This window comes from Budorcas taxicolor, chromosome X (genome assembly GCF_023091745.1).
Source record: "Budorcas taxicolor isolate Tak-1 chromosome X, Takin1.1, whole genome shotgun sequence".
NCBI lineage: Eukaryota > Metazoa > Chordata > Mammalia > Artiodactyla > Bovidae > Budorcas > Budorcas taxicolor.
The window spans coordinates 44,043,501-44,104,448 of NC_068935.1; the positions used below are offsets into that span (position 1 = coordinate 44,043,501).

General features: G+C 42.8%; 2 protein-coding genes and 2 non-coding genes across 4 annotated transcripts; 3 read left to right on the plus strand and 1 right to left on the minus strand.

Annotated features, from left to right (window-relative positions):
- The first annotated feature begins 3,997 nt into the window (after positions 1 to 3,997).
- FHL1 (four and a half LIM domains 1) lies at positions 3,998 to 15,910 on the plus strand. The gene is made up of 6 exons (XM_052663669.1): positions 3,998 to 4,148; positions 11,372 to 11,553; positions 11,707 to 11,881; positions 12,492 to 12,661; positions 13,069 to 13,255; positions 14,381 to 15,910. The coding sequence occupies exons 1-6, from the start codon at positions 4,127 to 4,129 to the stop codon at positions 14,533 to 14,535; spliced, it is 891 nt and encodes a 296-aa protein (XP_052519629.1). The 5' UTR covers positions 3,998 to 4,126; the 3' UTR covers positions 14,536 to 15,910.
- A 5,180-nt stretch (positions 15,911 to 21,090) lies between these two features.
- Positions 21,091 to 55,844, minus strand: MAP7D3 (MAP7 domain containing 3). Its single transcript, XM_052662623.1, has 19 exons — positions 55,770 to 55,844; positions 50,301 to 50,399; positions 50,120 to 50,203; positions 48,570 to 48,733; positions 45,590 to 45,701; positions 44,946 to 45,044; positions 40,970 to 41,069; positions 35,386 to 35,773; positions 33,649 to 35,145; positions 32,977 to 33,107; positions 32,509 to 32,717; positions 30,494 to 30,627; positions 28,779 to 28,919; positions 27,757 to 27,861; positions 26,699 to 26,752; positions 25,096 to 25,198; positions 23,577 to 23,766; positions 22,179 to 22,450; positions 21,091 to 21,234 (listed from the first exon to the last, which is right to left on the minus strand). The coding sequence occupies exons 1-19, from the start codon at positions 55,822 to 55,824 to the stop codon at positions 21,227 to 21,229; spliced, it is 3,945 nt and encodes a 1,314-aa protein (XP_052518583.1). The 5' UTR covers positions 55,825 to 55,844; the 3' UTR covers positions 21,091 to 21,226.
- Positions 24,785 to 24,856, plus strand: TRNAW-CCA (transfer RNA tryptophan (anticodon CCA)). Its single transcript has one exon. It is a non-coding gene; the product is annotated as a tRNA-Trp (tRNA).
- TRNAW-CCA (transfer RNA tryptophan (anticodon CCA)) lies at positions 40,400 to 40,472 on the plus strand. The gene has a single exon. It is a non-coding gene; the product is annotated as a tRNA-Trp (tRNA).
- Positions 55,845 to 60,948: the final 5,104 nt, after the last annotated feature.

Below are 60,948 nucleotides of genomic sequence, written 5' to 3' on the forward strand. Positions count from 1 at the left end.
CAAAATTTGGCTTGTCAGTAAGAAAAAGTACTCTTCTCACCCTAAAGATTGACAGGAACATGAGATGGCAGAAGTTGTCCTGGCCTTTTTCTGGCAAGAGCACATAGGACAAGAAATACTCTGGAGAGCGCAACATTGAATCACACCATGTCTGGGTGCATGACTGGGTGCCTTAATCTCGCGGTTGGAGTCGCTCGGGAAAATTGTTGGCGGAGGGACTGGGGAGCCTGACAAAGTTAAAACTTGCAGTGTATTAATGTATTAGTAGCAGGCATGGGGAGAAGAAGAATGGAAGAGAAAAGGTGAAAGTAGTGATAGGTTCACAAATACAACATTTCAGGTTGTTATCAGCCTGTTGTCTCTGGCTGGCCTCACGGCCAAGTAACTAAACCTGAGTAAGTTTTCCAATTTCTTCAGTAAAAGAAAACTACGGTAAAGGGAGAAGGGTCACCACAAGCCAAGCCGTGAGTGAGGAACTCCCAAGATGTGGGCCAACTGGGTCACTGAATTCGCCATGTTTGACTCTTAGGTTGCACCCCTTTGAATTTTGGAAGTTTGATCCTCCCAGAGTTGTTTGTGAGGTAGAGATTCTGAGGTTCGATTGCAGGGTGAGAATCTCCATGAACATGATTCCACCTGACCTTATTACCCTCATCCCTATTTCTCTCTCAGCTCGACACATGGGATCCCATTAAAGGGGCTTAGTTGTTGACATCTCAGAAGAACCTTGTTATAAAGCCCCAGATAAAGCTCCACTCTTCCCCACACTGGCTCTGCCTCCCAAGTGCCCCATCGATTCCCTGATCACCCAGAATCACGAATGACCTCAGAAGGGCAGTGGCCTCTCCCCATCCAGTGCACCTAAGCTGTCCTTTCAGTCCTGTGCCACAGTGGCCCTTTCAGCTCTCCTCTCCATGCCCACTGCCCAGGGTGCTTTCATGCAGGTTGCCCTCCTGACATCTCAGGGGAGAAGCACCGTTCCCTGTCAGAGCCCCTCCCTGCTTCTGGAGTGAGTGAGTAAGGAAATGAGGCGGTGTGTACGATGGCTCCCTTGGCTATACGCTCCCGCCCACTCTGCCTCCTGCCTCTGGAGCGAGCCCCACTCTTCTCATACCCTTGCTCACACTGTCCCCTTTCTTGGAATGCCCCCTCCCCTTCTCTGTGCGCTGCAGTCTCCCCCATTCTTCAGGGACCAGGGCTCATGTCATCACAGCCATCTAGCCTTGTCCAGTCCCCCAAACCCGATGTGATCTCTGACTGTGATAAATCTTGATACCACTTTTCCATCTGTCTTGTCGTACTCAGTGTGCCATGCCTGGCCTGCTAGTCATCTGTATGTTGATCTTGGTACACTGCTCAGGAAGGGCTGTCTCTCATTCTTTGTGACCAACAAAATATTTTGCACTGCACAGTGAGGCATGTGTTCAGGAAGTGTTATAAAGTCAACGAATGCATGGGGTGGTGTTATCTCCAGCTGGAGCCAAAGGTAGGTTAGATGTAAATGCAGAGTGGTTGGATGGCAGGAGTGTGTAGCTAACCTCTGAAATGGTTCTTGGGTTCTCCTGTGAGAGGAGACTTAGACGTTGTGATGCCCAACACTCACCAAAACATCATCCTGATGTTTGCTGGAGCAGGAGAGGCTGAAAGGCCTGAAACATGGCCTTCGGGCGCTAAAGAGATTTGTTCGTCAAACACCAACCAGCTCCACCAACAGTACATGAAGGTGCTTTGTAAACAGTGCAGCGATTGTTAAGGGTGTTGGCACACATCATGCTGTTAATATGTAACAAAGGTGGCTCAGATGCTGAGTAACTGTCAAGGTTTCTGAACCACTGGACCACCTGCTCTTCTTACTGAGAAATTGATTTTCACCCAGCAAAAGGCCTTCTCTGTTTTGGTTTTGTGAAAGTTGTAGCTTTGTGACTTCAGGACATGGGCAGTGGGGACAGATGTCAAAGCAGATGGTGGTCATACCTCATTAATTTTTTTAAGAAGGCAGAGTTCACCTTCTTGGTGTAAACTGCAACATAAATGCTGTTGTCATTGCTCGAGTTCCCAGCTCACTCTGGCTTGTTGGAGTTGACTAATAGTGAATAGTCAGAAAGCAGTTCTCTTGCTTCTGTGTTTTTCCTTGTGTTTCAGGCAAAAGAGATTTAGGTGTATTTGCTTATTTTATATGGCTCTTGGTCTGTCTGTATTGTGTTGCCACCTTTGACGAGGATCAAGCGGATAAAGGAATTACTCTTCTTGCCCAAGGTCCTGGGGCCCCAGTGCCTGGGCTTCTGAGCTTATTGTTCAGAGCAGGCCAGACAGACATTTAAAAATACATTAGCTCTACCTAAAAATACACCTCACTAAAATTGAAAATTTAGCGTTTGTAAAGGTTAATCATCCGATAAAATAAGAGCATTTCCTCTGAGTGATAAGTTTGAGTTTGTATTAGGGGTGCGGCATAGTTCAACCTGGCCAGTCTCCCTGCCAGAATGCAATCAGCTGAGATAAGGAGGAGGCTGTGGAGGCATGGCGGGAGGGCAATGTCACTTCCTCTCTTTCCCCGGGCTTTTTTTTTTTTTTTTTTTGACACTAATGTATAATAAATCTGCCTGTACTGTCTGGGACTTTATTGTTATGTCATTTGACAGCCAACTAGGAATTATTGATAGTTTTTGCTAACTTTTAGAAAAACTTCTTTTTAAACATTTGAAGAGCATAAGAACCATGAAACCCATTGGTTCATTCATCATGAAGCATGTATTGCTTACCTGTGGGATCTGGGAACAGGAAGCCAAGTAAAGCATGACCCTGGCCCTGGGCCTGCGGGGAGGAAGGGGGGGAATAGGGGGAAACCAGTGACAAGCACTAGATGAGACATGGCATGACCCAGAGTGAAGGTTGTCTCCTTTCTTAAACTTCAATGGCCAAGGCCACTTTTTAGGAATCCAAGTGGGACTATGTCTCCGTTTCATATGTGTCTTGATTAATGCTTCTCGTCTTTAAATTCAGTTTTTTAACACACAGCTTTCATGGGGAGCAGATTGGGGAAGAGAGTAGGGAGAGTGGGGTGGGGAGCATGGTTGCTCTTTTAAACAGGGTGGCCAAAGAAGATGACACTGCAAAAGTGCCTTGGAGCAAAGCCTTGAAGGGAGCAGAGGAGCAGCCATGAGAGGCTCTGTGCTGAAGGGGCGGCTGTGGGGACCTGAGGTGGGGTGTGTCTGGAGGGCGTGAGGCTGAGGGGGCCAGGCATGAAGCCAGAGAAGGGTCAGGACAGAGGTGGGGGACCAACTCACAGACCATCCTCAGGACCTCAGCTCCTCCTGGAGCTCCATCCCAGTGACCAGCCTCCAGCCAGCGGATGCCCCATGAAGCCATTAGAGCATGTTAGGATGCCATGTTTTTGTCCCTATTTCTACTTGGACTCTCCCTGGCAGTGAAAAGCAAGAGATTTTGTTTATAGGACAGTGTCTCTTCCTTGGCGTACATAGTAGGTATATGTGCGTGTATGCCGCTGCCTCCTGCCCCACGCTGACTCTAAGGAGATACGTGGCTAGAGTTGCCCTCTTCAGTGTTCTGCTGATCTCTGGTGCAGACCAAGGAGGACAGAGATAATGCCCTTGATCTGTGTATTCTTCATGTCTAATCCCTTTTAATTACACTGGTAACATAAGTTTATCTCTTATAGTTACTTTTATCATTAACAGCACAAAAACTCTCCAGAAGACCAAGTGCAAGCTCTTTAGGCATATAAAGTGGATTAATGAGGGTGGCTCAGCGTTAAGGTATGCCAAGGCTGAGTCTAAATTTTATTCCGGTACAGGGATCACTTTCTATGTGGCCTCTCTGGCTCTGGAGCTAATTTGGATGCTGAGTAGCTCCACAGGTATTTATATGTAGTGTTTGGTATTTTTACTGGGTCCTATTCTTCTCCCTTGGATCACCTAAAATGGTTAAGAATTTTCTAGTGGGATTAAGGTTGTGATCTCTGGGGAGGGGTGGGCCATCTGCTCTTGGTTATTTTTGTGTTAGCCACTTCCCCTTAAATGTATGTTCACAACTGAGCCGCAGCCTTATCAGCTGGGCTCGAGGGAAGACTGGCGTAGGTGCTGCTCCTGAACTCGGTGTCTGAGCCATGGCTTCCCATAGACACTCAGGTAAAAGCTTCATATTCTTTATCTTCTAGCAAGCACAGTTTTATTAGGCACTGAATCCATCATGGGTCTAAAAGATACTTTTCGATGAAATTATTTTAGTCTTGTCTAAATAGTAAATAAGTCTGACTCATCTCTTTTCTGTCCTTGCCTTCTTCAACTGCTGTTTTCAAGACAAAAGATTATTCTTACTCAAGTAAAATCATCAGTTTGAGTAGTTTATTTTTTAATATATAAATATACCACTATATCGTACAGTTTCCAGGACATCTTATGAAGCTGAAGGACACTGTGAGGAAAGAGGTTTTCCTTGTTATTAGGATTTTTTTGTTGTTATTTATAAGATACAAATCTTCATCTTGACAGTGCTATAAATCGAATTTAAAGTATTTGGAAAAGATCAATCAGATACAGAGCTGGATGGAGGAAGAGTTATAAGTAAGAAAGTCCATACTGATTTAACCATACCTTCTCCTTTTCTGAGCTGTGTTTTGAGTCTTCCCGAAGAAACAGCTATGATACTTTTGATATGACATGTAGATTATTAACTGTTCTCATCAGAAAAGGGGTCAAAGCTTCAGAACCTCTGGAGCATCATTATCATTACAGTGAGAGTTTTCCTGACTTTGAGAAAGCCCTTTGGCCATGGACAAGACTCCCGAGATAGAGCCAAAGGCCTGAAGGATGGCCAGTTTCCCCAGAAAGCCCAGTTTTCTGGAGTTAGCCTGCTGCCTCTCTCCTGCAAAGCCAGGAACGTCACTGTGGTTCTGTTGCCTTCTGCCTAAGTAACAGTTCCCTTTCTTAGGAACCAGGCACTTTGTGCCATCTCCCAGCTTTCAGATTAAGGAGCAAAGTAATTATCAGTGGCAGTCTTTTGGAAAAAACATTTTTGAAAACTTGTAATTGACTGTCAATATTTAAACAATGGAAATACTTTTAAACTTCTCTTTTGGTATTTTAAAACAAATACACTATAATGGAATGCTTCCCTGGTGGCTCAGACAGTAAAGCATCTGCCTGCAGTGTGGGAGACCCGGGTTCGATTCCTGGCTCGGGAAGATCCCCTGGAGAAGGAAATGGCAACCCACTCTAGCACTCTTGCCTGGAAAATCCCTTGGATGGAGTGGCCTGATAGGCTACAGTCCATGGGGTCGCAAAGAGTCGGATACGACTTCACTTTCACTTTGACTTTGGTATTTTAAAACAAATACCCTATAATGGAATGCACTGCTTTAGGGAATCAGTATGCAATGTCTTCCTTGTTCCCAAGTGTTCAAGGGCTGTCTGTTTTTCTCCCCACCCCCAGGAGCCACTTTACAAACATGGCACCACACGCCCGAGATTGTGGTAATCGGCCAGCATACACTGTCTTTGGGTGTAGACAAACTAGTCAGCTGTAGCAATTGTTCCAGTGGACCTTGAACGTGTGTTAACTGGTAGAGTAACTCCCTGTTTTATTTACTGATTAAATGACAGAATAGGGAGATATATTTCAAAGGTGACACGTTTATAACACAACCAACCTTGGGTTTTTAAATGGCACCAAATCCTGACATTACTTTTATGTAAATCTGAAGGCTCTAACTCTGACTAGACAAACTACTGGCACCGTCTAGATGATTTTTTAAATCAGGAACTATTTTAATAGTTTATTTTAATCAGAACTCATCTTCTGTTGCATTAGGTTCATAGGTCCGTGAAAGCAGTTGAGAAAGAAGTGCTCACAGAAAGAAGCCCCATAGTGCCCTGAAAAGGACTTTGTGTGGACAGAGTAGAGGCTCTGATGACTGGATGGATCATAATCCATTTTTAGGGACCATCCACATACTGAGAGGACCTTTCAAGGACAAGAACTGATGCTTTTGTATTGAATACTTACTGTTTGCCAAGTTCTGCAGATTTCATTCCTTACCCTTTGGCCTTTAAAGTTGCGGATGGGGCAGGTGGGAGGGCAGTGAAATCATGTAGCTCCCTTTCCAGGCCGGAATATAAAGGGAACAGTGGGCAAGGTGGGGAAGACCCAGTGAACTGGCTTCTGGAAATCACAGGAAAGTGGTAGTCAGAAGCCTTGTTCAAGGGTGAAACTGAACGTTTTGTAGTTTGAATGACTACCACACAACCGCCTGCTACTTTGCCACAACTAGAGAAACGGAAAACACACATTCTGTTGGCTGCCAGGTCAGCGAGCCTTTCTCTCCGGTGTGGAAGGCAGAATGTGCTGCACGTATTGTGTGTCAGAACAGAGCAGTTCTGGGAGAGGATCTGTCCAGGGAAAGTTCAGGGGCATGGAATGTTTCATTGGACCATCTCTACACAGCCCCCTCCTGATCCCCAGTGGCATCTAAACTGGGTTACCTGTGACCAATGAGCCAAAAGAGGAATTGCAGGCATTTTGGAAGCCTCCTGAACGTGGTCTGTTTGTAGGGCAAAAATGACTTTCTAATTTTCTGTGAAATTCTCTGAAAGCCCACTTTTCAGTGGTGGCTCAGGAGCCCGCCCTGCGTGGGGTGGGACCTCCAGGTGTGCAGCTGTGGCTCCTGCATAAGCCTCCCTTTCATCAGCTGAGGCTTCGCTCTGTTGAATGTTCTCAGGAAAGCAGTATACCCCTTCTTTAGAAGCCAGCATTTATACATGGAGTGACTAATGTCCTGTCCTGGAAATAGCAATTAACAGACCAGAAATAACCTATGTTTTTTTCCCATTTGAGTTGCTGTTCATTGTTTATACTGTATATTATGCCACTCGTGGAAAGTACATAGTTAGAAAAATGCTACCTAGTCATAATATTCACTTTTTCCTTAGATATTCTTATTGTGAGCCACTTGGGCAGGAGAGGGATAATGAAGATTAGCAAGAAATCCCTGAGAATATGTATAAAACAGAAACAAGATTATTAAATACAAATTGTATCTTCTCTAATGAGAGGTTTATAGTAAACAAATGTTGTGTAATGTTGTATTTCTTGTATGTGTACATGATTAAATTGAAAGCCCAAACTTTTTATTGAGATATTGAGGTTTATATAGGGCCCTCTTAGCATGTTGCATATAGTTCAGGAATTTTCTGAAAGAGGAAGCTTGTTTATTAAGTGAAAAATGATGTGTCTTTTGAAGCAGGCATAGCGAGAAAGTCAGGCTACCATCTTGGAATAAATACTAAAATTTGATCACCCAGTCACATTTCCAGCTGCATTCCAAGTGGCTAAGTCTATAAAGGACTGTCACCTAGACATCAGCACCTTAGAGTCCCATGAGCAGTCCCTTTATTTTCTAAAACAGAAATATTTGTTATTAAATGTTTTTAATAAAAGAGGTTTTAAAAGCTGAACAGTGATAACTCACCTCCACCTGTCAATCCATAGGCACAAACTGGGGGACCCATGTCGCCCGGGCCCTGGATCAGGTTTCCAGGGCTGCTAGTGTACTTGCAATTGTTCCTGTGATAGAGGAACCTCACTAGCACACAGGGGTGAAGGCCGCACTGTGAAGTGAGATTAGTCAGAGATCTCCCCTGGGGCACACGTGTTCTGGACAGGGACAGGCAACCTTGAAGGAAAGGATCGTTCTAATGTTATGTATCCAGTGTTTCAGCTTTTGATTGCTGACCTGCCTTTTCCTGATAACGGCAACAGGCCAAGGCAGAGAGATCTGAAAATTTTGGAAGGTTAAAAGGTTTTGTATTTCACAAACGTAGAAATTGCTAAGGAGGTAGAAAATTGTTCCCTAAGAGCTAAACGCCTAAGTGGATGTCATTCACTAAGATTAAAGAGGAGATAAAAATGCCATCTTCACCATTTTTTCCCTCTAGTCTCTTATTTCTAGCAAAGGGGAAAAAAGGAAAGTGTAGAGATTTTCTCTCATGAAGTCAGATCTTCACGGTGGATCATTTTGGTGGAGCCCACAGATCAGAGTGTTTGCTGTCTTTTAGGAACTTCTGTCTGTCTCAGCATTGTCATTTATAAGCCACTTTCTTAAGAGTTGTTAATCTATTTGATGACAAGTAGTAACAATATTTTGCTCTTGTGCACATTATCCATATTTTATGCAGAGTTCTGTTGTGGTAACTATTTCTGCAGCAGGAATGTATTACCCCAGCTTCTACCTAAGTATTCTGCATGAAGGTTTGAAATAGTTTTTGACCAAATAATCATAAAGTTAGAAAAACACGAGGTAATCTCATTCAGGTTGCCCAAGTTCCACTTATTTGGATTTATTGCAGAAAAGTACTAAAGTTCGTGAATTTGACATCGACATTGTTAACATGCTTTAAGTATTTCCAGCCTGTTTACTTATTAGGCAATAAAGCTTGCATTCCTAGAAGTGCCTATTTTATCTTGACAAATAAGTGTTTCCACATACATGAAAAAGGCTCAAGTCAGCTGTGGAAATTGTTCTAAAAGGGTATGCCCTTTGAAATCTGTCACTCCATCTGGATACAGACTCTCTGAGTTTAAGTATACTGTGACGGGACATATGAAATAACCCTGGACTTTTCATCCTACAAGAAGAAAAAGTAATGCATACAGCGGGGATTCAAAAACACCAAGTGGTCGGACTTTTGAAAATTAGTGGTACCATTAACCAGGGGTTGATTCACTGAATTTTCCTTCTGCTTGGTTTATAACCGTGTACTGTAGGTGTGAACAGTTTCACTGGCAGAGTCTGTTTTCAACATACTCTTGTTCTGCCGTGTTCATTGCTTAGCCATGGATTATGGATTAGTTCATTGGGTGCCTAGAAACTCTGAACAAGTCATGTTCCAGAACTATGAAAATTAACCAGTGAAGAACTTGGCATTGGTAAAGTAGTTATTTGAAAGTATGTGGTTTTAAGCTGGGAAGGGCTTGGCAGGTAAGATCTTAATGGTAGTGTGGACCACAGTGGTTTTCCTTCTCTCGAAAACCTCTACATAGAATTTACTGTGTTTTCTGGTAGTCTTTTTTGGTATGACATGAATATCTGTATTTTTACCATAAAGCTAGGACTCAGAAATACCACGAGATAGACCCAGCCTTTAGGTGGGTCTGTGTATGGTACTCTGGGATAGAAATATTAGAATCCATTTCTATTTTGGATGATATCAAAAGAGAGTGATATATACTAAAATGAGTTGGGTGCAAACTTCTATAGACTTTGATAAGAGAGAAGGAGGGATCTTCAAATATGATCCAAGAAGATAGTCTATGAAGGACTAAATCCGCCATGGTTACTAGCCACACAGGAAGCCAGTGCCGTGTAATCTTACAAATTCTGATTACCTGCCAAATGGCATTTAGGAGCCACTGATAATTTAATTTCCTGGCACTTACTGTTACTGGAGATTTATTTGGTTTCTCCATGAAGCTCTTAACAAGAAAGTAAATCTTTGTTGAGTGTACAATTTCAATATGGAAAAGCTAATAAGACAAGGATTTTATGTGGCATGTGAAAGGCCAACAAGAATAAATTAAGGAGAGTGATTGTCAACATTCTATCCTTGTGACAGGCACTCTGTCCCATGTACACAGGGGCTGAAGACAGTTTAAAAGCTCCCTTACGTACACAGTGTGTAGTTCAAGGAGATAGACCTGGTTTCATCAGGGCTCTGCTTTTCCTTTCTAACCCAGTTATGTAGGGGGGCACCCCAGTTTTCTTTCGGGGGGAAAGTACCAGTAAGAACTTTTCTCGGGTCTCAAATCTCTGAACTGTGACACAACTGTCCCAAGCCTGTGTCTTCATAGAAGAATGTCACTCCTCGTCTTCAGTCACCAGGTGTCTGGAGAGGAGGGTCTGTCTGTGGGAGCTGGAACTGCTGGGGTCGGGGTGGGCGGGGAGGCGAGCACCCGCCCTTGTCTGGAGGCTGCTGGTTCTGAGTGAGAGTTCACCGCCTTCCCTGGCGCTGCTCAGACACAGGGTGTGGTTTCCTTAGCTCACTCTGCTGTTTGGTTGCCTGTGGCAACAGGATCCAAACAACGTGGACATGTGTTTGCATTAAAAAAAAAAAACTGGGAATGGGACCCAAAGTGGGAGTCCGGGGCTGTTCAGTTAGCGGAAGAGCTACGGTGAGTACCAGGCAAGTGCTCCTTCCTCTTCCCTCCTTTCTCTCTAAATTAGTCCTGGGATGTTCGCTCACACAGTAACCATGTTTGTGGGTAGCTGGAGAAAATAGTGTCTGTTTTTGTGTTTCCTGGGCAAATTAAATAATCATTGTCTATTTACCAATGTAAATTTCTTTTTCAGGGAGAGAGGAAGAAATTAGCATATGCTTACAAAAGTTGGGAGCTGATAGAAACTCATATTTGTTACCTTTTAAGTAGCAGGATTCAGAGTGCTTTTTATGGGCTGTGACTTTGGGGTAGGGAGGGGGCAAGGGGAGTTGTTCATAGGAACAAAGTGGAAGGGGTTCTTGGAATAATCAACTTAAAATCTTTTAAGTCTTTTTTGCCCAGATTATACTTTACAGTTGCAATTTTTTTTTTTTAAAAAAAGCAAATGTCCTAAATCATACAGTTTATTAACCATATTGATCTTCAGATGCTCTAACGAAGGGGAATTTGATTTTGGCTCATCTCAAAACCAAATGTCACTGTGACAAATAGTTTTCAATTGCAAGACTGGCTGGTACCTATGGAGAGTGCCATTTTAATAAGTTCTCTTTTGCCTGAATGTTGGGCTTCAAAAGTTAGTAAAGTATCTTGTAATAATTCTTTAGGATTTTTGTAGGGATTAAAAAGTGCTCTGGCATGTTTAAAATAAATGCAGACATTTAAACTAAATGACTAAGTATTGCTTCCATGCCTAGCGTGGTCCAGAGTCAGCAGTAAGTTTTTCTTTAGATGAACTGAACTTTGCCGCTAAGAGGAGAGCAGGGCCTCCAGACGATACTCTCTGTGCTGAGAAAGTTGGGGAGGGTGACGGGGCTCCTGGTTGGGTCTCTAGTGAGGGTCTGGGCACCTCCTTCCTGTGAAGGGGGAGCCCACGAGCTGCCACCTGCAGACTCGACCCAGAGCAGTGTGTCCTTTGGTATAGACCAGCCTCCCCTCTCCAGCCTGCCCCATCCCAGCCCTGCCCTTGCTCGTCAACTGCGCCCCCCCTTCAGAGTGCCAGGGACTCATGGCAGGATGCTTTTGTCGCGGGTGTCTTGGTGAGGTGTCTGTTGCCTGGGTCCCAGGGTGGCCTCCCTGGAGCCCCTCAGGCACACTCCAGCCTAACCCTTGGCTCTTTGTCCCTCCTGTTCACCCCCCACAGGTCCTTCCAGCTATAAAGTAGGCACCATGGCTGAGAAGTTCAACTGCCACTACTGCAGAGACAACCTGCAGGGAAAGAAGTACGTGCAGAAGGACGGCCACCACTGCTGCCTCAAGTGCTTCGACAAGTTCTGCGCCAACACGTGTGTGGAGTGCCGCAAGCCCATCGGCGCCGACTCCAAGGTAGTGGCGGCTGTGGGGGGCAGGCGGGCGGGGCCGGGGGGATGTGGGTGGGGCCCTGGCCCTCCTGCTTGGGCTCTGGGCAGGGGGGCGGGGGCACTGGGTGGTCTTGAGGGAGGTCTTGCTCACCATGCCCGGCTACTGCTCGGTTCCCAGGAGGTGCACTATAAGAACCGCTACTGGCACGACACCTGCTTCCGCTGCTCCAAGTGCCTCCAGCCTTTGGCCAGTGAGACCTTCGTGGCCAAGGACAACAAGATCCTGTGCAACAAGTGCACCACTCGGGAGGACAACCCCAAGTGCAAGGGCTGCCTCAAGCCCATCGTAGCAGGTACCAGCCACACTCAGCCCCGGGGCAGCCAGGGAGGAGGCCCTGAGGGCAGACGTGGCAAGGGGTTGCTTGCGGGGATGGGGCTGGAGCTGCGGGGAGCCAATGCTGGAGTTCAGCGTATATATGCACGCATATATATACCGGAATATATGTGTACACATATATGCTTGCACACACGCACACACCTGGCAGCTAAAAGAACACTGGAGAGAACTGTCTGTGGCAAGAGAAGGAAGTGAAAAGTATGTAGCGCTTTCTCATTTGGGATAGTAAGTGATCGAAGCATGCTTCTTCCTTAGGGTGTAATTCCGGGTCACATTGCATCTCTGTATCCACAAAGGCCATGGGGGTGGGGGAGTGGGGATTCAGGCATCTGACCCTAAATCACTACGGCCGGGGTTCCCTTCCTGACAGAGTCTGGGTGGGCATGACCACATGGAGGATGTGGTGGAGAACTCCCCGCGGGTAGGTGAATGGAAGCATGGGGCCACGCACTGCAGGGCCTGGATTCCGTCCACTCTGGAGGGCCCAGGCAGCACCCCGAGTGGATGCAGCCCCCTGCAGGGCACTGCCAGTGGGGCTACCCCTTCGCTTCCCCCCCCCCCTGCAGGAGATCAGAACGTGGAATACAAGGGCACTGTCTGGCACAAAGACTGCTTCACCTGCAGCAACTGCAAGCAAGTCATTGGGACAGGAAGCTTCTTCCCTAAAGGGGAGGACTTCTACTGCGTGACTTGCCATGAGACCAAGTTTGCCAAGCACTGCGTGAAGTGCAACAAGGTGCGTGTCAAGGGAGTTCTAGCAGTGTTTGACAGTTTGCAGAGCACTTGCACACACACTCTCCCCTTCCATCCTCACGACAGCCCTGTGACGTAGGAATTATCATTCTGTGGTAGTAGAAAGCAGCGCCCAGGCCAAGGCAGGCTGTCCAAGGGCACACTGGCTCTGGAGGCCGGCCTCCTGCACCCAGTTGCTATGTAGTAACCTTGCACAGGGGCTCATCTTCTCTGAGCCTCAGTGTCTTCAACTGTAACTGGCGGATAATAATAGCACCTGCCTCCCATGGCCGTTGTGGTGATTTAATGAGATACTATAGACCAGAGCGCCCAGCACAGTGCCTGGCACGTAGTAGGCATTCAACAAAATGGTTGTTGAATCTGAATCCGGTGCTACACTCCCTGGTCTAGGCCATCACATCTGGAGGAATCACTTACCAGGATCAGCCCTGGCATGCCGATTGCTTTGTGTGTGTTACCTGCTCTAAGAAGCTGGCTGGGCAGCGTTTCACTGCTGTGGAGGACCAGTATTACTGCGTGGATTGCTACAAGAACTTTGTGGCCAAGAAGTGTGCTGGATGCAAGAACCCAATCACTGGTAGGCTAAAGAGTCCTTGCTAAGTCTGCCAGGCTAGGTTTTGCGCATGGTAACCATCTCTCATTTTCCTACGTCGTCGGTTTCATCCACAAAGGCCCCAAAGAATGCCCTTCTCCCCCTGCCATTGTGGTCCCAAAGGCCCCCAAATAGTTTGGATTCTCCCCCAGGCCAGGTTAGCCTTTGCAACACAGAACACTTACAACTACTGCCGACTAACTTACGCCGCTGCCGGAGATCACGAGCCTGAGACCCACGGCCACGGGCAGGCACTGCGCGGGATGGGGGGGTGCTGGGGAGAGGGGTGGGGGAGAGGAGCACGGTGGGCTTGGGGGGGGAGGGGAAGGGGGGAGGCCGGAGAGTGAGAAGCTGGGATGAGAACACCCCGTAGCCGAAGGCTAGCTCAGAGGTGCGAGTGGGCAGTTCTTTTGCGATCAGGAGCCGAGCTAATCACTTCATTCCTCATCTCGCGGCCGCGGTCCACGTGCCCTGGGCCCTCTCCCCCCCGCCTCCAATTTTCCCATCTCCCGGGGAGCCTTGAAATGTACATTTGAGAAGACTTTTGCCATCCTCAGGGAAAAGGACTGTGTCAAGAGTGAGCCACCCAGTCTCTAAAGCTAGGAAGCCCCCAGTGTGCCACGGGAAACGCTTGCCTCTCACCCTGTTTCCCAGCGCCAACCTCCGGGGCAGGCATCCGGGTGGAGAGAGGACTTGTCCCTCGTGGGTGGTGGTTCTTTATAGAAAAAATCGAAGCTTAGCAGCTCCTCGAGGCCCGGTAAGTGCACACCCCACAAACAGCCCAAGTTTGCCTCCTGGTGGCCACTTTGATGCCATGGCCCTGACCTAAATCAAAGAAACTGGTTGTGCTGGGAGGTCGGTGCGCGTCAGTCACAGGGCGATGGCGGTGGCTGGGGATGTGGGTTCCGGAGAGCAGGGGGGCCCTCGGCGGAGCTCTGGCATCTTCTCAGGTCCCGGCGGCGTGGGGGACTGCACGGTGGAGCGGGGGGCCGGGCGCCGGGCGGATGCAGCCTGCGTGCTTGTCGGCTCCATGAATGGGCAAGGCGGCAGCCTGGCTGCCACCTGTGTCCACTCAGCTGTCGCTCTTGTGTGCTTCTGTTTCCTCCACAGGGTTTGGTAAAGGCTCCAGTGTGGTGGCCTATGAAGGACAATCCTGGCACGACTACTGCTTCCACTGCAAAAAATGCTCCGTGAATCTGGCCAACAAGCGCTTTGTTTTCCATCAGGAGCAAGTGTATTGCCCCGACTGTGCCAAAAAGCTGTAAAGTGACAGGGGCTCCTGTCCTGTAAAATGGAATTTGAGTCTTGTTCCTTGTGTCCTTGCCCTCTGCCCGGCACCACCCATAGGGCAAGAGCGGCCTTTCGCCTCTTCAGAGTTGCTCCTTCTGTCTTTTCTCCCATTTTACAGTTATTACTTGAGTTAAGGGCACACAGTGATCATATTAGGATTTAGCAAAAAGCAAGCCTGCAGCAAAGTTTATTTCTCCATAGCTGCAATTAGGAAACAAATACTTAGGTAGGTTGATTCTTCTGCATGTTTATCATAGAGCAGAAAAGCGCTGACCATGTAGCTGCTTAGTGATGTAAGCAAGAAGCCTAAGAGATAAAGCCCCACTGAGATACCTCTTGTGGCTCAGCTGGGACCCACGTTGTCATCACACGACACAAGAGTTGCAGCGGCTGCTCCAACTCAGCTGCTCACCCTGTTCTGTGAGCAGAAAGAACTTACTGAAATGCATGGTTTAAATAACTTCCTCATCAAAACCTTCCTTCTGTTTTTTGTGCTTTCAAATAACTAATCCGAATTTCCAAAAAATTAACATTTGAATTTAGCTGTAATTCTCAACTGACCTTTTCCCTGTACTAACGTTTGATTTCCCTGTGTGGCGTGTTTTCTGAGCGTTCCTACTTTTAAGCATGGAACGTGCAGGTGATTTGGAAAGTGTAGGCAGATCTAAGAAAACGAGCCTGTTTCAGAAGAACGTCATCACAGCGAATACTTTTGGAAGCTTAACAAAACTAACCCAGCTGTCCTTTTATCTTTTTTTAATTAATAATTCCTTTGTTTTAATTAATAGCAACATAGTTTATGGGTTTGGAGACTTGCATGAGAATATTTTAGCCCCCTTATATGTTCCTACAGTTTTGAATTCATCCTACAGAAGTAACCATAAAACTTAAGAGGGGTAGGTGAGCAGGCGCCAGAACTGTCATTGACACGGATATGACATTTCCCAGCAGTGACGAGTGGAATCCCTTGTAACATAGTACTTGTCTGCTCTGTGTCGGTGTGTTAAACAGGCCTGCCAATTCCCTTGTCTTGTGATTCTGAGGACTGTTCCTCCAGAGCTTAACTGGCTCTAGAGGGGCATGGAGGCCACTGTGCCCACAGGCAGAACCAGAGTTCCACGTAGTGCTTACCTGAGTCGCAGGATCCCCTATTTACTGTATTCTAGCTACAATGTTATATTACATAGTATAATGAGACGATATCAAGAGTACACATGTAATGACAATGCATACTAACATTCTCGTAGGAGTGGTTAGAGAAGCCGATGCCTCATTTCTACATTTTGTCATTAGCCATGATCATCTAACGGTTCCGTGTATCCTTACAGAAATAAAGCAGCATATAAATAACTTGCCTCCTGACTTCTAATTCTGCTCGGTGGAATTGTTCTAAGGTGATACCACAGATCCAGAAACCTGAATGATTTTCTCTTCTTTCAGGGACATACTCAGTTCAGTTCAATTACATGAATTATAAACAAAAGAAACCCCATAATAGCACTTGGATCCAGTTAAGAACAATAACAATGAAAAACCCCACTCTGACCCCAAATAACATTTCCCAGATGGTGATCACCCTTAAAAAGAGCACATTGCTTTCCGTTGGCCAGGGGGTCGGCCAGAAGGGGAACTGCGGCTGAAGTGTGTCGGGAAGTCATCCCGTCTGTGTTCTGACTGCGTTTCCCTGTGCCATGTGGACCCTGCTGTGCCTCAGTGGCCACTCCTCCACTGCCAGGCCTTCAGGAGGTGATCTTGCTCAAGGACACCGGTCATTTGGGAGGCTGCTCATTGGGGCCCCTCTGTCTCAGGGGTGGGGGAGGTGGAGATGGTGTGGACAGAGGTAGAGGTAGCTTCTAGATCATGGCTCATGGCCACACCCCTGAGGCTCAGGTTCTTGGGGCATCCAACCTGCTCACACCATGTAGTTGTTTGAGGATGGTGTCAGAGGCCCAGTGACACAGGTGTCTGCTGGCAGGCTCCTCAGGTGGAAGGACATTTCAGCTAAAGGCAGAGGTCTTCGGAGGAACTCTCACACCCGGGGTAATGAAAGGACAGAACGTGTTTGAAGCTAGCATTTGCCATGATATGAATCAAGGCCTGTTTGTAGCAAGTTATTGCTATGAATGGAGAACAGCCTCTTGTGTGTTTCCCTAGAGAAATTAGCAGTTAAAATCATTAAAACTCTTTATAAGAGTCTATTGGGTCGTCATCTGGGGCCCCAAGAAGTAGGGGTGAGGTGGGGAGTTGAGATGGTGGCCCTCTGCTTCCTAAAGGAGCTGGGTGATGGGCAGTGGCAAAGGCTGGAGCCCAAGGGGGCCCCAGGGGGAGACCCTGACAGGAGTGCCCCCACCTCTGCTGCTTTGGCACAGGGAAATCCTAGGCCCTCACGGCACTGGTACTTGCATCTCTTTGACGGCATCCCCTTCCCTTCCTGTTCTCTTCATCTCACTGAGCTAGTTCTTAGCTCCCCAGTCCACTGACGGCTCAATTACCTCTCTCAGCCCTTCTCATCTTCACCCCCCCTGAGATGCTACACCCACCCTATCACTGACCCCATCTTGTCATCCTCAATCCCATCACCCTTTGCTTCCCATCCCACTCGGCATGCAAAACCCTGGCCTATGCCAGAGCTAAAGAGCTCTGTGGAGAAAAAGCTGTATGACTAGCCTGCACAACCCTGCCTGAGGTCACCTGTAGCCCCCTCCACCCTTCCCGCCAATCCCAGGCTCCACCTTTGTCTGCCAGCATTGGGCCCCGAGATATTGCTTAACACTTGAGAAGCACCTTATACCACTATACCAAGGCTTCACAGCCAACACTGGCACCAGTGCCCCACTTTTCCACATGAGAAAACTGAAGGTCACACACCCTGGGCACACCTCTAGCCCAGGCTATAAGGCTTATGCTGCCTTGCCATAGGGGAGAACACTGTCCACTACATCACAATGAGGGAAGCACCACGCTCAGTGCTCAGCAGTCCATTTTAACAATGACAACCTAAGACTCAGGAGGAAGGAGGGGAAAGTCTATCTACAGAATTTTCAGCAGAGAACCCTCTTCTCCCTCATAATGAAGGGGATCAGAGTATCAAGAACATAATCTACTTTTCGGTAACAAGATAAATTCTGCAGCCATACTGCCTGGATTCCAATCCTGGCTGCACTGCCACTTCCTAAGTATGAGACCTTGGGCAGGTCACCTAACTTCTCTGAGCTGGCTTCCTCGCCTGTAAAACAAGACAGAATTCCTACCTTGCAGAATCACATGCACATTACATGATTATACAAATGCTTATTTATTAAGCATGACAACCGATTGGCATGCAAGAAAAGCAACATCCAAGAAAACCATTCAACAAACATTAGCAATTATTTTTATCTCTAGCACCAAAGATAGTATATTACCCACCGCAAAAGCCAAGACTTTAGAATTAGACTTGAGCACCAGATCCTCTTTCTAGTTGTATAACGTTGAACAAATACCCACCTCCACGAGTCTGTGTCCTAGGGAAAAATGAATACCCACACTTCACAGGGTTGTTGTGAGGGTTTAAAATGATGCCTCTAAAGTATCCGGCATATAGAACAGGTGAACTACGGTTATTACAACAGTCTGAGAAATTATGAGACAAGCCTATCCAGGAACACTCAAAAGTAGACTGGTGGGAAGGGAGACCGAGGTCAAAGTGGTCTGCAACCAACCAGGCCTGTGAATGGTGGGGGCGGGGGGGGAGGCTATTGGATAGTCCCCGATAAGGCATGCTGGACAGTCTGCCTTCAGGCCTGTGCTTCTTGGCACCAGCTGCTGCTACAGTTCTATGCCCATTTCTCAACCCTTTAGCTCCTGCCACAGTGAGTCAGTGACTCCTGAGAACTGAAGGCCCTCAGTGATTGGAGCCCAGCTTCCCAACTCGCCACACCAGAGGGCTCAGAGAGGTCCGTGATGTGCGCAGTCACCTGGTGGGCTTGCAGCCACCTCAGGTGGGATTCAGGTCTTCAGACTTGTCCAGCATCCTTTCCAATGTTTTTACTGCATTTTTGTGGTTGTTGGGGATTGAAACTGCACTCTAGGGAGGGGAGAGGGGTGACACTGGGAGAGGCCAGGGGCCTATTCCTCAGGGGAGTGGGCACCAAGAGGTTCTCCAGAGAGCAAGGGAAACGTGAGGTGACCCGTGTGTGACACCAGCCTACGGCAAGCGTGGAGGCCGGGTCAGTGTCCAACACCTCAGAGCTGTCAGGAGGGTGCTATATTGGTGTTTTAGGTTGTGTGCTTACCAAGGAATGCCCTGGTTCAACAATCCTAGTGCATGGCCCGGCACGGAATGCCAAGTGGGGAACAGCTGCCACTATTCTCAAAGCACCAGATGCCACAGATCAGGGATAAACAAGGACCGCACCTTTATCCAACACAAAACCCAGTGGAGTGGAACATGTTTCCAGAGTAGAAGCTAAACATTTATGGGCAGATCCAAACAGCGGTTTCGCCACACACAGTAACAGTGATGTCATGTGCGTGCAACAGAGCACAATGACTGCCAGAGCACACACGCAGACTGTTAAGAGCAACTGTGTTTTCCTCGTGTGGCTCACCAGATATGAGCTTTAAAAGGGATGCGCAGGGGGGAATGGGGAGTGACAGCTTAAGGGTCCTGGGTTTCTTTTTAGGGTAATGAAAACATTCTGGAACTAGGCAGCAGTGACAGTTGCCCATTTTAAATGTACTAAATGCCACTCATGTAAATTTTACCACAGTAAAAAGAAAGATACTTTAATTACTGGCCTCAAATATAAGTCAGAGCCATCACAGGCAGGAGTAACAAGCACTGAAACAGGTGCAGGGAGAAAACCAGAGTTCGAAATTCACACCTTAATGTCGCACGCGGTGGCACACTGCCAAACCACCAAGTGGCTGTAGAGGGGCATCAGAGGATGTGATGACTATTTATTAAACATACTGCCTGCCTGTGTTCATAGCTTGGTTACAAGCTGGTGTCACCTTTATACCACCTTCAGTACATTTTTTGCTATTAAAACATGAAGAAAACTTGCTTTACCTGCAAAGTTTATTGCATAGAGCACACATATGAAGGTTTAACAGTGTTTCAACGTGTGAAATTTGCGCAGAAAAATATCAGAAACACGTTGTTACAATGATTGTCTCTGCCTTTTATATAAAAGAGATTGTGTATATAAAGTTTTAAAATCTAAGGCACCAAGCTCTGATCTATAACAAAGATAACAGTACTCTGAATAGCAAAGAACTAGGGAATCAGAAAGAATAACTACTTCCTTTTACTAATTCAAGACTGGTGGCTACAAAGGAAGATGGGCCTGCTTCATTTGTGACCCACCAGAAAACTCATTAGCATTAGGACAACTAATCTGAATTCAAGTTTTAGTCAATCATTTAAGCATGATTCAGTGGATTTCAGGAAACATATATCCTGTGTACACATGTGTGTATACATGTGTGCATGTCCACTGTGTACGTGCTGTGCCTATCTACAGTGGGGACCGAAGAAAAACATTGCTCCTTTACACACTTGCAGCTAGTGGCTAGAGAAAGGCAAACCAATTTTGGTTCCACATCTCAAGCCTGAGTGTATACTGAACGGCAGGCCTGGAGAACATAAGCAGAAAAAGATTATACATGGTAAACATGCAGAGGAATTGAACAAACCCCATCAGACAACAGCCAAATACTGTCTTATGTACACAATAAAAATAACAAATTTTTATAAACCTCAATATGTACTTCCAAAATGAAATGCTGACAAAAGCAGGAAAGATGAAAAAAAAAAATTACACCTTCTAGGACCGCCAGCATTTGAAGGTAACCAGTGTCTGTGCCCAGGACTGGCAGACTATGGCAGTTAGAAACAAACATACATTAACGATAAAATGTGATTTACTCTATCCTGCAACTTTCTGTATTTGTATATTAAGAACAATCCAACAAACCTTGTGTGAGGAATCTTGAGACCCTTAAGACCCATTATGTTCTCTACCAGACTGAATGTGAGTTTTTACTGCTAAATTAAAGCAATTGTTGGGGCTTCCCTAGTGGCTCAGCGGTAAAGAATCTGCCTGCCAATGCAGGAGACATGAGTTTGATCCCTGGGTCGGGAAGATCCCCTGGAGAAGGGAATGGTAACCCACTCCAATATTCTTGCCTGGGAAATCTCATGGACAGAGGAGCCTGGTGGGCTACAGTCCATAGGGTTGGAAAGAGTCAGATACGACTCAGCAACTAAACAACAAAAACAAATTAATTGTTAAATGCAGTAAACGTGATTTTAAGATTTCAAATAGGTACTGACAAAAAACTTTTGTTTCGGTGTAAGATTCTCTTAGCATTTTATATATGCTTAAGAGTGAACATTTTACAAAGACACACTTGATACACAAATGTGTTGGCACGAAAATACAAGAATGACAGACAATGGAGATTTTTACAGCAAATAAAATGACTCTTTACTCAGAACCCTTGCTTATGGGCAAGACTCAAGATGATATGAGCATCTTCTGAGATATGTTAAGATGATATTTTTTTCTGAGAGTCATTTTCTTTGCTGGGTTCATGTAGCAGGCAGAGAAATTTTGAAAGGTGGGCCCAGAGGTCAAAATCCAGAGTGGAGAATGGATTCTCTTCTAGGCTGGAAAAGGTTTACGTATCTGAACAGAGGGAAAAAGAAAAGAAAGGTTTATTAGTGAAGATACTGGTTCCATACCAAGTGGATCCTCGCCCCACACTGAGGCTGGCCTGGGACCCTCAGCAGCAGGCCCTCCACCCCAAGTTGCTGCCATACTGGTGCTCTTATAAATGCTCCCCAACCTCCAAATGGGTCGAAGCTGCCTCTCAATTTCAAACAGAGCTTCTCAAGGAAAGAAAAACCTAGGCCTTTTGGTTTTGGATACACAAATTGAGGGACTAATTCCAAAAAATTCACCAACCCTCTGTCCTAAATTGGAGAAGGCAATGGCAAAGCACTGCAGTATCCTTGCCTGGAGAATTCCATGTACAGAGGAGCCTGGCGGGGTACAGTCCATGGGGTTGCAAGAGTTGAACATGACTTGCAATGGCACCCCACTCCAGCACTCTTGCCTGGAAAATCCCACGGACTGAGGAGCCTGGTGGGCCACAGTCCATGGGGTCTCTAAGAGTTGAACACGACTGAGCGACTTTACTTTCACTTTTCACTTTCATGCATTGCAGAAGGAAATGGCAACCCACTCCAGTGTTCTTGCCTGGAGAATCCCAGGGACAGGGGAGCCTGGTGGGCTGCCATCTATGGGGTCGCACAGAGTCGGACACGACTGAAGTGACTTAGCAGCAGCAGCAGCAACTATACCACCGCCACCGCCGCCCTAAATGACCTGAGTGCTGAAGAGCAGCCAGTGGATCAGGACTGCAGAGGAGTCCACTGTCTGAAACGAACCTACTCTGTATATTAACAATTGGTCATGTCATGAATGTTCTCGAAACTAACCAATGGGGGGCTCTTCAACCTAGCTTTAGACCCACCACTGTCTTCTCCCTCGCCTCCAAAGTTACATGGTGCCAAGCTCTGGCACAGCTAGAAACAGAGGAGGGTTGTGGAAATGGGTGAAGGCCTTACCTGATGGAGCAGGCACAGATTGGCTTCTGTTTTTGTTGTCTACGGGTGGCCCGTGATTCAGGCAGGATGTCATGGAGCCTCTCGGCTGGGGTTTTGGGCTCTCAGGAGGGAAACTGGACCCAGGTGGTTTTGCCTCTCTTGAGAAGTCGATAATTTGGTCGCATACCCACTTCTGTACCTCTGAACGGGAACTCTTGGTAGGTCCCACAGTGCTGCTGATTTCCACCTTTCCAGTTTTTGCTGCTCGGTTGGTTGGTCTTTTGGTGGAGGATCTGGAAAGAGGTATTTGGTTATAATCCTGACTGTCCCCAAACCAAGGCTTTGCCTGACAGAAGCTTTATTATTTTAATACACTAAAACTCATATTCAGAGGATAACTGTGGTCCACAAAATTGATGATAGAAATAACTGAAGTTTAGAAGAGTTTAACCTTCAAGTCAAATTTAGCTAGATCATGAATTATCTGAGTTGTTTGGTCTCTGGGATTTAAAAAAAAATCAGTTTCCCCTTCTGAAATGGTGGTATTTATGGCAGAAATTGTAATGTCACTTTCAAGGTTACGCTATAAAATGGCTCCCAGATATCTTTCCTCAGTGGCAAGTAACACTCTTTTTCAGGCAATCACCCAATGAGCCTTCCTTTCTAAGAATTTGGTCCTGTTCTTCTGACCTTACCTCTGACCCTCAGTTTCCCAAATGTACAATGACGACTTTAACATCATGCCCAGAGTTGCAATGGGAATTTAGACAGATAAAATGTCTGTTACACTGCAGTCACTCAATGTCCCCTTCCCTGATTGTATGAGACAACACTAACCAGTGTGAATAAAAACTCAGAATGGAATCAGGTATTTCTGGGTTGAATTTACGTTCTGCCCTTGAACTGTGGGATGCTGGGTTGAATAAGGCTCATAATCTCTCCATTTCTGTTTTCTTTCATTAAAAAATAATTTTGTTTATTTTTTAGATGTGCTGGAATCTGTTGCTACACGGGCTTTTCTCTAGTTGTGGGGAGCAAGGGCCACACCCTAGTAGTTGTGGCAAGTGGGGCTCATTAGTTGTGGCTTCCAGGCTCTAGAGCACAGGTTCAATAATTGTGGTGTCTGGGCTTCGTTGTTCCAGGGTAAGGGGGATCTGCCAGATCAAGGATCAAACCTACGTCTCCTGCACTGGCAGGTGGATTCTTCACCACTGAGCCACCAGGGAAGCCCATGCCTCAGTCTTCGAGTCTGTAAGGAGGGGGATGCTCATCCTTACTGAGTTTGTTCCTTTAAGTAGAGCACTTGACATAGTGTTTGGGACAAACTAAGAGTGCAGTCAGTAATCTTGTGCATCATTCTAAGGATGCCAATCATAACCCCTCCCAGGTGTATTCTGATAAACTCATTGAGTGACTCACCTGGTACTCTTTGTCTGATTCAAAGGGTCTTTCACTCCTTTTGGTCCAAAGGTTTTCATGTCAGTATTTAAAAATGCTTTTGTCTCTTTATGGATGTGGCTAGAAGTCACATCTAAAAACTTGCTAGTGTTCTTCACATGCTTAAAATGTGTTTTTGGTTTTGTGGATGAATCCATGCCATTTATAGTAGCTAGAGGTAAAAAAAAAAAAGGCAGCAAGATTAAAATTGGAGTTTCAACAATAAAGACAAGCAAAGTGAAGGCTGTGAGCCTGCCAGTCTGGGCAAGGGATGTCTACCTGAAGACAGGAGTTGTCTGGAGGCAGGACTCTGGGGAGGCAGGGTCAGAGCAAAAGCCCACTGTGCCCTGAAAGCACCAAGGGCCACCTTGAAGGAACGTGCCCTCTCTCCTCTGCCAGCAAGTCATGATGGCTAGAGGGCAGGACAGCTCCGTGCTTCTTGTCCCTCTTTCTGGTGACCCTCTCATTTTAGTCTCACCTCTGATCTTAACCTTTCTCAATGGCCTAAGGCCCAGCCTACCCCTCTGCTGCTCCTGTTCCTGTTCTAGTGACATTCTGGCCTAACTCCTTTTAGTGCAACCAGCATGTGGCAGCACCACCATCTGCTCATGTCTGGCACCCCATTGGCTGAGGTTCCTCGAGGCCCCAGTAGCTAGCAGGGTTCCCATGTGCCTGATACCCACTAAGGCATAAAGGGTGGACCAACTGTGTTTTCTCAAATGCCATTACTGTGGTTCACACTCACCTGGGAATGAGACTCAACAATGTACCTCAGGGGCACTGTAACGCCAGGATCCTCATTTTCTCTCTGTGAGGCAGGGAGTGGCATTCTACCTATGGTCAGTCATGAATGCCGCATGGGGTCCTAAACTGTGAGATGCTAGTAAGCCTCACACTGAGCTGAGAAACAGCTGCCATCTACAGTCTCTCAGCACAAAACAAAAGAACAGTTGTCGTAGCAGCTAATATTTATTGAGAGTTTACTATGTGTCAAGCACCATTCTTAGTACTTCGGGATCTCACTGCAATCTCATGCCCACCCCAGGAGAACAATATTAGCTTCCCCCTTTTCAGATAGGAAAACTGAACACAGAGAGGTTAAGTAACTTGCTCAAAGTCAAACAGCTCACAAGCAGAGGAAGTCTGGATGAACCTAGACAGTCTAGGTGACGAATAGAACTCAAAGGGAAGGCCTTGTGGCACAATGGTAGCATGTCTGACTCCAGATCAGAAGGTTGCGTGTTCAAATCACGTCGGGGTCACAGTGTTATTTTGAACTTCCCTGGTGGCTCAGAGGGTAGAGTCCGCTTGCAATGCGGGAGACCTGGGTTCGATCCCTGGGTGGGGAAGATCCCCTGGAGAAGGCAATGGCACCCCACTCCAGTACTCTTGCCTGGAAAATCCCATGGACAGAGAAGCCTGGTAGGCTACAGTCCATGGGGTCGCGAAGAGTCAGACACGACTGAGTGACTTTACTTCAGAACTCAAAAGGCAAGCAAACCTGATGGACGCATGTCATCAAAGGAATCACTGTCACTTTCTGACTCGTCCTCATCATCTGCCTCGTCCTCCTCATATGCATCACCGCTCAATGCTTCTGTAGCCTGCAACGAGAGAAGAAAGTCAAGACTGCATCTACCATTCAATCATCCTGACAGTTATTTCAGAGAAGACAGATTTCATGCCTGGATTGATTGCATACTTTTGTCATTTCAATTAAAAGGTAAAAAAGGAATCTAACCTCTTTAGCCCCAAGAATCTACAAAGGACAGGACAGGTGACCCAAGTTGTGTCTTTCAGCTACAGAAAGACAGCCAAAAATGGTAGACTTCCCTGAATGAGAGCCAAGGGACAACAGCTCTGGGATGGTGTAAAGGCTCTGCCTCCTTGGAGCCCTAAGCTCAGGTGGGTACCATGGCTAAAATGTTCTTGGCTGCTGCTCGAGGCAGGACTTCTCAAGTCAATGTGCTACCTGCTCTCTGAGAGGGTAACTGCCATCACTTTTCAGAAATGACGTTTCTATTCTAAATTTTCATAATGATGTGAATGACCACAACTAGGCAATTTTAAATAGGCAAAATATCAGTTTTGTAGCTCAGATGGTGAAGAACAAAGAATCTGGGGATAAAAAGACCTGTTGTTTAGTTTTAAGTTGTATCTGACTCTTTCACAAGCCCAGGACTGTAGCCTGCCAGGCTCCTCTGTCCTTGGGATTCTCCAGGCATGAATACTGGAGTGGGTTGCCATTTCCTCCAGGAGATCTTCCTCACCCAGGGGCTGAACCCATATCCTGCATTGGCAGGCAGATTCTTTACCAGTGAGCCACCAGGGAAGCCCCCCAGAAGATCTGAGAAGAATGCAAACCATCAAAAGACAAGACATTGGGGGAGGGATAAACAAATACTTATGAGAGACCCTGAAAGCACTAACCATAAAAGAAAAAACAATGCTAAATCTGAGTTCATTAAAATAAGCTTCAGTTCATCAAAGGACATAATGAGAGTGTGAGGCAAACTATAGCCTGGGGGCTGATACCTGCAGTACAGATATCCAAGGGGCTCAGAAGCAGACCTTGTAAATTCTCCCACAGATCAGTAGGAAAAATGCGAGTGACTGAATAGAAACAGGGGCAAAGGACTTGAAAAGACACTTCACCAAAGTGAATCCCCAAATGGCCAATATGGGACTCAACTCCATTAGTCATTCAAAAATATTGATAAAATTCCACGATGTGAAATATCAAGAACATCTATGTAGCAGCAAACAGCAATAAGAAAAGATAAGCCACAAACTGAGAGAAGGTATCTGCAACACATACAAGCAAGAAAGGAGAAGTATCTAGAACATTTAAAGAACTACCAATGAGTAAGAAAAAGATAAGTCAGCCAGAAAGTTTTGGGCAAAAGACTAAACAAAGGATTCCACACAAGAAAAAACATGAAAGCTAACTAAAGATGGGAAAAAACATGCTCAATCTTTTTAATAATCAGGGAAATGTGAAATGTTATTTCATTAGCACCAGAGACTGGCAAAAATTAAAAAGTTGGCAAGAATGTAAAACAACAGGAATTCTTATACACTGCTGGTAGGAACACACAGACTACCTTTGAGGCATTCGAATCTGGCTTTCTCGTCCGCTTCATAATTTCCTCAATTCTCTATTTTTTTAAAAAATAAAATTCAAACATGAAAACATTAAAAACAAAACACTGGTCCTGAAGAAGTTGATTATTTCTGTGTTCCAGAAGCAGACAATACTGCTGTCTGTGCCAAAGTCAATGCAAGATGTTGGGCCAGCAGCTGGGTGGGCACTTTCCTCCAAGCCCAGTTTCACGGTCGGTCATCTAGAAAACACTCTGAATGGTGACAAGTGTACTTGTTACCCTAACGCAGAAATCCAAATGACTTCTCACTCCTGATTTTGCCAGTGTGGAAATTTATTACTAGACCAAGCACATATCATTGCAAACCAATCAGAACTTGTGAACATGATTTTTGTCTCAACAGATCATGAGTGAAGCTGATGTTAATGAAAAGAATGCATCTCAACAATGCAATGCTGTCAAGGGTTGTGTTACTAGAAAGAGCACACGCAGGAAGGCTAAGAGTTCCCTTCTTCCCTGAAGGTAAGGGGAGCTCTAGCTCTCTGGCCTCCTCAAGGTGACTGATCTCCTGACAGAGAGGCTGGGAAGTCCCTCACCCTGGTCTGAGGTGTTCCTTACTCCCAGATGAGACACATGGGTTACACAAATTGCAGTCCAACCTTACAAAGAGCCTGCATCTTGGCCTCTCTGAGAAGCCCCCACCTTCTGCTTCTTCAAGCTCAGTTATTGCAATTTCCAGTCCAGTTTAGAAAAAACTCAAACTTCTACCAACCCCTACCATGACCCAAGGGATTCTGTTCAAAGGAACTTTGTTCCCAGCGGTTTGCTGTACAGAGCCATCCCTGTGATGGTCATCAGTGGTCCACAAGGAAGAGCTATGGTTATTAAGAGGAGCCCATTCTAGGGAGAAGGGGTCAGATCCTAAAATGAGAGAGTATAGAGGAAAAACAACCCCAGCTAGCATATCACTTGTCATTTTTAAAAACATAGTTTGGAATCATGTGTCCAACATTGTTTTAAACAAAGAATCAAATCCCCCCAACAGAGAGGAGGCATACCTTTTTTCTTTCTAATCTCTCCTGCAGATTCTGTAACATAATCCTCTCATGCTCCTTCTTGCGTTTGTCAGCCTCCTCCTGAGCTTTTATTTTGGCGTCACTTTTCTAGGAAATTTGTATAAAAATACCATTGACTCTCAATATATCTGAATGACAACAGTGCAACAGTAAGATGTTACCCAAAATAAAATGTAACCTTTGGATTGAGAGTACTCATATATATAACATTCATGGATCATCAGTTTTCAAAGTGTTAGCAAAAATGTACAGAACTAGGCTAACTATTATGGCTAGAGATTTAGAAGGCATGTTAATCCCCTTCAGGACCTCAGGGTTGTCAGACCACTATCATTTTGAAATATGTGACTGTGTAGTCTTCCACTGACACAGGTACCAGGAGCCAAGTCTTATACTTCAAAAGCACCAAGAGGATTCTTACAGATACTTTCTCAAGGAATGCAAATGCATAGTCATTTATGAAACATATAACTGATTTTGATAAGTGATACACTAAAACTGTTATATAAATTAGCTATAATAATAATTTATGCTGAATATTGTCTGAGCTCAGTTTGGGGATTAATTTACTAGGTGATTTAACTTACACTAGTGAGACATTCTAATTGGTGAATTGCTGAGGCATGCATAATTTTCAACTGATCTGTTAGGGGGGTGGTGCAGGTATGTCACCACAGAATGCAGGATTAGGAAATATCACACAGGATATTTAATCTCTGTGAGCAATGTGGATTTCTTGACGCCAACCTGTAATATTATTTATGTAGATAAACTAGAGGACTGCTAATCTGTAATTTGCTGCTTTCGTTTCACCTGGAAAACATTCCAAGATTCTGCTAATGGTAATGGAGGACTGACAGCAACACTGGGTAAAAGCTAGACTGTAAGGTAAAAATGCAACCAGAGCATGCAGCATCTGGTCATTTTCTTTCTTGGATAAACAGACTTTTGCTTTGGGTTTCTATTGAATTTTACAATCTGGTTCTCAAGGAGAGCCAGCAAACCTGGAATTCTACTTTTTGGTCTTCTTGTTTCTGACTTTCTTTCTTCTTCATCTCCTTTGGTTGTTGCCCATCTCCAAATTTTGAAAACTCGTCTTCTTGACCTTCATCCACTTTCTTTGCTACATCTTTTATTTTCCTGATGAAAATGAAATTAAATAATAATTCTTTTTATGTGCAGTTTTATAGTGAAGCTGCTTGTGTATAGTAATACAATTTATATTTACACCAGATTCCCTACATTTTCTTTGTTATTCCACAGGATGTGCATAATTTCACCTATTTAAATAGGGGGAACTAGCCCTTAGGAGAAGAAAAAGATTTTTATCAAGTAGCATCTTAAAATACAAATGCGCACATACGCACACACATATAATCACTCCTTCTTAACTGTGCTAGATGTATGCTCACACCTGATCTCACATGGGGGTGTGAGAGAGGAAATTTACAGAAGGGTCTGGTGGTGCTCAGAGGAGGAAAGTTCAATCAAAATGACTGGTATTCAGGGCTTTTAAAATGTGAAACTAGCTCTGTTTACATGAACTAATAAATAATATTCTTCAAGTTATAGGGTTTTTTGCTATTCAAAATGTCTCTTCCTTTCTCCCAAACCCATATAAGGTACATGGAAAGGATATGATTGTGATTCAAAAATAATAGTTAAAAACAACATCAGTTATTATTCTTTGCAGGTTGTGGACAGAGGTTTACATTACAGGGACCCAAATCAAATGGACTTCAAGATCAAAGATCAAGAAACCTTTAGACTGCAGTAGCCCACAACTGTATATGACATTTGCAGCCCACAGGTCATTGGAAACCCAGTAAAACATAAGGAAGTATCTTTTCCAAGTTTACAAATTTTGGGGGATAACTTTTTCATTTCAAACTTACAAAAAAGTTTCAAGCAAAGTTGCTTTACCAGTTACTATCTCTATGTGTGTGTATATGTTATTTTTTATGAACTGTTTAAGGACTGAATTCTGAACTGAAAAGATTTTATAAAGAATGTCACTGGCAGAAGGACACATCAAAAGGTAAACTGCTTGTGATTATGGATGACTTTGTTTTTTGCTTCTTGTGTTTTTTAGTTTCCTATTACACACACATGTTAACTTTTAAGAAAGAACTGTCATTTTAAAAACCTTTAAAAAGAAGACTGTCACTGGGACAAATAGCAAATTGAATTGTATGTTGACCCTGGATTAGAAAATAAAATAATAAATTTCCTGATTTTAGTTATTAATACCTTGGTTACATCAGAGAATGCTTTTCTTCTTAGAAAGTATACAGGGAAGTATTTAGGAGGAAAGGGTCATGATGCATGCAACTTATTCATAAACAAGTTTACAAATTCTAAAGTTATAAAGGATGTTTGAAATAAAGAAAGGGGCTGACACCAGTGAATGCCAATAGAAACAGTCTTGGGTGATCACTCAGGTGCTACTGTGAGAGCGAGGCCCTTAACGTGAAGGCAGATCTCTTTCTGCATCTTTACAGCACACCTCAAGAGCACGTGACACACGGAGACTAAAGAGGAACACATACTCATCTACACTAGCGTCCTGTCTGCTTGAAATGTTCCCCACGTTGATTCACATTGAAGAAAAAGTCAGTTCTCCTGGAGAATTTATATACATCTAACTTAAAGATAAAGCATGACTTTCAGAATTGGGGTCCCAACCAAGATTTACTGTATAGAAAGGATGATTCTGTGCCAACCTTTGTTCCATCTCTTTTTGTAGTCTTTCTTCTTTTTCTTTTTGCTCACGAGCAAGGCGTCGTTTTTCTGCCAAAATTTTTGTTGCCTCCTCAGCATTCTTAGGTCCTGGTGTGCCTTTATGACCAGACTCTAGTTTAAATTAACATGCAAAACAGTTAAGTTTAGGGAACTTACTGCCTCTATGTCCAACAAAGAGGTGCAAGACAATGTACAATGTTTAAAAAAAAAACCAGCAACAGTATGTCCATGATATAAAATGTATAAATAAACTATAAGTGATTTATGTAACAGCTTTTGTTCAAAAGCCCAATTCCTATGCCCTCATGGCCAACCCAAGCCACCAACAGAAGTACCATTTTGTTAACTTTTAACAACTACTTGTCCCCAAAAGAAATAATGTGTTCCTGTTTTGGTTTAGCTGTTTTGAGATACCTGACTAAATTACCTCTATGGAAAGAAAAGATTAAGATATACTGAATATGAAGGAAGATAAGCTTATACTCAGTCCAAATGAGGTAGAAATCTTCTTTTTTTTTCTTTTTTGGCCATGGTACACAGCTTGGGGGATCTTAGTTTCCCAACCAGGGGATGAACCCAGCAGTGAAAGCACCGAGTCTTTAAGCACTGGACTGCCAGGGAATTCCCTGAAGTGTACAAATCTTAAGTCAATTAAACAAAAATATATTCAGCATACATTCTGAAAATTGTGCATCATTTTTATTAAATAAATATTATTTCACTAAGTGTTGATAACAGTATGTTAATATATTTGGTTGATCATAAAGTGGCTAACTGTGGATAACCAAAGAAACCAAGACTATCAGTAAAATAAGGCGACCACATGGAGTTCATGTGACAAATTTGTTTTAAATAAACTACATATGAAAATGAGGATTTTAAGAAATCAGGAATAAATAAACCGTAATAAAAAGACTGTTTCTGTTACAAAGAATTCACTGTGTAATTCCTTCAAAAAGCAAAATTCATGAGTGTATTTAAAATTAAGCAATGCCGGTGGGTCATAGAAAAAGCAAGGAAATTCCAGAAAAACACCTACTTCTGCTTCATTGACCATGCTAAAACCTTTGACTGTCTGGATCACAACAAACTGTGGAAAATTCTTATAAATCAATTATATTTCAATTAAAAAAAAAACAGAAACAGACTCCCAGACATAGAAAACAAACTTATGGTTACCAAAGGGGAAGGCAGAGGGGAAGGGATAAATTAGGAGTTTGGGATTAGCAGATACACCCTACTACATACAAAATAAACAGTAAGGTCCTACTTGACTGCTTGCTTTCACTGCTGGGTTCACTCTCTGGTTGGGGAACTAAGATCCCCCAAGCTGTGCAGCATGGCCAAAAAAGAAAAATAAAAGATTTATACCTCATTTGGACTGAGCATAAGCACAGGGAATTATATTTAGTATCTTATAATAACCTATAATAGAAAAGAATATGAAAAAGAATATCTATATATGTGTATCTGAATCATTTTGCTGTTCACCATAAAGTAACATAAAATTTTAAATCAACTACACTTCAATTAAAAAAAAAGAATGCATGTGATAGTCAAAAAACCAGTATGGTATTTTTTGTAACCCACATACTGACCTGACACATGTTATGCTCTATGCATAAGAACTACCCTACAGCTCCTGATGGAAACCTGCTCAGCCACAAATGGCTGGATGCGCTGTCTCCAAGGATGGAAAATACCTAAGGGCCATCCACTATCAGAGCTGGAAGGAACTGCAGGGACCACCTAGACCATGACATTCATCCAACCCATCTGTATACACTAAACATCAGTTCCAAAAATGGGGCTAAATCAGAAGTTGCGGCAAGAAAAAACAAGCATTGTGCCAGTGTGACTGGTGCAATGCTCTTTAATGAAAGTTTGCTTCCTATAGTTCTCTGCACTGGGGAACAAAATAACAATGACAGTTCCCAAACTACCTTGAGATTTTCTGGTTGCTGAAATGAACTTGTTAGTGAAGGAACTCACCTTCACAGATCATATCCTTTTGGCTTGCAGCCTCAGAGTTGTTAATGGTGTTAGAAACGGCTTTGCTTTTCATTCCCATAGTACCTAATGCATTTTGTGCAAATACGGTACGCTGCGTAGGAATTACTTTATAGGAAAAACAAAACTGTGTCGATTGTTTTGACGTGCCAGGTGAAGGTGATGAGGGGCAATTCTTTTGAATTTGCCTACTGGGAAAAAAACAGTTAATGGAGGAAGTCTGGTATGACTTTATAATATATATGTGTTGATTTTTACTGTACCATTTCACACACTATAATGTCTTGACATCATGATATGATATTTTATAATAGAGAAAAGGTAAATCCATTTTTAAAGGCTTTTCCCTTTATATTTGTTACCATGCATACTACATTATTTATGAAACACTGATGCGAGGTTTATCCTGGTAAAACATATATCAGGAACAGCTGCAAATAAGCTACTTACCTAGCACTGGTGGGAGATGGTGGACACCATCTTCTTGTAGGAGATGACGACCATTTATAACATGGTATCTGCGATGGTGGTACACGCTTCTTGGTAATAGGGTTTGAGGGCTGTTCATCCATTCCTGATTTCTGAACAAATCAATACGATCATATAAAAAAGTTACTAGTATTACCTTTTGCGGCTGCCCTTTCAAAAGAAAAAAATTCTGAATAAAATGCTCCTAAAATCCCAATTCTCCTTTCATGCATGAGACTTAGGTACAGACATTCATTCTTCCAGACTAACATTTTATATTGTACAATTCAAACAGGTCATAGAAATAATTTAAAAGAATTCTTTTACTTCAAAACTTAATTTTATTTGTAAATCCTAATTGAGCTCTGTGATAGTTCTCAAAACATTCCTTCAGAGTTTAGAAACATAATTCATATAAACCACTATATTTTATCCCTTCTATTAAAAATTATCTATTATTCCAGCTTTAGGGGGAAACTCTGAGACGAGTATCAAATAATTTTAAATCATTAAAGTGAATATATTTTATCATAGAATGCTGTATGTTGTAAACTCTGACCCATCATCATCTATACAACAAAAAATAATAGATTTTAATAGAAAATCTGTCAATGAAAGGCACTTGTCAAACCTGTGGAAAATCTTTCACTTTACCTTGGAAGATATTTCCACGGTCACCTCGGGGGAGGTCTCCAGGGGCACCTCCACACTTGCCTCAGAAGGCCCTTTCGTGGTCTCCTTGGGGAGCACCTCCACATTCTCCTCTGGGAGTGCATCCATGCTTGCCTCTGAGAATGCTTCTACACTCTCCTTGGGGGATGTTTCCACACTCTCCTCAGGGAGTGTTTCCATGCTCGCCTTGGGAGATATGTCCACACTAGCCTCAGATGATGCTTCCGTGCTCACCTCCTGGGACGAGTCCATGCTCACTTCAGGAGATGGGTTCACACTCACATCTGGGGATGAGTCCATGCTCACCTCCAGGGATGGATCCACATGTGCTTCAAAGGGTAAGTCCTCACTTGTCTCAGGTGATGTTTCCACATTTGCAGAGGGTCCTTCCATATTCACTTCTGGTAGTGCTTCCACACTCACCTTGGGGGGTGCTTCCATGCTCTCCTCCACAAGTACGTCCACGCTCACCTTGGGGGGTGCTTTCATGCTCTCCTCCGGGAGCGCACCCACGCTCACCTTGGGGGGTGCTTTCATGCTCTCCTCCGGGAGCGCACCCACGCTCACCTTGGGGTGTTCTTTCATGTTCTCCTCCGGGAGCGCACCCACGCTCACCTTGGGGTGTTCTTTCATGCTCTCCTCCGGGAGCGCACCCACGCTCACCTTCGGGGGTTCTTCCATGCTCTCCTCCGCGATTGCTTCCATGTTCACCTTGGGGGATTCTTCCATGCTCTCCTCCGGGAGCGCACCCACGCTCACCTTGGGGGGTTCTTCCATGTTCTCCTCCGTGATTGCTTCCACGCTCACCTTGGGGGATTCTTCCATGCTCTCCTCCACGAGTGCACCCACGCTCACCTTGAGGGGTTCTTCCATGCTCTCCTCCACAAGTACGTCCACGCTCACCTTGGGGGGTTCTTTCATGCTCTCCTCCGCGAGTACATCCACGCTCACCTTGGGGGGTGCTTTCATGCTCTCCTCCGGGAGCGCACCCACGCTCACCTTGGGGGGTTCTTTCATGCTCTCCTCCGGGAGCGCACCCACGCTCACCTTGGGGGGTTCTTTCATGCTCTCCTCCGGGAGCGCACCCATGCTCACCTTGGGGGGTTCTTCCATGCTCTCCTCCGTGATTGCTTCCACGCTCACCTTGGGGGGTTCTTCCATGCTCTCCTCCGGGAGCGCACTCATGCTCACCTTGGGGGGTTCTTCCATGCTCTCCTCCGTGAGCGCACCCACGCTCACCTTGGGGGGTTCTTCCATGCTCTCCTCCGCGAGTGCACCCACGCTCACCTTGGGGTGTTCTTCCATGCTCTCCTCCGCGAGTGCACCCACGCTCACCTTGGGGGGTTCTTCCATGCTCTCCTCCGGGAGCGCACTCACGCTCACCTTGGGGTGTTCTTCCATGCTCTCCTCCGGGAGCGCACCCACGCTCACCTTGGGGGGTTCTTCCATGCTCTCCTCCGGGAGCGCACTCACGCTCACCTTGGGGTGTTCTTCCATGCTCTCCTCCGCGAGTGCACCCACGCTCACCTTGGGGGGTTCTTCCATGCTCTCCTCCGGGAGCGCACTCACGCTCACCTTGGGGTGTTCTTCCATGCTCTCCTCCGGGAGCGCACCCACGCTCACCTTGGGGGGTTCTTCCATGCTCTCCTCCACGAGTGCACCCACGCTCACCTTGGGGGGTTCTTCCATGCTCTCCTCCACGAGTGCACCCACGCTCACCTTGGGGGGTTCTTCCATGCTCGCCTCCGGGAGTGCATCCACATTCACGGCAGGGTGTTCCTTCATGCTCGCCTCCAGGAGTGTTTCCACACTCACCTTGGGGTGTTTTTTCATGCTCTCCTCCGGGAACGCTTCCACACTCACTTCAGGGGGTGCTTCCATGTTCGCCTGGGGGGATTCATCCAAGCTTGCCTTGGTGAGTGCTTCAACGCTCACCTCAGGGGGCACTTCCACACTTGCCTTGGGGGCGACTCCCACACTAGTCTTGGAAGGTATTTCTACCTTCTCCTGGAAAGGCATCACCGCTGTTGACAGGGGAGGCACTATGGCACTCTTCAATTCATCACTGCTAGGCCTAAGCAGGGGCATGTTTACATACTGGATTACACTGTGGATGCCTGTGGATAAATGAGAACAGAGTGAAATTCCCCACAGGTAGAAATTTGACAAGATGGAAATGTACCATTAGCAGTATAAAAACAAAATCAGAGTCATTTATTAGGAAATCACAGGGATTACACACCATACAGAAATGTTTAGTGAAATGGATCACAGACACAAGACAGAAACATCTCAGAGTTGGTACTTCAGAGGCACCACCACTAAAAGAGAGGCGTTGTGAAAGCAACAGAGCTCTCTAGATGAAAATAAGATGCTTCTTCAAAGCTGATGTCTGCAATAAGCATTTCTATTTTAACCACACTATAGTTCAGAATGATTTTCATAGACAATTACAAAACCTTGGACACTTATAAAAAGTAATGTAAACAAAGTCACCAGGGCCAGAGATTTTGCCATTACAGGTGATTACATAAGACACTCTATACATGATTATTTTAAGATAGAGTATAAACAAGAGCATTTTCTCACCCATACTAAAAACTGTAGTAAGACAGTAATCAGAATTGGAGGAGGAAATGGCAACCCACTCCAGTATTCTTGCCTGGAAAATTCCATGGACAGAGGAGCCCCATGGGCTACAGTCTATGGGTTGCAAAGGGTCAGACATGACTGAGCAACTAACACACAGTAATCAGAATGGGCTGGATCTCCAAGGTCTCTTCCAGTTTTAACAAGCTAAATATTTTTAGCCTAAGAAATATATATTTTGAATCTAAACAAAAGCAGGTTATGATTATACTTTATTAAAAATATATAAATGCAAATATTCAGTTATCAGTAAGTACTGGGATAATAGGAAATTACATTAAAGTTTTTTACACTAAATATTTATTGGTTTAAATATTTATTACTTTAAAATAAACTTTTTTTTTGTGGGCCTAACCATGCAGCTTGTGGGATCTTGGTTCCCTGAACACAGATTAAACCCACAGCCTGGGCAGTGAGAGTGCAGTATCCCAACCACTGGACTGCCAGGGAAGTCCCTAAATATTTTTAAAAAGGTATTTGATGGTGGCTTTTTAAAGACTTGGTAAATATACCAAAAAGACTCAGCTATTTTTCAGTTCCTCACTTTTGGCAGAGAAAGCATTTTACTTACATACCTATGTGCCTAATCACTTTTTTAACACTGACAGTTTGTGCTACAGAAAATAAAAGTATAATAACTAGATTTCTAATAGCTAAAGAAATTTAAGACAAACCATTGAGATTTTTGATGGGAGTAACATATTTTTTAAAATAATTAGAATTCTAATTAGAAAAGGCAGAGGAACCAGAGATCAAACTGCCAACACTCACCAGATCACAGAAAAAGCAAGAGAATTCCAGAAAAAACACCTACTTCTGCTTCAGTGACTACACTAAAACCTTTGACTGTGTGGATCACAACAAACTATGGAAAACTCTTAAAGAGATGGGAATACTAGACCACCTTACCTGCCTCCTGAGAAGCCTGTATGCAGGTCAAGAATCAGCAGTTAGAACCAGACATGGAACAATGGACTCATTCCAAATAGGAAAAGGAGAACATCAAGGCTGTATATTGTCATCCTGCTTATTTAACTTCTATGCAGAGTACATCAGGCTAAAGGCTAGGCTGAATGAAGCACAAGCTGGAATTAAGACTGCAGGCAGAAATATCAATAACCTCAGATATGCAGATGATATCACTCTTATGGCAGAAAGTAAAGAGGAACTAAAGAGCTTCTGGATGAAAGTGAAAGAGAAGAGCAAAAATGCTGGCTTAAAACATTCAAAAAACAAAGATCATGGCATCTGCTCCCATCACTTCATGGCAAACAGATGGGGAAACAATGCAAACGGTGACACATTTTATTTTCTTGGGCTCCAAAATCACTGCAGATGGTGACTGAAGCCACAAAATTAAGATACTTGTTCTTTGGAAGAAAAGCTATGACAAACCTAGACAGCATATTAAAAAGCAGAGACATTTACTTTGCCGACAAAAGTCCATATAGTCAAAGTTAGTTTTTCTCGTAGTCATGTATGGATGTGAGAGTTGGACCATAAAGAAAGCATCAGTCTGACTGATGTCCAAAAAGGACACTTTTGTTGGGATGAGCACACAACCGATTAAATAAATAAAATTGATGCTTTTGAACTGTGGTGTCAGAGAAGACTCTTGAGAGACCCTTGGACTGCAAGGAAATCAAATCAGTCAATCCTAAAGGAATCAATCCTGAATATTCATTGGAAGGACTGATGCCGAAACTGAAGTTCCAATACTTTGGCCACCTGATGTGAAGAACTGACTCATTAGAGAAGACCCTGATGCTGGGGAAGACTAAAGGCAGGAGAAGGGGATGACAGAGGATGAGATACTTGGATGGCATCACCAACTCGATGAACATGAGTTTGAGCCAGCTCTGGGAGTTGGTGACGGACAGGGAACCCTGGCGTGCTACAGTTCATGGGGTTGCAAAAAGTCAGACATGACTAAGCAACTAAACTGAACTGAACCGAATTAGAATACCTCACAATACACTGGGGAGAGATGGGCAGAAAATAATTTGACACACATACAACTAGGCAGAAGCAAAGTCAGGAATTCGAATCAGGAGAAATAAAGCTGCACTACAACAAAGTCTATGATAGCACTTTGGTTCACTAATCATATGGATGTTAACCGAAAAACAAGGAAAGGGGGCGGGATATATTCTGGAAAGGAAAAAGTGGAGGAAAAAAGGAGAAAAAGGATGGGAACAATGCATTAGAGCTCTCTATGACTGAGGACTTACTACTCAGAGGCATATTTAACACGATATGTGACCCATAACCCTGAAAATCTGTTTTACCAACAATCTTCTTTTAAACATTTTTTTTTACATGGACCATGTTTAAAGTCTTTACTGAATTTGTTACAATATTCCTTCTGTTTTATGTTTCGGTTTTTTTAGCCACAAGGCATATGGGATTTTTAGCTCCCTGAACAGGGATCAAACCTGGACCCCCTGCATTGGAAGGCAAAGTGTTAAACACTGGACTGCCAGGGAAGTCCCTATTTTACTAACAATCTTTATGTTCTTAATTAAAAGCTAAAGAGCCACTCAATGTTATTCTTCCACATTTTAAGAAAAAAAGAAGGTTGGCTTTCTCTCTTGATATTATTTAGGTTTTCCTATGTACTTAAAATCCAGCCCTTTTTATAATACTGTGATATATTTAAGCACAGGTCAAGAAACCCATAGTTTTAAAATTTAAAAAAACCATCTCATCCTATAAATTACCCTGATAACTACTCCACCATGCTTGCCATCGTAAAATAAATATACAACATAAAATGTTGTGCAGACTCACTCATTTGCAAAGTATTGATTCAAATTATTTTTATGCCTTTCTGTAAAAACTTAAGTGATACAACCTAACTTTTTAAGCACAAATGCTAACATTTTCAGGCACTCTATCCTATGCTTATTACCTGGATTATTGCTATTAAACTACTAATGAAGCAGTACTTTTGTTCCTGGCTACTGACACTTTTGTTGGGATGTGCATGCAACCAATTAAAGTATTCTCCCAAAGACAGGTACATAGCTAACAAACTAAATGATCAGAACAAACAGAAAGGACTCAGTTTGAGGTTTCACAAATAAATGAAGAAAGCAAGAAAGAGCAATGTGAACTGCTCTAAATGATAAGTATCCCAACCTAAAAGCAGAGGCAATTGAGAACCACACATACATAACAGGACCAAACACTGCCACCTGATGGGACTGCACTGTTAGGGAAGATAAGACCTGAATAGACAGGCAAAGGCCCAGCATACCACAATAATCCCAATGCGGGGATCCAGGTAATGTATCTATTACCATACCCAATGTATGGAGTCTCTATGGAGAAACTCACATGTGGAGAAAAAAGTTGTAAATGACAAAAGCACTCTGACATATTTCTCCAGATATATGTCACTGACAGTCACATTTGTCAAGTTCATTGCCACTAGCTCCCAGGGACTGAGTGAATTAAGTAAATCTTGCTGTAAATAGGAAAGGAAAGTCGCTCAGTCGTGTCCAACTCTTTGCGACCCCATGGACTGAGAAGCCTGGTAGGCTACAGTCCATGGGATTTTCCAGGCAAGAGTACTGGAGTGGGTTGCCATTTCCTTCTCCAAAAGTGAAAGTTGCTCAGTCACGTCCGACTCTTTGCAACCCCATGGACTATACAGTCCATGGAATTCTCCAGGCCAGAATACTGGAGTGGGTGCCTTTTCCTTCTCCAGGGGATCTTCCCAACCCAGGGATCAAACCCAGGTCTCCCTCATTGCCGGCGGATTCTTTACCGGCTGAGCGCTTGCTCCAATAAACTTTTAAGTTCATGAAGATCCCTGCCACAATGACATTTGTTTTAACAGGATGTGACCTGAATCCTCTGTAAGTGAACAGTTTGTTATGAAACAAAAAGGATCATGTTTAATAGGGAAAACTTAAGGGAAAGGTGTCAGAAACAACTTTAAATAAACAAGTAGTTCAGTAATAATTTTGAAATCTTGTGTGTAATGATCAGCAGTGAATACACCCCCAAAGGATAGACGTGGATTATGCTGTGAAGCAGCAAAGCTCTGAAGTTCAAAATGTGGCCAGTAATTTAGAGCTTCCCGGTGGCTCAGAGGTTAAAGCATCTGCCTCCAATGCAGGAGACCCAGGTTCGATCCCTGGGTCGGGAAGATCCCCTGGAGAAGGAAATGGTAACCCACTCCAGTATTCTTGCCTGGAGAATCCCACGGACAGAGAAGCCTGGTAGGCTACAGTCCATGGGGTCACAAAGAGTCGGACACAACTGAGCGACTTCACTTTCCTTTTATTTTCTATATACGAACTAATGAAATGTTCGAAGGAATGAAGTGCTTCAGGACAAATCTATCTATACCAGCATTCTATGGTTTGAGTCTCTGCTTCATGGCAAAATTATATATTTTATTGTTGTATGACACTTAATGAGAACTAGACCTTCCAATAAAATTCAGTTTTGGGAAAAAGAAAAAAAAAATAATAAAGAGATTCTTCTAGCTTCAGCCAAATAAGCATGTCACCAAAGTATATTTTTTAGTTAAAGAAGGGATATTTTAGCTTCCAATGTTCTGGAATGGCTTCTCAAGCAGCTGAATGTTGACATAAATAGAACACATTCAAACCACCAGTTAAGACTGGAACTTAGAAATAACTAACCAGGTCGTTTTTCTTCCACTTGTTCTGTTTCTGTAGATGAATGCAGTCCGCTACATCTTCTATTCAAAGATGAACTTCGTCTCTTTTCTGGTGTTTCTGGAGATCAAAGGCAAAGAAATAATACTCTTTAAGAAAATTAGGAAAACATTTTGGCCATGCCACATAGTATGTGGGATCTCAGTTCCCCAACCAGAGATTGAACCCGCACCCCCTGCATTAGGAGCATGGAGTCTTAACCAGTGGACTGCCAGAGAAGTCCAGGAACATTACTATTTACAAGCTGTTTAAACAGCTTCCTTCAGGAGTGAGCCACTCCTTTTTTCCCAACATTTTTTTTAATCTTCTCTACTCTTCCTTGTAAGAATTTTTTTTAAATTTCAAGAATTATGAAGAGATTCTACATGCCCAAAGTTAAAACCAGGTTACTCTTTAAGTTATCTAAAGAGAAATAAAATTATCTAGGAAATAATAAAAAGAGAGAAAATGTCTCATACTGACTAACAATATCAAAGTTCCCAAATTAGGAATACACAATGTATAATTTTAGACACAGTCCATGACATCTATTTTTTTAATAAATTTATTTTAATTGGCTGCATGACATCTATCACTAAACTAATTTATACACTTTAGTTTTAATGAGTTTCATTTTTTTGGCTGTGCTGCATGGCTTGCAGGATCTTAGTTCCCCAAAGATTGAACCCCAGGCCAAAGAGGTGAAAGCATCGAGTCCTAACCACCAGACTGTCAAGGAATTCTCTCAACTAGTATTTTTAAAATAAAAATAGTAACTAATATTTGGCACAGATGTCTCAATGTTAGCAACCCAAACTAGTCATATGGGAAAATAATCCCTTTTGTGTAGACACTTCCACTTCACTTTAAATATTCCAGCTCAAAATACTGATGGAAGTCTGTTTAAAGAAGAACCCTTTGGGGAATTCCCTGGCAGTTCATGAGTTAGGACTCTGTGCTGTCACTGCCAAGAGTTCAATCCCTGGTCAGGGAACAAAGATCCCACAAGCCGAGTGGCCAAAAGAAGAAAACAAGAATTCTTTTGGGGAGCTATAGATTAAAGTAAATGCTGATAATGTAGCATCATTTGAAAATTCTAGAACTGATAATGTAATTGCATAGCACAATCCACAGAAATGTAATCAATTCGATCATATGATGAGATCACCTATCCCTTACTATCACATTGCAAGAAATGACAAAATAGTGTAAAGTTATGGTAAGTCAGCACTGAGTAGAAGAAAAACAGATTATTTGAATCAGTTACGATTTAAAGAAAGGTTATTTAGGAACTTCCCTGGTGATTAAGGCTGTATTTTCACTACAGAGGTTTGATCCTCAGTCAGGGAACTAAGATCCTGCATGCTGCACACACAGCAGAGCCAAACATATTTTTTTTAATTAAAATATAAAGCAAGCTATTTAAAATATCACAGGTTAGATTATGAACTTCATTTGAGTTTGAAATGTTCATCTCTCTGGATTGAACAGGTTTTATTTCAGTTTGAAGGGATTTTACAAAGGTAAGCCAGTGAAAATATTGATTTTATTTTCCGTGGAATCATTAATTACAGCATTAATCATTTCAGAGTGTGTAATATACTATAAAGCAAGTTATTTCATAAAGTATCTTCCACATATACCTTCTTGGATTAAAAACAAGTGAAGATATCATTTAAAAAATTACTTGGAATTGTTTCTTCAGTGCAATTTAACTCATTACTAACTTGAAAGTCATCACCTGTCCCTTTTCTTTACATGTTTCACTAATATAGCACATACACATATTAATGAAAACACACTAGCGTTGGCTCACTATAATAAAAATGTAAGAAATGTCTGTGGAGAAATCTTTGCTAATTCCTCTAATCAGTTAGATAGTAAAACAGGGTCAACACTTATGAAACAATTAAAATAAAATGAAAGTATACAAATATGACATTGCAATGAATGTTATCTAATTTTTCTAAAGGATTGAATTTGTGAATAATAAATTAATTTTATTATATGATAAGCAAGGTGCTAGAGAAAATCTTCCCTTGGCTATATGTAAAAGTGCTCTGGAAAAGCATACTAAGGTTAATGATGGAAAGTGGATCAACTTCTGCTGGACTATTTATTATAAGAGAAAATGAGATGTGTCAAAACTGACAAAGAACGAAAGATCTCTCAAGTTCATTGTTGAAAATTTTAAGAGTTCTAAAAGTACAAATGATGTAATTTAAGTATAAACAAAACAAAAAATCCTTTTTCAACATATATTTAGACAAAAATGGAAATCTTTCCCACTAAGTTAATCACCACTACAATTAACTAATTATATGCTTTAAATGATATCCAGAATCTTTTTCCACACTGGAATTTTAGAGCAATCAGCATGCTCAAAAAATGCTCAGACACCTAATAACACAAAAGAAACATTTTTAATTCAAACTATAATTATGCCTTTGTTTCAATTCACAAGGTAAAAAATTGTATATCTTTTCTACAGCCAAGTTTGAGGGAATGAAGTGGAATATGTTTGCCATGTCTTTTTCCTGCAAAGATCATGTCTGTTTTTTTTCTCTGGAAAGAAAAAGGATTTTTTTTGATGGGTATAGTTATCTAATCCATCTCAACTATCAGCGAGAAGCACCATGTAGTATAAGCCAGATATGGTCACTAACACACTCAGGTCAAGATTTTTTTTAAAAAAAAAGTAAGGAATGCTAGGGAATTCCCTGGTGCTCCAGTCGTTAGAACTCCACACTTTCACTGCCAAGGGTGCATGTTCAATTCCTGGTCAAGAAACTAAGGAGTGCTAATTAAAAGGGCAAACACCAGGAGCAAAATGTATTTTAAGTATCTGCAGTAGATAAGTTTTATTTTATTTTAAAGAGCACTGCATTACCTCTACAAAGAGTTGTCAAGTACAGCTTAGAAATACTCTCTCATTAACACTGTTAAAAACCACTTTATTTGCTTTGGGGAAAAACAGACTTGTTAGTGGAATGTACAGTTTAAAACCGTTTAAAACCATGATCGAATGACCAAAAAATTATGATCAGATGATGAAAATATAAACCACAGAAGAGCAGGGTGGAATGGAAATCACTGAATTTCTTGGGGTCATAATTATAAAACAGGAAGGTAACTTGCTTGTCAACTTTACATATATTGAAGCAGATCAACTTGTCCACTGCTATATATATACTATTATTTTTCTTAAATTAGGTAATATTCATGAAACTTAATGGAAATTGAATGGACTACTCTAGTTTCTGGAAAAATGGATTTCAGTTTTAGGTTAGACAGAATATGGATTAATTCTAAAATAAATTATTCTGTCAATGGCAATGTCTTTGGGTCAAAATATATTTCATAGCTGTTGGGCTACCTGAGCCCAACAAACCCATCTGATACCATTAGTACACAAACCAAGAAACAAGGGGCTTCTCTGGCGGCACAGTGGTGGAGAGTCTGCCTGCCAATGCAGGGGACATGGATTGGATTCCTGATCTGGAAGGATCCCACATGCTTTGGAGCAACTAAGTACGTGTGCCACAATTACTGAGCCCGTGCTCTGGAGCCTGGGGAACTACAACTACTGAGCCCATGTGCCACAGCTACTGAAGCCCGTGCGCCTAGGGTTCATCTCTACAACAAGGGAAGCCACCACAATGAGGGGCCTATGCACTGCAATGAGAGCGTAGCCTCTACTCACTGAAACTAGAGAAAAGCCCAAGAAGCAACAAAGACCCAGCCAAAAATTTTTTTTAATTTAAAAAAAGAAACAAATTTATACTGATGAAAATACAAAAAAGTAATCACCATCTCTACTGCGAAACAACGCGGTGCTCTTCTAAAATAAATCTAAATATCCTATGATCTAAAGAGTAAGTGGTACTGTAGGAATACATATAAAGACTTGATTTCACTGGTTTGAAACTCAGTAAAATACATGAAATAAATACTTACTCTTGGCAACAGAATTTTGAAGACCAGTAGATGACATTTGTCTATGTAATCCACAAGTCCCCTGCTCAAGCTTTTCAGTAGATGTAGAATGTTTGTTGACTGAGAAAAGATACAAGATTTACTGTACTCATATTTAAAAAAGCATCATTAGCTGAAACAAGATGAGCTCATGATGTACTTATACAGAGCATAAACATGTATTAATTAGGTACGCAATGCTCACTGTCGATCATTCCTTATAAATTATGGAAATTTAACTTACATTTTATGCAATTGCTTAGAATTATATCCACACATAGGAAAAATTATAATACATCATTAGTAAACAGGGCAATTTATTTTTAAAATATGCACTGGACAAAGGTGTGCAAAGCTTATCAATTATTATTCATTTTTACAAAGATTACAAGTTTAAATGGTAAGATTTTGGATATACTGTATAAAATAAAGTTATTATAAAATTTCACCTGTTTCTTTGGCAATCTCACATGACACAAATTTAAATGCATGGCAAAGAATACATGGCAGTGTTTTCACTTAGGATACAAAGCTGAAAACCCTTTGAAAATGCAACCTTATACTAACAGCTAATATTTACATGTGAAAATGAATAAACTTAAAAGTTTAGCAATTGTATTAATTACCGGTCTTATTTTGGGAATTTACTGTTGTATAGCCTCCCCACGACCATCTGTTTTGACGGTCAATGCGGCTGCTCCTTTCCAGTGTACGATGAAGGACGGCTTTGAATTTCTCCTATTTAAAATAAAAGCCAATAAATGCTTACGTATGTATTATATTCACTAGTACAATTCTGATCTATCAGTTATAAAATACCCCTACCACCAAATTTTTTAATCAGGCAAAATTTTTTTTATAAAGGAGAAAAGTTAAAATTGGAAACATCTCAGGTATGAATCCATACTTTCCCAACTAAGTAGGTTTTAATCTTATGGATATGAATCGAGAAACTGACCATGCTTCCCTCTTTGCTTGTAACATTAGGAAATTTAGAAATAAAGGTGTAGCCTATTCCAGCAACTATACAAGGACTGAGTAGTACGCTTTGATGTATGCTAATCATACCTTATGTTTTATTATTTTCTTACTTTAATTCCCCCTTCTGCTTGATTCCCTCAAACATTTATTTTCTCATCTGGTTGTGGTATATAGTTTTTAAAATATACCTTAAATTCTTTGTAGAATGAGGCAGGATAAAAAATCAACTAATACATATAAGTGAAACTATGCCAGATCATCTATTGTATCCACATTTCTAACTTCTTAAATCCTGGTGTTAACTAATCAAATTTTTAAAAAGAGGTGTGTTTGTCTTGACCTCAGCTTTAGTCTAAACCACGCAGGATAACAGGTCTGCGAATGCAAATGCTACACAATGGCAAAACAGCGCCACTGTCAGAAATGAGTTGCAGTTTTCTATTCCTCATCTCTGTGCTGTGACGTACCATGGACTACTCGCGTAAGCAAATCAACCTCAGAGCCAGAAAGTTTTCTATTCTTCCCTGACAACAACTGCTTCATAGCAACATCATCCTTACAATGTTCCCACAGTTTAGAGGGTGAACATATTAGGAAAATGGAGCCAGCCATATCCTCTGAGGAGAAAAGCAACTGCAATTTTAAAATGGAACTTATCTAATGACAATATTTTAAATTATATTTTCTAACAGAAAGGAAGTTGTTCTAAATTACTTAGACACCCCAGAAGTATAATAAAGATTAAAAAGAGAATATTCTTGCATTATTAAAACCTCTCTCCTAAGCTCTCTTGTGGTGTTTCCAGATGTGCTGACCCTCCATGCTCTTTCAGGTTCCTTCTGGCATCTGTGGCTCATGTGCAAGCTCCTGTCCTCTTTCCCATGTGCCCCCGTCCACACTCACCCCTCCTCACCACCACTGAGTCTGAGGTTTTACCCTGCTCTACTGAATCATTCTCTTTTTCTATGTGCAGCCTCCTCAGTGATGATCAGTCCCTGCTCTGTCTAGGGCTCTCCCGCACGGAGCTTTCTCCTGGTCTTCTGGGTTCTTGTCTGGTGCTCTCTCCCTGGCTCCCACCCTGTCTACACTGCCATTTTGTTGCTTCTTCCCTCCCTGTGTTCTCTCTCAGGTTCCTTGTTTCCTAAGATGGTCTTTTCTACTCGCAGTCCTTGGGGCTCTCCCTCTGTCCTCCAGGGACCTTTCCTGACCCAACAGTTTCCTATTTTACTCTCTTTGGTTCTGTCTTTATTAAGTTCAGTCTCTCTGGCCTTCACTCTTCTTCACCACAGAGAAGTAGTTTTAAAGAGACATTTCACAGAGGAAGATAGAGTGATACAAGTTCTGAATGAGAATTCATTAAATACTGGAATGTGGGGGAAAAGACAGAGAAGGTGCTAGTGAACCATGGACAGGGAAGAAACACCACAGGAGTAACCCTAAAATAAACAAGATTCACCGATGGGATAAGGAGTTGGGGGGGGTGGGGCGGTGAGGCATTTTCAAGAGCCAACTGTGTGTAAAAGTTAGGAAGAAAAGTGAGCACCAGAGAAAGATACAGAGAAGAGGGCTCTTGGGAGAGAAATGGAAACAAAGGGAAAAGGAAAGAAAAAATATTCTAAAATTAGAGCAACAGGGGAAAAAAAGACAGGGAGAGGATAAAAACCCACACACTGAGAGAACCATGGCAGAAACTGGCAAAGATGGGAGCAAAAAGGAGGGAGAAGCTAAGACAAAGAAAGTAGAAAGAAAAAGGGGGTGCTATTGGAGAAAAAGGGCCAGAGTCAGACAAAGAGCCTCAGGGACACTTGAGGGGCACTGGGACAAAGAGAAAGAGAGAATGACAGTGAAGAATAGGATGGAACATGCCAATTCCAAAGGAGCCAAGGACACTCATTAAAGATCTGCAACAACCTACAGGAGAAAAACTTGGTGTCAGAGAGAATCCTACAAATTGAGACAGCTAACCAGATGCCCACAGAGAAACAGCCAAAGGCAAACTGACTGAAGAGGGACAGGGAGGGAAAGAGAGGGCAGGACAAAGGTAGTGACTCGTATCAACAGAGTGCCAAAGACACCCAGAGTCCAGATAGGAAGAGAGCAAGGCCACAAGAGGACCAAGAAAGGAACAATAAGGGGAGAGCGAGAGAGAGCAAACAAAAGGGAGGCAGGGAACCATGGGAGAGTGGAAGGCTCTGATCCGGCTGGGCTCTGCCACTCACACAATGAGTGGAGTGGTGAGAAGCAGACCAGTCAGGGGCAGAGGGGCCCTACCAGAGAGGGCCTGATAGTGGACGGGTGAATACTAGGCAATGGGACAACACCTTTGGTAGGAGAGAAAGCGCCTCAGAACAAAGCCCAGGCTGCAGGCACCCTGCAGGCACACAGGGCTCTCTCCCTGGATGCGCAAGGCTCGTCTTCACCTCAGTTACTAAGCCTAAACTCAGGCCTCAGAGCAGGATGGGGCAAGAGGCACTAATGTTTAAGCAAAGACCAAAGAAGAACTGGTACTCGTTCCAGAATAATCGGGATCGGTTACAATAAAAGCACAGAAGGGCTAAGAAAAAAGTACTGCAGAACCAGGCAACACAGTGTATCATCTGATTAACAAAGAAGAAAAACACGTACCCTTTCTTCCTCTAACATTTCGTTTCTTTTTTTTTCTGCAGATATTCTCCGTTGTTCATCTTTTTCTTTCTGTTCCCTCAGCTTTCGCTGTTTTTCTTCCATCTGTTTTTCATATACAATCTTAGACTTTCTTTCTTTTTCAAGTAGCTGTGTCTCTTTATTAGCTGAAATATTCCAAATGCAAGGTAAGAGCCAAGAAAATGTTTAAGTTTTCCACATTACAGAGAAGGAAAGTTAAAGTATTTTATTCTCTTTCTTAAAAATAACATAACCTGTGCTAATAACTAAAGATTTATTATATAAATGACCAGAGATGGCCACGAAAGAATCATTTCCACTGGGTGTTCATTTAACTCCTGAGAACTGAATTGGCTTAAATGACTCTCCTATCCAAACTAAAATTCCAAATTCAAAAGAAATATTTTCTTTCATGTGATGTTTCTGCTGACTTGAGCTGAAGTCAAACCCCATCAGATTAATATGCTGTACATTAAAATAAGAATTAAAAAACACATGGCCAGAATATATGGCTTTTTTCCTTCTAATACGAAACTTATTTTTAAAGGCCTCATCTAAACAGAACATATTAAGCATGCCAATTTGACCTTCATGGGCTTAGGCACATACCATATTACTGACCAGCATGTTTTCCTACATTCAAATTTCCTCTCACTAAAGCCTGGAGAGCATCCATGCAGTTGTAAAAATACTCTTCTAAAGAGCTACAGGAAGAAACTGCTCCTCACCAAAACAGACAACTGCTATTCCATTTGAATGAAGGTGAGCACTAGTTCTGCAGTGGATTTACAGGGCCAGATGAGGAAAATACACAGCTGAAAAAGCATTCTCTCAAGATTATGGTTCTTTTAGAAAAGAATATTATTTTTTAATATAAATTTATTTATTTTAATTGGAGGATTCTTAGATCTTAATTAATACAAAGTCACACTTGAGAAAGTATAGCAATCAGTGAAAGATACCATATCTATGGTAAAACTTTTAGCAAATTCATTTATGTTTTTGGCCACGCCATGGCTTGTGGGATCTTGGTTCCCAAATCTGGGATTGAACCCCAGGCCTCCGGCAGTGAAAACACAGGGTTAACCACTGGACCTCCAGGGAATTCCTTCATTTTTGTTTTCAGAGTCATTTTTACTGAAATTCCCATTTTGCTTGTTTCTACAAATGCTGAAAAAATGTTCATACTTTAGTTTTCAGAAAATTAAGGCTAACAGAAACTACTATTTCAAAAATAAAACAATTAGGCCAAATATTTTTCACAGATCTTCTTTATCTCATTTAGTATATGCTTTTAATCCAATATAACACATAAAGTAAAAAGACAGTAACACATACTGTATAACATATACTATTAAGAAAAGATTAAAAAGTAAAACCACTTTGAAAATATGTAATCTTAATGTAAAATTTATTCATTTTGATTTTAAGTCTAAAATATACCATCATCCTGATTCATTTTGCTGTACAGTATAAACTGATGCAACATTATAAAATAACTATACTCTAATAAAAATTAATTTTAAAAATACCATCATCTTGTCTTTTTTTCTCTTCTCTCCGCTTCTTTGCTAATCTTTGTTTTATGTCATTTTTAAGCACAGAGCCATCTATTACTAAAAAAAAGAAAAGAAAATAATTAGATATTAATAGGATATCAAACTTAAAGGATATAACACTTTGACATCTATCAAAGTACTCTAGAAATTATACCTGGCTTAAATGGTGATTTTATATTTGAAGGCTGGGACAGAAGAGAACTAAAGCTACCTTGACTTCGTCTTTCTTCAGCAATGGCATTAGCAGCAGCAACTAAAATACAGAGAGATAAAGGAAAGGGATTAAATATTAAGAAGACAAACAGCTAATCCAGAGGTGGCAAATTGTATCTTGAGAATAAAGGATAGCATCTCTTCTAGAAAGCATGACAGATGACTCTGGGTCAGCAAAGACATACTGAATACCTATGATGTTCAACAATAATTCAACAAAGAATTAACACTGTTTACTGTAGACACGCCAGCCTATCTGTGCACAGAGTTGTCAGTGGAAGCAGCAGCATGAGCTGGTGGGTGAATCAGAGCTAATGAGTAACAGATCTCAAAAATGCCTAGGAAAACTGAGTGGGCAAGGATTCGGAAAAAATGTTTCGCCATGAATTGGGCGAATTTAAAAAAAGATTTGGAGTTTATGGGTTTGAATTTGGAAGCAAAAGTGTCAACAGTGAGAGCCTCAAAGATTGGGCCCAATATTAAGGAGAACATTTATAAATTACCTTGATCAGGGGCTATCTACCCTGGCTCCCCAGTAGAGTCACCCAAATTGTTTAAAAAAAAAAAATTAGCAATGCTTTCCCCTCCCCATTTCCACTCTCTGAGTGTGGGGCCCAGGCCTTTGCAGTTGCTAAAAGCTCTATTCTGATGCACAGTGAAGGTGGAGAAACATTCAAAGAAGTTCCAATGGGATGGTATTTTTCGAGGTAGGAAAATATCAAGTTAATAAATATTAATTAACACATCTTGTCTAAACAGGTAGAAAATGGTAAATAAACTTCAATAAGGGTGAAGTATAAAAGAGTGTGGGAGCAAAATTTGAGGGAAAGTAAGAAAAACTAAAATTGTGGATGATACCAAAACAAGTTATTGGGGAATTCCCTGAACTCTTTCCATATATGACTGTAGAAAATGCCTCACAGTAGCAGGCATCTTCAGGAAGGAGCTGGAAAATAATACTGAAAACTCTCTTCTACCCTAGTATAAAAACACAGGAAACATGCCCCTGTGATACTGCATACAATTCTGGTCTCTACATATCAAGAAAAACGCAGAACAGTTGAAGATGGGCAGTTAAATAAGAGACTAGAGGGCCTGTAGTTGTACTCAGAATGAATGGGCTGAGATGTTACTTGCCACTGATGAAAGATATCTGGGAGCCATTTTACAGAGTAACCTTGAAAGTGACACAACTGCTGCCATAGATACCACCATTTCAAAAGGGGAAATGATTTTTTTTTTAATCCCAGAGACCAAACAGCTCAGATAATCCACGATCTAGCTAAATTTGAATTGAAGATTAGACTCTTCAACTTCTTCAGTAATTTATCAATTTTGTGGACCACAATTATTCTCTGAATTTCAGTCCTGGTGTACTAAGAAAATTCTTATATAGTCTATAAGTTAAATAAACCATCCTACACACCCCCCTTCCACTCACATTTCTATGTGAGCATAGAGAAAACCACTGTTGCTTTTGCATATTCAGTTTTCCTGTTTAAAAGACGTAAGGAAAGTCCATATATTTTGGCACAATTTAGTTGGCCATAAGGACAATTTCCCTCAAAATGTACAATTTTACCAGATTTAAAGATCTTATTAATCACAAGTAAACTTAAAAGTAGTTGTGGCAATAATGAACCACACCATATACAGGTTATAATATCAAATCTAATTTGTTTTTTGGCTGCACAGGGTGGTTTGCGGGATCTCAGTTCTCTGACCAGGGAATTGATTCCAGGTCATCGCAGTGAAAGTGCCAAGTTCTAACCATAAGACAATCAGGAAACGTCCCTCAAATCTGATTTTTAGACCCTTACTTCCAAATTCCTACTGACAAGAAATACATTCACCAAAAGGACAGGCTCTAAAAATGTCCAGACACTAGGGGAAAGCCTCCATGTCTGGAGTTAACAAAATGAACATTTCATTCAACTCTATTCAATGAGGAATTTAACAGGTGCAATAGAGTATTTCTATAGCTCTTATACTAATTCTAAACTCCAAATTAAAGTTAAAAGTTACTTTCTGCCTGGAGATTAAATAAGAAAACATGTAGATTTTACTACTAAAACTGAATTATGAATCTTAATCTGTATTTCCAAAAAATTGCCATAATGAATAATGTATATCACTTCACCATTTATGAAGTTGTTTTCATTGATTACCTCATTTAATTCTCATAATAATCCTATAAAGTGGGTATTATTTTCTTCATTCTTTACAGATAAGCAAACTGAAGCTAAATACAACTTTCCCAGATCACACAGATAGGAACTGGTAAAGCCAGAACTTACTTCAATTGTAACTTTACTTTGAAATATTACACAAATATGAAGGACCAGACTGTATAAAACCCACATCAACCTTTATATGACTTATTTTAATACTCCTACTTCAGCTAATTTTAAGGTTACTTCTTTTTAAAATACCATAATGAAGGAATTAAGATCTAAATGTATACAACTTATTCAACAATAAGTAAATGAAATATATGGGTTTTGGTATAAAACATACTTTGGAAATACAGCAATGGAAATTATTTTAAAATAAAGCATTTACCTTTTTTCAAAAAAAAAAGCTGTGGTTAAGAAAAGCCTAAGTTTAAAGAAAATGTGTAAAAAGCAATACAAAAAGAAAACGATTCTCTCTCTCTCTTTTTTTTTTTTGGTGGCACCTCAAGGCTTGTGGCAATTTAGTTCCCCAACCAGGGATTGAACCCTCAGCAGTGACAGCAGAGTCCTAACCCCTGGACCACCAGGGAACTCTGCCGTTCTCCTTCTACGAGGAGAAAATAAAAATCATTCCAGCTATCTAACCCAATAAAAGCCTCAGAATAAAATGAACCAAAAATAGGTGCCACTAGAATGCTAAAGTTAAAGAATGTTTTACACTTGATAGATTTTTAAAAGATATCATTGAAATTTTGAGGCCCCTTCTGGACATAAAGCATTTTAGGTCATTACTGACTTCAACATAGTAGAAAATTTCTGCTTCTCTCCTAAACCTCCTTCCTCAACACACACAAAATCTGTGTCATAAGGGCTCTGCTCTACTACAGCAAGCAAAATGCAAGAAAGGAAGAACATTTTTCTAAGACAGTTATTTCAAGGATGGTAATAATCTTCCTAAATCTGCACCCAAGCATGATCACCCCAAAATGTTTAACCTTATGAGATATCAATGATAAATATTCATCCCAATACTTACTAGCAATTCTACACTGTCTGCCACAATTGTTGTTCTTGACATCACAGAGTTCCACATAAAATCTATAGCCCCACCTCTCCATGACCTTTCTTCAGTACTAACTGGAAACATTAAACCACATAAACTAGTGAAACAGTATTTCTTATTCCTTAGCAAAGGGCACAGATTGCAAAAAAAAATGATTGAAAGGTTTTTTAAAAATTATTTTAAGAAGGGCTATGGTTGTGGCAAGAAACAAGCATACCATGAAACCAAATTGCTACAGATAAACGAATACAGCGCTATTCACTGTTGTTTCAGTAACAGAATAAAAAGAGGTAAATTGCTACAAGTCTTGAGCTCCTGCTGGATGCAGCCTTCAAAGCGTAGGCTGCCAGTGGTATCTAGCAGCAGACTGTCTTCCAGCAACCCCATCCCTGAGCCTTCCCACACAGCTGCTGGCCCAGTCCTGGATCCACCCTTCTTCAAAGCTGAGTAGTTTGGAGTGGTGTGGTCCCCTGCAGATCTGTTCCACCCACACGAAGGCTCTCTGTTCATGGCCTTATTACTTGAAGTTTGCATGTTATTAGGCCAGGGAGAGAGTGAGAAAATATTAAGAAAAAAAAAAGAAACCAAAGAAATTTCCAATCAGGGAACAACAAAAATAAAGGGGATTCAAGGAATTTTGCCTAAAACAGCAACAAAGTTTACTCACTGTTATTTGTTTAAGAGAAAAGTAGCAATTGCCACAAAGTGGCAGCACATTTCATTGACCCTTTGTCCCCTTCAGGAAAATACTGTGACCATGAAGAAAGTTCTTTCTAATCAAGGTGATCCTCTGAAAACCCTAATATGTGATGTTTTCATTCCTAATATGAAATGGGCAGCAAACATGTCAACTAGGGCTCTGGGTTAAGCCTTTTTTATTTTGCTTTCAAGTTTTTGGTTTGAAATACTGTGAATTCCAAGCAACTGTCCCATGTAAAATTTTAAAAATACTTTGCAATGTTCAATATAAAAATACGTTTGGGGGGGGGGGTCGGTTAACCAGAATGCTGGTTAATTTAAATCAGTGAAATAAGTCAATGTCAGAGAACCTTAGGTGCCAATAAACAATAAAACAATCTGAATTTATTGCAAACTCTCCCCGTAGGTGAACCATAATAAGCTAAAGACAGAAGAGTTTTTCTCCCTGTGCAATAATGAAAGTGTATTTGCTGCTGACATAGTCTCTGGGGAGTTAATTCAAAGCGTTCTGAAGTAACATAAACCCAATTGCAGCCAGTCTAAATTAATTTCTTAACTGCAAATGGAAAATTCCCGAAGGACTTCAATAAAATCAATAAGACTGTTTTACTCCAGGTCATATAGGAGGAAACTAGCTCGAGAACTAAAAGCAACCTCCCACAAGCAACATATACTAGCTCAAGCACTGGAGCAGTCTCCTGGGCTAAGCCATGCGCTACCAAATTTTACAAAATAAACGATTTGGGAGAAAAATTTCTTTGGTGATGAGACCAGTTTAAAAGAAAGCACCCAGAAGCGCTGAGTTTCGTTCAGTTCAGCCTAGGGTCTGCAAGACATCCCACGGAAGGTGACATCCTGGCGATCACGTGCTACAGGAGGCAAGCCAAGAGGAGCGGGGGATGGGGGCAAGTCTCATTCCAAATTTCAAATCAAGACCCTCAAGGCCCCCTCCTTACAGGACCTTAACCAGATCCTAACCAGGAGGGTGCGGGAGGTCAAGCCTCCGGAGAGCCCTGGGTTCCGACCATGGTAAACGAAGAAAGCTCGAGCGTCGAGGGCTCAGGGGAATCTCCAGGGCTGCCCGGAGCCGAGAGGGCCGTCCCGGCGCCCGCCGCCCCCGAAAGACAGGCGGGGCTCGGGGTTGTCCTCGGGCTCCCGGGTGCCAGGCGCCCGCCCTCCCGCCCCAGTAGCGTCCGTTAGTTCTCTCGCGCCCCGCCCGCCGGAGGGGGTGCGGCCGTCGGCAGTGGCAGTTGGACCGCGGGCTGAAGGGCTTGGGCTGGTCTCCCCTCCCGCCCGCGTCCCCTCTCGGCGACCCGTCCCGTCCCGGGGCGCTCCGACGGGGGTGAGGGGAAGACCCGACGGCGCGCGAGGCGACTCCGGAGTAAAGTTCTCCCGCTCCGACGGTCCCCGAAGCCGCGGGAAGCCCGCGTCCCGCACGGGCCCGGGCACTCCCGGGAGCCGCCGGCCCGCTCACCCATTCGTTCGCGCAGTCCCCTCAAGGATGTGCCGCCGCCGGCGCGCTCCGCCATCTTCGGAGCAGCCAAGCCGGGAGCCGCTACAGGCGCTGGGGCCCCAGTGCGCAGGCTCTCGCGCGGCCGCTGCGGGGCCGGGGCCGTGGCGTCGTCGGGGGGCGGGAAGGGGCGGGGCCCAAAGGGCCGCCGCGCCCACCTCGGACCCGCGACCCGTCAGCGCTGCCTTCTGCGCACCAAGTTGTGAGCCGCTGGGCGGCGACGACCAGGTGTAAATAAAGACACCTTCTTCTACTTCCCCTGCTCTCCCCGCACTGTGCGTCCTGGAGGCCGGCCGATAATCAGCCGGCCATCCAACATTCCTTTTTTCCTCACTTTACCTAACAACGCAGTAACATTCTTTCCTTCATTCGTTTGTTCACTTATGGAGGTCTTCTTGAGTGCCTCCTTGGTGCGCTTGCATCATGAGTTTGCTAATCTTTGAAACACGACGGAAAGGCCCAGGTTGGGGGAAGAGATAGGTTCCTGTGAGGCTCTAGGGGGCTTGATCACAAGGAAAGATTTTCTTAAAACTGTAGAATAACTCGTGACACTGTTAGGTCTCAACGTTGTGTGAATTATCTTTAGAGTGTCTTTAGGTCTCTAACGTGAAGTCGAGGACTTATTGATGTTAATCACTCCAGATACATAATTACATATTACATATATAATATTCATAAACGATTCCTATCTGGAATGCAGAAAGATCTAAAAAATATTTAAGAAAAAGGAAATTCCCCCCAAAGTGAGCAAAAGGCATAAGCAAGCCTTTCACAGGAGAGAAAACACAAATGGCAATAAGCATAAAAAAAAAAGATTCTCAAACTCTTAAGCACTCAAGAGGACACAAGTGAAAACCACAAGATACCATGTTACAGCTATAGATTTGGCAAAAATTTAAGAGTGGAAAAAAAGTGTTGGTGAAGATGTAATTTAATGGTGGAGAAAAATAATACTGTAAATCAACTAGACTTCAGTTTGGAAAAATACTAGTGTGTGTTTTTTGGGGGGCAGGGGGCCGGGGATCGTTTGGCACTATAGTACCTGAAGCCCTGCTCCTACTTGTATAGAGACACCAGTGTTCTGCATGATATACATAATGGTAGCCATGATTATTAAGACACACATGATTAGGGCACAAGCAAAGCACATATACCTACACAGAAATTCAGCTTTGATGAATTTATCTGGAACTTCACAAACAGGTCTCTTTTAATCTATAGATAAACCTTTCTTTTTCTTCAACATCTTTGACAGATCACTGTGAAACATTCAGTAGGTGAGTCATTCAACAAAAGCTTTTATGACCACCTATCCTGTGCCTGACTGGTTGGCTAGAAAGAGACAGGGAAGATCCCCTTAGATGTGTCTTTGGGGCTACAGCAGCTCCTTAAGGAGCCCCCGCAGGACTGTCTGTACGTTTCTCAGAAAAATTTTGGAACTGAAGACTGCCATCTTAGGGAGATTGAGTGTGTTCTGGAGCCAACTCACTCAGAGCTGGGAAACAACCCAGGCCACTTAACTTCTCTCCACCCCTGTTTGGAAAGCCTATGTTCCCCAGTGAGCAAAAAAAAAAAAAAAAACAAAACCTGAATTCCTGCTATTTCTTTCCTACTTGGCTATTTTTTCCCTTAAACCTGACACCAGCAGGAAAAATATTCAGAAACTCTCATACTAGGTCTAGGAATTGTCACTTTTTTCTACTAATACATTGAATTCACATGTAATAAACACTCAGTGCACTTATCAAGTCTAACAAATTTGCATTGAAACTGCTACCATCACAGCCCTATGGGAAGAGTTCTAAGCTTCACAGCCATGAGACAACTGTCCCTTTGCATCCTAGACTACCTGTCAGATTCATCCGTCATATACACAGCAGAGTCAGGGTTCGGGTTTTTTGTTCTCCTCTCATTTCTGACTCTTGTCTCACATCTATTGCCGCTTGGCCATGATACAGGGGGAAGAGTGATGCTTCATTCTGGACTCATCTCTTCCAATTCTACTCACACGTTTTCTTCCCTTTCCGCAAATCTGCACTTTTCTTCTCTCTAAGTTATAGGCTCACCTCAGGCTCTGGTCATTTCTTGCTCGGTTGATGGCAGCTTTCCCAGCTCCGAAATTCCTACTGCAGCACATTGCCCCTACCGCCCCAATCTCAATGATCCTTCAGTCCCCCTTTCCCACTGCCCCCTTTCCCCTTCCCTTTGCACTGAGGACCAGGGTGACCTTGCTTTTTTTGGGGATGTGGTGGGGGACTGATTCTCATGTCCTGAGATAACCAGGGTGGGGGTCATGAGCTTCTGAGGAGAGGAAGAAGAGGCCAGCATTGTCATTCAGATCAGACAAACATGGGAAGGGCATCATGGTGGTGGTGCAATCTGCGAGGAGCAGTAGCTGCATCTTAGAGGCTTACTTATTGTTACTTAGTAACAGATGTCATTTGTCCAATACTTATACATTGGCAGGCACAGTGCTTATGGTTCTACATGGATTATTTAATCTAATTCTTGTACCACTTCATGATGCAGCTTCTGTTATCCCCTCATTTTACAGATAAGGAAAGAGTTACCCTCCCCCGGGTTAGCACAGTTAGCAAGTGGCAGAGCCAGGATTCAAGGCCATGTATATCTAGTACTTCTTCCACTGTGTCTTCTAATTTACCAGATGATGAGCCCTAGTCCAGTTTTAATTCCTAGCCCATGTCTTCACTTCTCCACTGATGCAGTCCCCACACTCAGCCTATTGTTTTTTCTGGCTCAGCCTTGTGGCACATGAGATCTTAGTTTCCCCATCAGGACCAGGGATGGAACCTGAGCCCCTGCATTGGAAGCTCTGAGAGTCTTAACCACTGGACTACCAGAGAAGTCCCTAGACATGCACTTTTTATCACTAGTGGGGTCTTCCTAAAACTAAATCTTTTAACTCAAGTACCACTATGACAGTCTCTTAAGTCTTTAATAAGATGGACACAAACTATTCAGTAAGAAACCATTGAAAATGGATGTTTAATATATATCTAGCAATAGAGATAAATATGACTTCTCTTAAGCAGCCTTTCTTCTAGAAAGGCTCAGCTGAGACTGTAAATGCCAGGTACTCAGGGCTGACTTTAAAATGTATGTGTAAAGGAAAATGTGCCACATCTATTTCACTGTTTATCCTGCAATGAATATTTTTTGAATGAATGAAAGAGTACTGAAAGCCTCCACAGTACTGAAGGAGGAAGAAATGAAAATATTTTCAATGGCTACTGGGGTGTTGAAAAGGTCTAGACTTAAAATTATTAAAGGGCAAGAAAATGTCCTTTTTTTTTTTTTTTTGCTTGACTTCAAATAAAGTAGAGCAAACATGGGCTGTGTCTTCTCATTCTAAATACAGGGCCTGTAATATAAAGGGAGATTCAGGGGATGCCAAAAAGCATAAAATATCAAGGAATGCCCTTTAAAGACACTTTGGAATTTCTAAAAGAGTTAAAACTTGGTAAAATCCAGATGGGAGAGAAGGAGAGGAAAAGAGGAGTTGAGATGGTTTATTAAAACACAGATTGCTGGGCCCCATTCCCAGAGTTTCTGATTCTATAAGTGTGATTAACTGTATAACATATACCACCAAGGAAATGTACCGAATGTCCAGTGTGATGTCAAGTTCAGCCTGAGCGGTTAATATCATTACACTTTGATGATGATCTATATTTAAAAATTTTAATCCAGATCTAGCATCATCATCACACTTTGATGATGACAAATATTAAAAATTCAAATACAAATCTAGTGTCATGTACCTCCTGATACTTGACATTTGTTCACTAAGGGCAGGCAAATGCTTTGCTCTAGGGTTCACTGAAAGCCAAGGTCTGGCCAAGGCCTTGCGGTGAGCATTACAATGGAGGGAGGAACGTCACAGACCCTGAGCTGCCAGGCAAGGAAGCCTGAGAGCATTTTGTACCACAATTTCCTGAGACAGAGTGTGGTGGTACAGCACATTGAATAGACAGTTTTCCTTCTCATTCCCACCCTCACCCCCATAGGATAGTTCACCCATATCACACATTCATACCTACATTTGAAAAGGAGCTAACACAGGTATTGGGAAGGTAAAGAAATCCAGATCACACACAGGAAGTGAAATGCACAAGAATCTCCTCTCCTTGCCACCCAAGAAGAAAGTTTCCCAGGGTCAGAAAAAGGACTAAACAATTCTGTCCCTAACTCTGGCTCTCCTTGAGAATCTCTTTGCAAAACTCAATTGTTAGTCACTGGGCTGATACTCTTGGGGGGTGAGAAGCTTGCCTGTAAGCCTCATTGTTTTTTCATGGCCAGCTTACAGATCTCTTTAGAGAATGTGTACTCTTAGAGACAAAAGGGCCTGAGAGGGCAAAGGGGAACTTCTGTGCACATGCTCTGAGGCACGTGGGTCTGTGGGGATGCACACGTGGGCAGCCAAGAGCTGAAGCAGGCTTCCAACAGGTTGTCATCTCTCTATGCAGCTGGGCTGAAAAATTCAGTAACATAGAAGAAAGCTTAAGAGTCAGCTGGACATCCAAGCCCTTGAAAAGAAAATCCTCCAGAATTTTCAAAGTGTTGGGATAGATGGGGGGGAAGAAAGGAAAAGAGCAGATTATCTCTGAGGCCAAGTAAATAGAATATCTTTCCCTGCTCTCTGGAAAGACACATTCCCTTGACATTGCTTTTCTTTAGTTTTTAGATATTAGTGTCGCGGACAGATCACGGAATGTGAGAGCTGAGAAGGAACATCAAGGCCACTACATTGAGTCCTCTTATTTTCCCCTGAGGCTGAGAGAGGCTTGCTGATGCAAGTTCCCACAGCTGACGGAACTCAGGTCTCCCAGCACCCTATCTAATGAACTTTCCTCTGCACACCCGTGAAAGGCTGTCCACACAATATTTTAGAAGAAGGAAAAAAAAAGTGAGAACTGCTGACCCAGTGCTAGGAACCACTATGTAATCCAGCTGGAATTTGACCTATATCCTCCCAATGAAACTGAAACGGACATGGGAGGGAAACAGATGGAGATCCCGCTAAGTTATGAAAGACACACTTAAAGGATGTTGAACAACAGTTATTTTTGTGAAGGAACCAGTGAGCTGGCTCCTACCTGCTGCTCCACATAATTCTCACTAC

Bases quoted from the DNA above. Each gene is read 5' to 3' on its own strand.
- FHL1 (XM_052663669.1), top strand. From the start codon at position 4,127: ATGGCTTCCCATAGACACTCAG. The intron at 11,554-11,706 runs GTAGTGGCGGCT...CTCGGTTCCCAG, and splicing joins CCATCGGCGCCGACTCCAAG to GAGGTGCACTATAAGAACCG. The intron at 11,882-12,491 runs GTACCAGCCACA...CCCCCCCTGCAG, and splicing joins CCTCAAGCCCATCGTAGCAG to GAGATCAGAACGTGGAATAC.
- MAP7D3 (XM_052662623.1), bottom strand. From the start codon at position 55,824: ATGGCGGAGCGCGCCGGCGGCGGCACATCCTTGAGGGGACTGCGCGAA. The intron at 45,702-48,569 runs GTACGTGTTTTT...TATTTTAAATAG, and splicing joins AAATGTTAGAGGAAGAAAGG to GAGAAATTCAAAGCCGTCCT. The intron at 25,199-26,698 runs GTAGTCTGTGTG...CTCTCGTTGCAG, and splicing joins CAGATTCGAATGCCTCAAAG to GCTACAGAAGCATTGAGCGG.